Here is a 72089-nt window from a genome sequence, read left to right on the forward strand (position 1 = left end):
GTAGAAGATTATGGGAGGAGAATGGAAGATGTGCTCGTTAAGGCAACAGAATGCTGCTCTGGAGAACCAGAGTCAATTCCTGCTTCTTCCACAGACTTCCTGTGCGAAGCCAGTATATACACTTCATCCAACCTTTTCAGAGGTGGTCACTAATTGGATTTTTCTCCTTTTCCTGGTGCCTGATTTGAGCCCCTGAGGTCTGATTTGAAGAAGTGCTGAGCACTCGACCACAACTCAAGCCACTGGGAGCTGTGCTTTGAATGTTAAGTGCGCTATGTTGCGAGTCTCAAAAATCAGACCTCAACCTGGACACGCAAAACTAGTGGATAGTTTTGACCCCTCTCATTCTGTGCCTTCCTTCTCATCTGCAAAGTGGGGCTGATGCACACCCCTCACTTCACTGGAGGATTAGGAAAGTACATTGACTCATGGTTTGTGAAGCACATACTACAGAGATGAGCACCAGAAGAAAGCTCATGAGGAAATTAATAATTCTGCCTTCAAAGCAGGGTTTGAATAGTGTGCAATAAACAGGGCCTTGGACCCCACACCAGACAGGGAGGAGAAATCAAGATTCTGAACAGCTGGTTATGAGGATAGCGCTGCATTTCATGCACTGTCTGAGGAAGGGGGCCAGTGGAAAAAAGCAGTACTTGACCATGAAGACTGTGTCAAAATGAACACACCTCCAGGGACTGAATTTAATTAACAGAAGCTACCTTAATTCAGGCATTTCTTAACTTTTGAGTGGCTTTTCACATGTAATGTTTTGCGTGGAATATTGGCCTATTTTGATAAACTTTTGAACACAGCCCCACAAGTGATGCAAGCTGGCATAATTGCACTGATTTCAATAATGCTGTGCTGAAGGCCTAGCCCTTGCGCTCTCTCGTGATGTACCCCCTTACGCAAGTTAAGCACTATCATAAGCAGGGGTACAGTGGGAGTACACAAAGAACAAGATACCCCGTTAACATGACTAAAGAGCAACAGGGCCAATGGCACCGTGACCTTGGCTCTGCACTATGGGCCTGGCTCTGCACTGCAGAAGGGGCTGGGGCTGGATGGACCAGGTGGGGGCCAGGGAAGCTGCCCTTAGCACCACTGGGACTGTGCTGCTGGGCCCCCCACAGTTGTGCAGAGCATTACTACTGGCACTTCAAAGCTCTTGGCTCCCTTGAAAGGCTTGGTCCCAGAGCAGCTGCCCCCTTTACTGCCAACCTTGGCAGGCCTGCTAATGATACAACTTCATATGATCCACCCCTGCACAAACCATAGAATTCAGGTGACAGGCAGTTAATAATCCCAGCCTTCTTAATGGCAGATGTCCCCTTGCTGTCTCACCTGATCAAAATGGCTGAAAGCCTGTGTTTAATAACATGGTTTTAAGCAAAAAGACAATGCTCCTGCTCTCTACATAACTATTGCACATTGCCACATTTTATATAGTTTGACTCTTGGAGTGCCACATACTGAACCACGTAAGCACTACTTAAAGTCCAAATCAAATTGATGTGGGTTGCTCTTTCCCTAGTTTTAATGGAAACATTGATGTAAGGCAGCAGCTCTTTTCTGAATACACGTTTCCCCCAGCAGTGCCTTAAATTGTGGGGAAAGCAATAAATGCCACTGAAAAGAATGTGTAATGGAGAGTTTGTGCATTGTAGAACGTACTTCTTAAAATGAGAAATAAGCTGAAAAATGACAGTCTTGTCCCCCCCCACCCCCCCAAAAATAGATCTGTATGCTTAGGGATTGTCCACAATGAGATGCAATACAAAGGGAGTTGGGGGCAGGGGGGGATGGACAGTGCTGCGGCCTGCCATGCCCTACAAGTTCTATAGTGCACTTTGATGTCTTGCTTGAAAAACTACACAACTTTTACTGTGTGGGAACAGAGTACCCCCTGATCGTGCTTGGGAGGGAAGTGTGCACTACAGCTTTACATCTTTGTGTGCTATGTCACCTCCACATGGATGTGGTCTTACTATGGCTTTATTTGAAATGCCGGGATTGTAAATGTCAGATTCAATCCCTCCTTAAAATACATTGCAGGCTTTGATTACTGTCCTTAGTCTTTGTACAAATGCATATTTAAGATGCTTATCTGAAAATGAAAATAGTAATGCCTAGCCATTGCCTATATTAAAAACTTCAATTTTCAGTGTTGATTCTCCCATCATTTTCTGTTAGAATAAGCTGCTCAGGCTCTAATCCACTGGAAAAAGGTTTTAGTAGAAATACATTTATCATAAAAATTCACAAAAACTTTTATTCCAGTGTCAAGTTTTTGGGCAGCAGAAATCTGTGGCTGACCTTTTCAGACTAGATGTAGCTCTTGTCTAGGTAAGTAAAAGTGAGGTCTAACTCATAAAAGAAGTTTGTATTTTTCCCCCATGTTGGTGAGATTAAGATTAGGTCTTCAGTGGTTTTGAATGGCACAGAAAATGTTCAAATATATTAGACACACAACACAGTGATGTAATATTTTGTCAGACCAGCTTCTGTTAATGAGCGACAGGCTTTTTACATGGACCTGAAGAGCTGTGCGTCCCTCTCACCAACAGCTGTCCAATGAATGATATTCTCACCCACCTTGTCTTTATAACATTTAACAGCCTAAGTCAAGGGGACTTCAGTGCGTAAATAATTAAAGTGCTTTTGAAAATTTTACTTGGCATAACCAATATCTACCAGTTTTGCCAAGGGATGAGTTTGAGTACTGCATGTGTTCTAGTATTTCAGATGTCACTGATGTTGCTGTATGAAAACTCAAAATTAAGTTTTTGTGGCAATTCCCCTTTACCTATACTGGAAAAAGAAATCAGCCTTTCCCTTGTCTTCACAATCAAGGGGAGAATTACCTAGTGTCTCATCTTGTTCAAATATTTTCATGATGGAAAAGCTGGTGAGGGGAGGAGGAAGGAAAGAGCTGCTTTTTTGCTAAGTGGAAGTGAAAGTTTTCTGCATTACAATACAGTGGGGAGGCTGAAGGTTAGAATTATAATGCTGCCTGCTGATTTGCTTACTCGTGATCTGATTCTTACTGACATAATCAGCAGCAATTGTGGTCTCCAAAGGGGAGACCTTGGAAAGAGGAAGAAAGTCGCCCAAAGATGAGAGGGGATGAAAACAAATGCAATGCAAAAATGTAAACAAACAGTCCTTAACTGAAATCTTACACCTCATTGCTACACATTGATAGAAATATAGATGACTCATGGTAGCAGCTGGGAGGGCCATCACTCTCCGCTCCCTGTGCCTCTGCCAAAATTTTAATTGCTAGATGGGGTACCCCCACACGTATCCACTGCCTGCCCCTCTGGGTGGCCCTCTCTTCTCCCTCTCCCCAGGCAGTCAGCAGTTGCTTCTGGCTTTAAAGGGTTTCATAGATAAAGTGTTGCTCTTTGAATATGTGTATGTGTGGGAGGGATGGATATTAAGACTGGGATAAGGGAGACAATGGAAAGAATGTGAAGGATTACAAGGGAGTGGGTCAAATAGTGAATTTCAGGTGTAAGACATGACATGAGTGGGTGAAACTGGAAAGCAAGATTAGATTAAAAAAGAGGCAGGAAAGAACAGACACAAAACAGCAGCTTCTTTTGTGTAATGGTGTGAGGGCTAATGAGGGCAGTTTTTTGCAGCTTCAGCTTTCCCCCTTTACAGATATGTGCTATCAATGTTTTTAACAAGGCCCCACCCTCAAAAACCATGGGCCATATGCAGGTAAAATACTCTTTGCTCCTGCAGAACAAAAAGCCCACCATTTGTATGCTCTGCTCACTCCCACATCTGAGTGGCAGAGCAGCCAATGCCTGGTTCCTGACTTTGCATGCTCTATTCCCTGTACACACACAGAGGCATGGTGAGGGAGGAGAGAGAATTCCTAATGTAGCAGCTGGGTGATCACATCAGTAATAGGTGAATTGAAGAAGAATTTATGATTTTAACAAGTGGCTTCCACATGAATGTTTTTGAGGGGATGGTGCAAAGGATTTTGCTGAATTCATTCCTCCAACACTTTGTCCAGTATTATCAGCCTGCCACTGCAGGAGAGGTGCTTAGCTGCACATTTCACTCTCTTGGCACTTTACCTGCATAAGGTTGTAGTGATCCATGTCCTCAAGTTGATCTTCACCAAGAGGGTTAGAGATGTGAAAAAATTGTGCTCTCCTTTGTGGGGCTCAGTGGCCAGTTCTGTTCACAAGGGATATGCATAAACCTGCCCAGCCTGAAAGTGCTGGTACCATACACCACAAAGGGAAACTCATTTCATCACTTTCCCTCTGTTATGAAAAACCCAGTTAGGCACAGCATAAAATACATACCTATGTCTATTTTGGTGAACAGTTCACTTACAAATCTCTAGTCAAATATTTAAAAGCATATCATAGAGCAAAGATCATTCATATCTACCTACAAAGTGCTCATATTGGCTACACTGGTGACCATACAGATGCAACTGTTGTTGTCTCTTTCCTGTAAAGTGAGGTTTTAATAATTAAATGAATGTATTAATGAAGCATTATTTCAGGAGAGATTTTGAAACCAGGAGACCTGAAGTCTTCATGCAATCATTTGTGAAATTATGTCTCTATCACTGTATTTACATTTTTTTGGTATATGAGCAAAAATGCCATCTGATTCTAGCAGCCCTTTATTCCTGGGGGGAGGGAGGGGATTAGCAATAGGTGCTATCAACAGGGGCTTTTCACTGACAGTCTGCACAGCTTGTTTTGTGATGACAGAAGCCTCTGTCAGGACACTGATCTCACATAACTTTGTTAATGAGCAGGCATTTGCACTGTCAAGCGCCCTTATTTGCATGACCCTGCTGGAAGCAGTGTGCCATGTACACATAGCCACAGATAGCGGTATTTATGCCCACAATAAATTATGCCCCCACAGTTGTATATGCAAAGTTGAATGTCATATTAAAATCAGGTGAAACATGTCTTTTACCAGGTAATTCTGTTATAAGCAGAACCTAACTCTCCATAGAGCTATATAAAATTCTCTAAGCTCTGCTTCAGAGTGTATGTACATTGCAATTAGGCCCAGGATTGGTGGGACTTGTATCAGCTGATCCATGTTAAGAAACACTAGCTTTGAATATCTACATAGTATTTTAAATCTATGCTGAGAATTTTTTGACCCTAGCTTGATCTCTAAGGGCTCTGTTGTCCACACTGTAGCCCCCAGATTTGAGTCCTAGTAACCCCAGCCCCCAAATGCCATTATGGTCATGGCACATGTAGGCACCAGTGACATAGGGAAAGGTAAGAGAGAGGTTCTGGAGGCCAAACTTAAGCTGCTAGGAAAGAGACTGAAGTCCAGGACATCTATGATAGCGTTCTCTGAAATGCTTCCTGTTCCACGTGCAAGGCCATGTAGGCAGGGAGAACTTGAGTCTCAATGTATGGATGACAAGATGGTATAGGGAGGAGAGGTTTAGATTAATTAAGGAGTGGCGAAACTTTTGGAGAAGGGAGAGTCTATACAGGAGAGATGGGCTCCACCAAAACCAGAATAGAACTTACCATTAAAAAGGTCATAAAGCAGGTTTTTGAACTAAGGGCTGGGAGAAAGCCCATGGATGCAGGGGAGCACATGGATTGGACAAAGGCATCTCTTAAGAGGGCCTATAAATAGGGATTCCCTATGTGCTAAGGAGGAGAGGATTGATGATGATAAAAATTGGGTAGGATCAGATGAGAAACAATCAATTGAAAATAATTTAATGCACCAGGAAAAAGCAGACAAATAGTGACATATTTAAAGAACTTATACACAAATGCCATAAGCCTAAATAATAAGATGGGTAAACTAGAGTGCCTTGTCGTAAGGGAGGATATTGATGTAATAGGCATTACAGAAACTTGGTGGAATGAGGACAATCAGTAGGATACAGTCATACCAGGGTATAATATATATACTGGAAGGACAGAATAGGTCATGCTGGTTGGGGAGTGGTACTGTATGTAAAAGAAAATGTAGAATCAAGTTAACTAAAATTTTAAATGAACCAAAGTGTTCCATAGAAATTATATGGATAGTAATTTCATGCTCTAATAAAAAAAAAAAAAAGCAGTAGGGACATATTACTGACCATCTGACCAGGATAGTGACTATGAAATGCTAAGGGAGATCAGAGACACTACCAAAATAAACTCAGTAGTAATAGGGAACTTCAACTATCCCCACCGTGTTTGGGTACATGTCACCTCAGGATGGGATACAGAGATTAAACTTCTCCATACCTTAACTGACTGCTTCTTGGAGCAGCTGGTTCTGGAACTCAGAAGGGGAGACACAATACTAGATTTAGTCTTAAGTGAAGTGCAAGATTTGGTCCAAGAGGAACTCGACCACTTGGAAATAGTGACCATAATGTAATAAAATGTAATGTCCTTGTAGTGGTTAAAGCACCCCAACAACTCAACACTGTGGCATTTAATTTCAGAAAGGGGAACTACACAAAAATAAGAAAGTCAGTTAAACAAAAATTAAAAAGGTACAGTGCCAAAATTAAAATCCCTGCAAGCTGCATGGAAACTTTTCAAAGATACTATAGTAGACGCCCAAATTAAAAAACAGAATACCAAAAGAGTGCCATGGTGGCTTAACAACTAGATAAAAGAAGCAGTGAAAGATAAAAAGGCATCATTTAAAAAGTGGAAATTGAATCCCAGCGAGGAAAATAGAAAGGAGCATAAACTCTGAGTTAGTGTAAAGACAAAACAAGAAAAGCCAAAAAGGACTTTGAAGCTAGCCAAAAACCTCAAAACAATAACCATCAAAATATTTTTAAAATACATCAGAAGCAGGTGGTGTGCTAACGAACCAGTTGGGTCACTGCATGATCAAGATGCGAAGGGAGCACTCAAAGATGACAAGATTATTGTGGAGAAACTAAATGAATTTTTTGCTTCAGTCTTCCACTGCAGATGTTAGGGAAATTCCCAGACCTGAGCCATTCTTTTTAGGCGAAGCATCTGAAGAATTGTCCAAGGTTGAGGTGTCAGGAGGAAATTCTGGAAGAAACTGATGAACTTAATAGTAACAAGTCATTGGGACCAGATGGCTTACACCCAAGAGCTCTGAAAGGATCCAAATGTGAAATTGAGAACTATTAACGGAGGTTTGTAATTTATCCTTTAAGTCAGCTTCTGTACCTATTGACCAGAAGATAGCTAGTGTGACTCCAATATTTAAAAAGGGCTCTAGAGGTGATCCTGGCAATTACAGACCATTACATCTAACATCAATACCAGGCAAATTAGTTGAAAGTGTAGTAAAGAATAAAGTTGTCAGACATGTAGAGGAACATAACTTGCTAGGGAAAAGCCAACATGGTTTCTGTAAAGGGAAATCATGTCTTACTAGAGTTCTCTGAGGTGGTCAACAAGCATGTGGACAAGGGAGATCCCAGTGGATATACTATATACTAAGATGTTCAGAAAGCCATTGATAAGAGCCTTGGATGAGGGAACTTAAGTAAAATAAGCTTTCATGGGATAAGATGGAAGGTCCTCTCATGGACTGAAAACTGGTTAAAAGACAAAGGGTAGGAATAAATGGTAAGTTTACGGAATGGAGAGAGGTAACTAGTGGTGTTCCCCAGGCGTCTGTACTGGGACCAGTCCTATTTGTAAATGAGCTGGAAAAAGGGGTAAACAGTGAGGTGGCAAAATTCGCTGATGACACTAAACTGTTCAAAATAATTAAGAACAAAGTAGACTGTGAAGACCTTCAAAAAGATCTCACAAAACTAATGAGAAAAAATGGCAAATTTTAATGTTCATACATGTAAAGTAATGCACATTGGAAAAAATAATCTCAATTATATATACAAAATGATAGGGGCTAATTTAGCTATACCCACTTGAGAGAGATCTTGGCGTCACTGTGGACAGTTCTTTGAATTCACTCAGTGTCCTGCAGCAGTCAAAAAGGCTAACCGAATGCTAGGAACCATTAAAAAAAGGGATAGAGAGTAAGACTGAGAATATCTTATTGCTTCTATATAAATTTATGTTATGCCCACATCTTGAGAACTGCATACAGATGTGGTTGCCTCATCTCAAAAAAGGATATTTTGGCATTGGAAAAGGGCAACAAAAGTGATCTGGGGTTTGGAATGGGTGCCATAGGAAGAAAGATTAAAAAGACTGGGACTTTTTAGATTAGAAAAAAGGAGACTAAGGAGGATAAGATAGAGATCTAAAAAATCATGACTGCTGTGGAAGAAGTGAATAAGGAAAAGTTATTTACTTGTTCCCATAACAAATGAACTGGGTGTCACCAAATGAAATTAATGGGTAGGTTTAAAACTAACAAAAGGAAGGTTTTTTCTTCTCACAGTGCACAGTCAGCCTGTGGAATTCCTTGCCAGAAAAATGTTATGAAGATCAAGACTTTATCTAGTTCTCTTTTTGAACTCTGTTAAATTCATGGAGGTTTGGTCCATCAATGAATATTAGCCAGGACAGGTAGGAACCGTGTCCCTAGCCTCTTGTTTGTTAGAGGTTAGAAATGGAAGTCAGGAGAGAAATCACTTTTGCGATTACCTGTTCTGCTCACTCTCTCAAGGGCATCAGGCAATTGCCTCTGTCAGGTGACAGGATACTAGGCTAGATGGACCTTTGGTCTGACACAGTATGGCCATTCTTAATTGTGTAGCTGCTCTAGCCCTAGGACTGTAATGCATTGTGAGGAAACTTTGTTACCAGGAAGCAGCTTGCTTTGCAAAAGACTTGACAAACTCGCTAATGGCATGCTTGCAGCTCACTGATGAGAAGAGAATGGATTAACACAAGCCTGACCTGCTACCATTTTCCAAAGAGATGGGGGTGAGAGGGGGTGTTGCTATTTTCAATATAGACTGCAGATGGCTGGGTGACAGAAGACATGCAATTATGAGCTACTTCTGGCTGACATCCAGGACCTGAGGTAAAAAGGACTGTGGCTACACTATGAAATTCTTGGACCCTAAAGCCCTGTCAGGGCTTGGGAGCCAGGTCTGGCCTTACATTAGTGTAATTGCAATATGGATGAAAGGGGGATTAGCCTTCGGTTAGGGCTTAAGAGCAAGCTTACACCACAGCGTGTATACATGCTAACTGCTCAAGTGTGAATTATGGATATGTAATAGAGGTAGTATCTATATGTGGATAATATTCCCCATGCACCTGGTGCTTTTCACATCATTTGTGTAGTAACCCAGATCTGGCACCCAGAGCCTTGTGCCTATTTGCATTTACAACATGGAAACTTATGATAAATTGAAATGAATGGGAGCAGCTGCATGACAAAGTTAGTGCATGACTTGTCTCCTTCCCTTTCTTCCTTGATCTCATGGCTTCTTAGTAAAGAAACAAATGCCCCAGAGGATGAGACACATGTGGGCTACAAAAGGTCTACAATTTCTCTACAGAAAGCAGCTGCCCCGTGACACATTACTTAATGCATTACACTCTGCAAAAGCTGTAGACACAAATTAACCTGTTCCTGCAGTTTGGATACAAGGTTCAGGTAGAATATGACTCTTTATTGTCATGATACTTTGAGTGTCCTTAAACAACAATTCAGTGCTGCAGAAGGCTGATGTGATGGTGAGGAGCTCCATGCCGCAGCATCTGACACCTGCTCAGTGAATTCTTTTCTTTTTTTTTTTTTTTTTTTTAAAAAAAAAAGAAAACAAAGAAAAACCACACACACACACACACCCCTCCCCCCCCAAAAAAAAAACCCACACAAGAGGAAAGCTATAATTTTCTGGCAACCATGTCCTTACTGTGTACTTTACATTGAAGACACAAAGAATGCGTCTCCACTGCAAAGCAGACCCTGCCCCATTTCAATCAAGTCTGCTATTAGAGCAGAGGCAATTAAGTTACAAGTGCATATATACAAGGTGCTCTAAAAGCTGCACATTGGAAAAAGACAGAAATTGACATTAAGGAGAGAGAGTATGACAAAATTAATGTTTCCCACCTTGATGCCTGTAAAAGAATTACTTAAAAATATATGGCAGGCAGCAGTTTGAGATTTTATAACCACATAAAGAATTTTATATAGTAAATGTGTTTCCCCCCACCCCACACATGAAAACCAATAGTTTTTATCAAACTTTAAAAAGATAAGATGTAGGAAGCTACTGGTTAATGCTATGAAATTATTACATTGAAGTTTTTCAGTTGTGAAACTTACATGCTAGATAATCATAGAATTGTAGGCTTGGAAGGGACCACAAGGGATCATCTAATTCAGGCCCCCGTGCTCATGGCAGGACTAAAGGGACCATCCTTGCCTGGTATTTGGAGATTTCTAAGTGCAGGTTAGACAATGATGCAGAGCCCCTGAACGCCACAGGCACTTTCTTTCAGTGCTTAGGCTGATGCAGAGATTTTATTTCTCATATTCAGCCATAACTGTCTGAAGAAAGGTTTGTTGAGATTGACGGATGGGTGGACAGTTTCCTGCCAGGAAATCTGGAGGAAGTTTGTCATTTGAGTTACCAAAGATTTTAAAATTAAAAATGACATTTCTAGCACTCAGATAATTTCATTTGTGCTCATCAGTCACCGAAAAATAGCCCATCAACATGCAGCAGCATCCCACATACTTAGTGATCACTGCAGAATGAGCAAGTAGCTGCCTTGTAGGTAAGGCAATGAGGGGTAGTAGAAAATTAATATACTACAAAACTTCACTACTTCCTCACTTGGCATCTGGCATGACTACAGTAGATGCTTCATTAGAAGCCCTATTCCCTTTGTGACCTTACACTGAACAGTCTCTGTCAAGGATTTTAATGAGAGCAGAAAGGCCAACGTTGAGCGATTCTGAAAATCCAGCTCTAAATTATTCATGTATTCACATAACTGTTTCTGTAATTTTGTACCATCTCAACTTATTCTGCAATTTAGTAAGATATTCTGAACTATAGCCATGAAAGTCTATAAAACATATTGACTGTTAAACCCCATTCCAGGCAAGATATTCCATGAATTTTCAAAACCCAACTGATAATTAAAAAGACACTAATCCAAATAATGTGGATTTCCCACCCCACCCCTGTAAACCTTTGATGAATTAACTATTAAAACTGACTATAGTGATTGAGTTTTCTTTAGTCATTAGTGACTGTGAACTATATGCATCATATATAACAGCTTACAATATAAGTGTACAGAAAAGAAAATGTGCCATGTTCAATGTATTTTCTTTTTGTGTACCTAGTTTCATGATAAAGTGTAAGGCTGGAAGAGACCAAAAGAGTTCCTTTAGTTCAGTCCCTCGTACAGAGACAGTTTTGATGTTCCATGTGATACATTTACAACCCTTACTGTACTTTCCCTCTCTGATTGGGTACTCTTCAGTATTATGTGTTTTAATATTGAAGACAGTGCAGGAAAAACATCCCAATTAAACTAGATACTACTTCTTGAGAACAACAATGGAAAAGTCTACCAATTTACTTTATGCCCTCCCCCTCACAATTTTACATTAAATATGTCAATGACTGCTGATCATTTTTGACAAATCAATCTAGTGACAATTAAAAACCATACATTATTGCAACTGTTCTAAAAAAAAATCAGAACAAAACTGTAATTTATTGTAGTTTTGCCTTCATTCTACACCCTGTGTTGGTGAATTAAGCACAACAAAATACTAGTATTTTTTAAAAGTGTCTACTAAATATAATAAAAAGAATGATAATTAACATTTAGTTTGTTACATTTAAAAAAATCTGATGTACATATTTCTATTGCCTGTTAGGTTTATCTAAGCCTTTCAACCATTACAAAAAAAAAAAAAAAAAAAAAAGAATCATTGTTTAAAGTCAAAAAACATTCAAATCAGTTGATACAACATTACAGTACAGTCAACTAACATCACTGAAGATTTTTTCCCCCTCAGTTTGAGTCTTTAGACCCCAGTGTTATAAAACTGGTTTAATGCTGTTTTCAAAATTGTATGTTAGCTGTTTCAGGATACTGTACGCTCTACTGATGGCTTCAGAAGAAAGGGGTTGAGCTAGTTGTGAATCACAAGGTAACCCCAGCCTGTCATTAATTTTATTCAGTACTGTAGTTAGAACAGCATTAAGTTTAGCACAACTAAAAAAAGAGAAAAGAAAAAAAAAAAGGAATTGGAAGCTAGGTGAAGCTGCCATTTGTGTCAAACAATTGCGATACGCTATACTAAAAAATTCTGAAATATCCACCTGTCCTCACCACTCTGCCACAAACTAGCAAAGTCAAAAAATACAAAAGTCTTCAACTTTTCATTTTTTGCAGAATAAAGCAAAAAAGTCTTTGTGCTCCTTACTACCAGAAGCAGAATATCCACTGAGTTACCACATGTAATAGCTTCTGGATGTGTCTACTTGGGTTGGCTTGGTCTCTGCAGAACCATCTTTGTCTTTTTCACTGTCTCCTTCCCAGAGATTAATAAGTGGCGGGTAAAGCTCATTCAGTGGGATGGAAGAGGTCTTTTGCATATACTTTTTCAATGAATGGTGGTAGTTTTTTCTCTTAAACCTTTTAGCAACATAAACAGAGATGGAGGCAAGGCTGATGACAGCAAACATTGAACCCATTACAGCTGCTAGGGCAGTACTGGTTTCTTGGTCAGAAACGTCAAGGGCAAAAGCTGCATTTTTTGTTGTAACATTAACACAAGACTTTTGAGTTTGCTGATGGATATTTGATACGGTTAGACAAACCTCATAGTCTGTGGATGGCTGCAAGTGAGTGAGGTTATATTCATGTACATCAACTGGGACCCTTGCAGTATATGTAATATGAGGGTTATCAATCTTCATCGTGGCTGAGGACCATTTTAAATTAGAGGTCATGACATTGGAATTAACCTTCCAAGAAACTAATATTGAATGAGATTCAGCTTGCTTGACGTATATTTTCAACACTTGTGTACCATCCAAGAGAGTTCCATTCACTCTTATCGTAGCTACTCTTGTATCAGCCCCTTCTATATTTTGAGCAACACAGGTATATCTTCCCGAGTCTTCAATCTGAATATCTGTGATTTCCAGCGTACCTTCACTGCTCAGCCTGTATTTGTCTGAGAAACTTTCAACTGTTATTTTGTTTCCAAGTGGCGTTACCCAATAAATCTCTGGTTCGGGTTCTGCCATGGCCCGGCAATCTAGAAACACTGTCATGCCGATGTCCAAATTCAAATGATTTGGAAAAGTGTCATGAGAAATCATTGGAAGACATTGTTCACTTGAATCCTGTATTAACACTTCTTTCACCTGTTGTCCTCTATATTCTGGTGGCATAGCACAGAACATTGATAAAGGCTCCATGAAACGGATATTAGTTTTGTTTGAATTGATCCAGTGAATGACACAGTCGCATCTGAGTGGATTACTGTGAATACTGATCTCACGCAGGTTTGGAAGGGATTCCACTGTCTTTTGGTAGACTGCATTCAAAGCATTATTGTTCAACATAAGGCTTTCCAGAGCAGGAACATTACGAAATGCTAAACGGTGTATATAAGACAACTTTGGATTATTGGTAGCTTCAAGTTTTGTAAGTTCAGGTAGATTGTCTAGTGCATACCTATCAACAGAAACTAGTTCTCCCATATTATTGATCCCAAGTTCTTTCAACCGCAGCATATTTTTAAAGTCACCTTCTTGGATTTTGTGAATTGGATTTTTGTTGAGGTCAAGGAATTTTAAATTTGGAACTTTCTCAAGAGCAAGCTGCGGAACCTTGACAAGTTTGTTATCATAAAAGGAAAGACTTTCAAGACTATCCAAGCCTACTAATGCATTTCCAGGAATATCAGTGAGGTACATACCTGCCAAAACTAGACTTCTTAAATTTGATAGTGGTTTGAAGTTCATATCTAGTATTCCAATAACTGGATTTTCCCCAATCATAAGGATCTCCAAGTTAGGAGTAGAATCAAACCAACGACTGTCAATAACTTTTAATTTGTTAGAGTTAAGATGAAGTCTTAAAAGGTTCCTCAGGCCAGCAAATGCATTTGCAGAGATGCTACTAATCTGGTTATGGTTTATGTATAGTTCCTGAAGATTGCAAAGGTCCTGCAGGCAGTAGTCAGTCATTTCTGTTATCTGGTTTTCCTCCAGATGTAAAGTAGTGAGCTGAGTTAGATTTGAGAGCCCCACATCTTTGATACTAGTGAAATTATTCTGTGAAAAATCTAACTCTGTTAAGTTGAAAAGCTGTTGGAGTTCATCTGTGGTCTTTGCAATGTTGTTGCTTTGTAAAAGAAGAACTTGAGTGTCACTGGAAAGATTGCTGGGGATTTTTGTTAAACGAAGGTCATTGCAATCAACTGTTGTGGCTTCTCTGTAGGTTGACTGTGGTGTAAACCATGGCCTGATTTCACATACACAAAGCTGTGGACATTCATTGTTTTGTATGGAAGGCTCAGTTAATGAATTCATGAGCAATTCTAGCACCAACAGGCAAGCTATTGAAACAAATCTAAGCCTAGCCATGCTGGTTTGCTAGTAACTTCAACTGCCTCACTCCTTAAAATAGGAAAAAAATAAGTAAAAATTAAAAAAGTTTAGGTTGAAACTCTTGCACATTCAGAATACAGAAGATTCTTTTCACAGTCTCTTCACTTTTCTCCTCTGTGCCAAGTGCTTGCACAAATCTCTGCTGCATGAGTTGGTTAACCCAAATCAGTGTCTGGCGAGGCACCTAAAAAGCAGATAGGACAGATGTTACGCTCCTTTCATATACACTTTATACATTCTTTTCACTTCTCCCTTCCCAAAATAAAAAGTTATTTAAAATTAAGAACCCAATTAATTCCCAAAATTCTTTTATGAAAATTCCAATTAGGTTTAGAAGTGGTTTTGTATAGTTGATTCAGATTAGAACCATTCATAACATTCCGAGCTGACTAGTCATGAAAACCGGCATAACCTAGTGTTACCAGCTTTCTACATGTTGAACCACTTTCTCCGAAGCCCAACTCCTGCTAATTGCATTCCCCCCCCCCCCCCCCGCCACTTGTTCTCTCCCCACTCTCATTGACTCACTCATTTTACCAGGCTGACTCAGATAGTTGGGTTGCAGGAGTAGGCGAGGGCTCTGACCACAGACGTAGACTTCAGGGTGGTGACAAATGAGCAGCACAAGGTTCTAACCAGGGCTCCAATCTGAGGCAGAGGGGATTAGAATGTGAGAGTGGGTGAAGCCTTTGCCTCCACAGCTCTATTGGCCATAGTTCCCAGCCAATGGGAGCTGCAGAGTCAGCACTTGGGATGAGGGCAGTTTGAGGAGTCTTCCTGGTTGCTTCTATATGAAGGGGCCAGAATAGGGACATACTGATGCTTTCAGGAGCCACAACTGGCAGGAATACTGCCTTAGCCTCACTACGCCATCAACCCAACTGTTAAACAACTTGGTCAGTGGTGGTGACTAGAGCTGCCAGTGCCCATTTTGGAAATTACAACAAAAAATATTAGAGATGTGGAATAGCCATATAAGGAGAGCATAAGACGACTGACTTGTCAGCTTTGAAAAGTGACTCAGAGGATATAAGAGGTCTATAAAAACATAAATGGGATGGGAAAAGTGAAGAAAGACGACTTATTTATTCCTTCCCATAACAAGAGAACTAAAGGCTCAATCTTGGGATTGTCAGTGGCGCTCATTCTTTTTACTCTGTGGCGTATAAACACCAAATCCTGTTGAGCTGAAACTTTTTCTTTATGTAATCCAGAAATTGATGAGATTTAGCAGCAGCTAGTAGTATGGCATCCCTGATCAGACACTGATGTAGGTTTTAACGTGAACTGTGGTCATTCCAGTCTACTGGCAGCATCTCTTGATAAAGGTTGAATGTTCCAATTATACCCAGCAGAAGTTGGGCAACTAATGCTCCCAATTGTTGCATTCAGAGCTGATTCACTTAATTTCATTTTCCAATTTTTAGTATTTTTGCCACATATTCCACTGAGATGGAGGATACAATAATATAATTAAGAGGCAGCCCTTTTGCATTGGCCCAGTATTCGCATCCAGTAACAGTTCATGTGGATATATTGATAAGGAAAGCAGTAGTTGGTGAGAAGGCACCCACTTTTGATTATACAGAAACAACTCCATTCTAGCTCTGTAGCATTCGTGTATTATAGATCACTTGTAGGAGGATTCAGAGAGAGTTATAGAGTTGGCTGTGTGCATCAAACTAAATCCTCAGACAAGGTAATTCCGCTCCATGTATTCTCTTGTCGAGTCCCTTCCATACATATACCCATAACAACAAAATGAGAGGCAGCTAATGGGTTATAAAACTTGAGTTTCTAACCCATAAAGCCTATCACAGGGTAGCCATGTTAACGTGTATCTGCAAAAACAACGAAAAGTCCTGTGGCACCTTATAGGCCAAGAGATTTATTGGAGCATAAGCTTTCGTAGGCAAAGACCCACTTCATCAGATGCATCGCCAGAAAGCTTATGCTCCAATAAATCTGTTAGCCTATAAGGTGTCAACAGGATTTCTCATTGTTTTAACCCACAAAGAGCAATTCCCTTCTCCATGATTAAAAGGAAGTTCCAATGTGTATCAATTTCTTATAAAGGAAGACTGCAGTTGGAAAAGGAAATAAAAGGTTTAAAAATTCATCTCAGTTGAATTTAGCTGTGGTGAATGGTATCAAATTTATGATTCAGATAAGCTTCAAGCGTTTTTATTAACCCTTGCTAGAATGACTCCAAAGTGAATACACCAACAGTACTGATAAGAGCCCAAACATGTACCAGTTCTTGTTTTGCAGTCTATTTCTATGGTTTCCAATACACTGTCCTTTCACCACATGTGGCAAACAGGACAGCGTGGTGTGGAGAAGCAGCTCCTTAGACCCGCACATGTGGAGTGTCCTCTGTGCATGTGCCCCACCACTTGGTGGGATGAGAATGTGGTAGCAGTGGCACCTCCTCCTGCGGTGCAGCATGGAGCAGCAGGGCTCAGGGTGACCTGGCTCCAGTGAGTTTTGGCAGTTCGGTGGGGGGCGGGGGGTGTGGCGGTGAGGGAAGAGGGTGTCTGTGGGGATTGTTAAATTTCTTTTGGACACCACTGTTCTATTAGATAAAGGGGATGCTGTGACCAGAGTATGGTAGGCAGTGACCGCCTATTTGCAGAAGGGACAGGAGACCCCCAGAATTCTAACTTCATTTTTAAAAGATAGAGAAACTAGTCCTTCCCTCAGAACTCTGACATATTTAGGGAAAGTCTGTCAAAACAGTACTTTTAAGTTAATTTTACACACTGGATTAAGATGTATATCCTCTCTGAAAGAATTCATGGCTTAAATTACAATTTAAAGATAAAGGGTTGCTAAGATTAAATTTGAATGTTTATAGCTGGTTTCTGCCATGTTCTTGCATCTCTCCTGGGTCTTTCCTAGGAACATTCGAGCCAAGGTACAGTTTGAGCCTTTCTGGTCTAAGGCTTTCCAGTTTGGCAAAGTTCATGATTCAGCAGGGCTGTGAATGTTACTGGCCCAGAGAACCTAGGCTGCTGGGAGTCCGGCAGCCAGCGGCTTGAGGACAGGGAGCCTGACAGCCTACAGTGAGGCTGGAGCTGCCAGGGGAGCCGGACAGGCTGGAAGCGGAGCTAGGCTGGGGAGAGAGTCGATCAGAAGAGAGGCTAGAATTCACCTCCCTAGTTTGGGACTGGTCAGGTCCGGAGGGTGCCGGACCAGGGAAGTACATTCTGTATTTACTGGCAAAAAACATTGAAAGAGAAATTTCAAGGTCATAGGCATCAGTATTTGTACGAATACACCTAGTCTGCTTGTCCAGTCAGAGACCAGGAGCAATACCAATCACAGCTAAGAAATACAGCTCAACTGTCCATGTCTGAGCCACACAATAATAAATAAAATAGATACTCCCACGGACTATCCATAAGCAGAAAGAGCATAACAATTATTCATTTCAAATGAACGTTTACCTCCATTTTGCTACATGTAACATACACACATCTAAAATTTTTACCTATGAAGGCTTCAATAGCTTTTGATAAAATATTAACTACACCACATTTCAAATATATCTAATCTAATCCTTTTGCTTAAGGCTTATATACCCCATCTTTTGGGTGTTACATTTATAGCCCACATTGTGCACTGGTACATACTAGATTTTACTGAATGGATTCCTCATTTCTAAACATTAGACATATGGCTTTAGAAGCTAACAGTGACACGCTTTACTAGGTGAGTTATTTTCTGCTGCAGATATAAATTTTATTTCCCTCTACAGAAAGTGTTCTTTATAAATTACTTGTACATTCTTGCCTTCAATCCCATCCAGCCTTAGGGCAGCTTGGGTAAAGCTACACATGAAAATCGAACATATTCAGAAAGCAAATTCTGATTGGCTTCAGAAGCACTAACCTCTGTTTATTCTTGTGTGAATGACAGTCCAGATACCAGTGAGTAAGACAGCAGAGCAGAAAAAGACATTCAAGAGTTTGAACAATCATAAAACCAAAGCTGCCACTTTGATCTTAACAAGGAAGCAGTAATGATAGAGAGAACAAAGCACAGAAGAATTAAGCTCTATATGAACGGAAGCTGTTTGTGTTCTCCTGCTTTATATCCACGTAGGATCTCCCTTGGGTGTTTCTGACAACCAATCTTGCGTAGAGGCTATGATGATGGCTGCTACCTGCAGACTTGGCCCAGCATGGCTTTGCCTCTTCTTGATTGTTTGCAGTGGAGGTCCTTTTGCTAATTCTGCACAAGGTGTTTTAAAAGTTTCTCAGTCTACATAATGGCACATCTACTGTGCACTCTTGCAGCTTGATTACATGCCCAAGAACCCTACTGCCCATGGAGGGGGACTGCAGGCGTAGAACTCTGGCACACACAGTAGCACGGAGTCTGCCTGAATGGAATTATTACCTAATGACCCCACCCCAATGCAGGTAAATTATTGCGACTTTGCCACCTAGAGGTCCTTCTCAACCTGTCTTATCCAAGAAATGAATTTTTGTTGGTTTTGTTTTTAAACTGCTTTAGGCAAACATCTTTATTGATCTTCTCAAAAAGAGGTCCAGTCCTGTGCTGTGCTTGTGCTTTCAGTTCTCAATGCCTGCTATGGACACTGCAGTCACTCCACATGAGTAGGCTCTTACTTGCTGCACTGTAGTTTAGAACAGTGTTTCTCAGCCTTTTATACAGTACCTCTTCTCAAAACAAAAAACCCTCCAGTACAATCTTCAGACACACTTTTTTTTCCTGCTATTGCACCACATTTGTTTAAACAGCTTAGTCGTACTGGTTGGCTGGAAGAAATTGGCTATAGGCAATCAGCTTGCCATTGTTCTTATGATTGCTCAAAAAAGGATAAATAAAATAGATTAACATAGATGAACTCCTTGGCTCCGTTTCCCCAAAGCAGCAGACCTGGGCCACAAAGAAGATTATAGAGCTGTGAGATCAACCAAGAAAGGAAGTTAAGAGCAAAACCCATGAAAAGTGAATCTCCAACAGAAAGAAAGAGATGGACTCACAGACAAAGGACTCGCTTGAGCTACAATGCACTGATACACAAAAATCCTTAGTAGCAGTGTTGCTAGGAAGGCCTATCAACCCATGAAGACTTTAAACAATTTTTTTCCCCCCTCACCAGGAAAACTACTACTTCAAAGACTTGGGGTTAATATTGCTGACAAGTATACAAAATGAATAAAATTTACTGTATCTTGGGCATGAAAGTGGCACAGGAGATCTGTATGAGCAGCTCAACTTAGTGCTGGTGGTGGTTAACCTGGAAGCCCACTATGGTTGGACTTGCTGAGCTGACACACAGGAGCTACATCTACACTAGCATTCCTCTTTCGAGACAGGCATGCAAATGAGGGAAATCAAAAATGCAAAGGTGGTGCAGATTTACATATCTGGTGCCTCATTTGCATATTCTTTTGAAAGAGCTTCTTTCAAAAGAAGAGCAGTGTAGATGTGGCTCTTTTGAAAATAAACCCCCATTTTCAAAGGCACCCTTATTCAAAAAAAAAAAGTGTGTGTGGGGAAAATAAGGGTGCCTTTGAAAATGGGGGTTTATTTTTAAGAGAGCAATGCAAGTGTAGACACAGCCAAGAACACAGACTAGAGTCTTCAGCTACACGATTACCACTTATTGTAGCAGAAACTTAGCCTGAAGTGAAAACAAAGCAGTATCCTTGTTCACCTTCCCCTTGTCCTGGGGAGTGACCACCCAGATCCTCTTACATTTTCCCTTTATGATAATCTTCAGCCCTCTTCCTCATCTCTGGCCCAACAATGACAAGCTAATTACTCTGCTAAATCCCCTGCCCTGTTTTTTTTTTTTTTTCCCCCTGCAGCCATTATTTTTGTCTCTTTACTAACACACAGCTGTGTACTCAAAAAAGCTCCTTGTAAACACCTGTAGGCTTGAGGGGTTCCCAAATGTGCCTTCCATGTACAGGTTACCAGACAGACTCAGTCGCCCCCATGTACCTAAGCTTGCCCATGTGAACTCCACCTGTGACTGAGGAGTTGTGTAAATGGTATGGATGCTGAAAGGCAATAAAGCTCCTGGAGTGGACAACACATAAGCAGAACTAATTAAAAGTGGTGCAGAAACACTCCTGAAATATCATAAGCTCGTTAATATGGTTAGTGAACTAGTTCCCATTCATAAAAATAAAATTACTATACAATCTCATTGACACACTAATAAAAGAAATACTGCTGTACGTTGTCCTAAAGAGAATCGCACCAGAGGTAGATAATACCCTGTGTGAAAATAAGCTGAATTTTGTTCCCCCTCCCAAAAAGGCTACAGAATAAATATTCAGTCTATTTACTATGCAAGAAGCAGTCTAAGTCTTTGATTTCCGCTAAGGGGATTTGACAGCATACAGCATGAACCTCTGACAATCCTGTGGCTGGCTGGAGTTGGTGAAAATATAATGAGGTTGATACAAAATCTCTATGGAAGCAGAACTACTTTGGTATTTATGGGGCATGAGCAAAGTAGTTGATTAGACTTGAGGATTGGTGTCAAGCAGGGCTGCATGTTATTACTAACCCTCTTCAACTGTAATGCTGAAAAACTAATCTTTAAAATCCATGGATGAAAAGAAGCCTACAAAAGAGCGTGTATCCTGGTTGGATGAAAAAAAAGATTACCCATTAGAGCCTCCCTGCTACTACTGACTTGACTGGAGTGTTTGGAAAAAAAAGAATTAGTGGTTGATGCAGAAACTTCCGGTCTAAAACTATCCCACAAGAGAGACAAAAACACAAGGCTTGTTTTTAGACTTGCAGGTCTCAGGCTATTAGAGAGGCAAGACAGGTACAATGAGAGGTATTACTGCACCAACTTCTATGGATGAAAACAAACTTTTGAGCTACTCGTTTAGCATAATTAGTTAACCTCAAATGATTCCTTAGGACATGAACTATATGTGGTAAAACATCTCTTCCACCTTGTCTTACCTGCAATGCTGAGAACCTTTCCCAGACTGAAGAATGCTTCTGTGCAACTTAAAAAGCTTCTTCCTCACCAACAGAAGAGACATTCACTTTATTGCTTTCATCTTAATGAGGACACCCAAGTCTGATGAAAAAGCAACAAGATGTTTCTACGTAACTCTCAGGAGAGGCATTGAGCACTTCAAATACCAGGATAGTGTAATGGCAAGGGATGCTAAACATCATTTAGGAATCTGACATAGAATTGGACTTGGGATTAGTGGCACATATGTTGAAGCAAAATAGATTGCCATGAAGTATTAAATGAGATTGCTGTAGCCTATTGGCTTCAGTGTCTTGCTACATGCATGCCAGACATGTACCCTAAAGGAGGAAGACATTAAGATACTTTTTGTCATGAACTGGGATGCAGTTGCTTGGCATTAGGTGTTGCCAATGACTAACAAGGCTGTAACTGCCTGAAGTTACATCCTAACTGGAATCATACCAGATATAAAGAGGAAAAAAACCCCAAAACCTTAATTTTGAGAGACATGATTGGATGAACAAAGGAAGATGGTGAAACTTGCTTCAGCAATGATTGATGCTGGGGTAGAAGCTTCCCTTGCTGTGCAATTCCACAGTGTAGCTTCCTGGATAGGAATGCAGCATGGCACACTTCTAGACTATATGAAGGACTGAAAAACCATGGAGGAAGATCACTGACCAATGATTTCCCTGTTGTGTTTGCAGTGATGTGTCTTTTAATGGGACTTGTACACATTAGAGTGCATTTGAAATATCCCTCTCACAGTGAGATGTGGGAGCAGGAATCACCTTGGAGGATGGTGGACCACCTTCCTTCAGAATAAGGAGCAAACCTTCTCTGCCCTGGCCTTTTTGTTTATTTATTTATTCTGTAGGGTTTCCACCCATAATAGAAAGAAGTTTGGAAAAAAAAAAAACAAAGAAAATAAAAGGTCCCTTTTCTAGTGGAAGTGACTGAGGCCACATCTACATAACCTGGAAGATTGACCTGCGAAGGGTCAATCTTCCAGGGTTTGATTTCATACGTCTGGTGTAGATGCACAAAACCAACCGATCAGAGGGTCAGCAGTGACCTCTATACTCCCCTGTACTCCTTGCTATCATGAGTAAGGGAGGTCAGCAGGATAAACTCTCCTGTCAACGTTCCTTAGTGAGGATGGCCATTTACGTTGATCGTAGATACACAACTCTCGCTATGGCTATTGCGTATCTAGAATTGACTTATCTGCAATCCACTTATCTGCCTTGTGCAGACTACATGTGAGGCAACTAATGCAACATTCAGATGACCTGTTGATAGCAGAGCCTGCTTTAATGTTAGTCCTCTCTTGGTTTTCAAAACTACACTGACAAACTTGGGAAGATCTGGAAGATTTATCACCCAAACCTGCACATCAAAATATCAAGACAGTGTACCTAGAGAACTCTTATTTGAAAATGGAGATACCGGAAGAGAACCTAAGATAGGAAAACAGAACTACAGTGAAGACACCCCTTGAAATATTATGTTCAACATAACCATAGCCAACAACATTTATTCACTGCTGAATATGAAAGGCAGCGTCTCTTTAGAGATGCACAAAAAACAAGCATTCCTGTAGCACCTTAAAGACTAAGCCATTTTATTTATTAGATCATGAGTTTTTGTGGGTAAGATTGAGAGATGAAGTTCAGTGGGAGTTCAGGATACTCTCCATGAGAGCAGAGGGCAGTTGTTGAAATACATTGAAACTGAATAGGGAGCCATTTCTCAAAACTGTCAGAGGACCTTTCTGTACTAACTGCTACCTTAACCATTGTCAGTGCTCAGTGCTAACTAGGAGGGGATCAGCACTTTGCTGGGGTTAAGAAAAATACAAAACCAGAAACCCCCTTCCTAGGATTTTTTGCAGAAGCTGCATGCAGTATACAGTAGAACCCCAAGATACGTTCCCTCAGGTTGCATGAATCTTGGATTAATGCAACAGTGGTGGGGAGCTGGTGCCTGACTCCAGACTGCCCTCCACTTAGGGAAGCCAGGAAACTAACCCTGTTCCTGTCAGTGGTGGCAGTTGAGAGCCTGACTCCACTGACTGGAGTGGCTGCTGCCACTGACAGGACCCAGTCAGTTTTCCTGCTCCTGTGAGTGGTGGGGAGCTGGCTCCTGGCTCCCTGACACTCACAGGAGCCAGAAAAAACTGTCCAGTGCTGCTGCGCTGGTCAGTTTCCTGGCTCCCCTGAGTAATGCAAAATTTGACTTCTGTGCAGTTGTACAGGAACGCACCCTCTGAGTAAGTCAGAGGTCTACTGTATAGCAGTTCCCCAGCCACAAAATTTGTCTAAAAAACACTAATTTTAAAAGCTCTGGAATATTTGTTGCACAACAGGTGGTCCCATGGGAAGGAAAGAAAACAACAAAACCTGGCCTTGTAGATACTCCATAAATTTTTAGTCATTCACCAATACTTTTAATACTCCCCTTTCTTCAAAGTCACAGCTTTCCAACACTCCTGCAGCTCCATGAATCATAAGGGCACTCTGCAGGGTTTTCAAGGGAAGTGGGGGAATTCATCTGCTGCAGGACAGACTAAGGAACCAACGTTATTATGGGAAACGGATACTCTGCATGAAAGCTTTGGTACCCAGGTGCCTAGAAGTCCATGTGACATACCATTAAGTTGTTCCGATTTGTGCAGGACTAGCAAACTGTAGTACAAGGGAAGCATATTCCCACTATTACACTGTACTATATAAAAAGGTACCTTGGAGAGACTTAAGGCACATCTACATGTACTGGGAGATTGACCCTGACTGGGTCAATCTTCCGGGATTTGATTTTGTGTGTCCAGTGCGGATGTGTGAAATTGAACTATTGTGGTCAACAGTTGATCCCTGTACTCATTCTTGGGAGGAGTAAGAGAGGTCAGTGGAAGAGTTTCTTCCTGTCCTCCCTCAGTGAGGCTGGCCAGATAAATCACGTGTAGATATGTCAATTGCGTAGCTGGAATTTGTATCTAGGATCCACTGCAAGGTCTAGTGTGGACCCACCCTCAGTTGGGGATCAATGTCCTAGTCAGCATGTATCATTGATTGTCCCTTCAGGATGGAATGTGGAAGCCTCTCAAAGAGTCAACATACGGCCCCTATAGTGGTGCTCTGCAAATTTTGAAAGCCCTAATATAAGATAAAAGTGATATTGCAGTGTTGAGGACTACATCAGTATCGATTTGGAAGAGGGTGGAGAACAAAAGATCCTGAATTTTAGCTCTGCTACCAGCTGCAACGTTGTACGAGGTGTTAGCATGCAAAATAACTGACAGGCATTGGAATCGCAAGCTGTGCAAGAGAGACTGTGTGTGCATGCAAGTAAGTCAGAGTGGTTTATACAGAATGTGTACTAACAGGTCAAACGACAAAGAAGAAAAACAAACTGCTAATGTCAGCTACCAAGCCATAGGTAGTAGATGTTTCCCTACTAGGAGGGAAAGAAGCCTTTTAATGAAGGATGCTGCCTCCCCCTGCCATTTCTCCCAGCATATACTAGTAGAAGCGTAAAAGTCAAATGCAACTGCACACAAGTCACATGGCACTAACAGCTCAGAGTGTTTGCTATTCAAGGATAGACTGTTATTGTTAAGAACTTGAAGAATTTCTGCAACAATAGTTTGTCCTTATAAGAATCTTTATATTGCCACTAAGTCACTATATGACTGGATAAGCAGCTGCATAAGTTACATGTGCCCAGGGGGCTAGTCTAACATGTGCAGTCTTTCAGAAAATTATTTAAATGCTGCATTAATGAATTGCGGTAGCTTACTTGTCTCATTTCGAGTCTGAGGCCCTTGTCTAGTATATTCTCAGTATAACAATCAGTGCTAGAAAACTTGTCTTGAACTTAATGAACGCAGCACTCATGAGTCTGTTTAGAAGAGACATGCTACACAACAACTTAAGTATAAAAATACTAGAACCACTCATGTTATACGCTAATTTGGGAGAAGGCTAGCATGGTAAAGAATTTTGCAGAAACCACTCTTGAAATCTAGGTAAAGTTTTGTATTTTAAACAGCACCAATTATTAGCCCAGAGATGGAAAAAAAAAACCAAAAAACTGTGGCTGTGACACACACTTTTCAACCTCTGAAACAAGGAAAAGTCTGGGTATTTTTAAGACTGAAAGTACAGGACCCAGATGGCAAAGCAATCTGAAACTGACTAATGTAAAATTGCAATCAAGACAATTCAGCACCATCTTTGTTTCCACTTAAATTGGACAAACTTTTCGAATTCACAGGGGATTTTTTGGTGAGGAGGGATCCCATCACCCTATGAACAGATGCTAAGTGGTCACTCTCTAATATTGCGATATTGTTGCCATGTATCTTTTCAGTTACCTTAGCCTCAAGATTGTAGGTTTGCATTCCCTGCTCATTAGTTTATCTCCACTAGCTTCAAAAGGACTGTTTCTGACTTCCATTTGGCATGAGACTAGAATCAATCCTTGTTTGTTTTTTTTAAAGAACTGCTGCCATTTTTGCAGAAAGGGTAATGACGTTAATTAGGACAGCCTTATATTGATATGCAAAGACAGCACAGACATCCAAGTAGTGACTTTGTGTTACCATGTACACATACAGAATCACAAGACTTGGATGCAGTTTAAAAAATATGAGTCTAAATTTTACGATTGCATGAGCAGGCCTCAGTGTGGAAGAGGCTTCCAACAATGACCCTTACATCTATTTTTAAAAGACTCTGAATAGGCAACAATTGGATGGATCATGGTCTTAAGCTAAAAGCAAGTAGGATGTTTACACCTAACCTATCAAAAGGACATTTTCTTAAAGCATCACATTAAAATGTAGTACAGGTTGAGTCTCTCTAATTCAAAACTCTCTCACCTGGCAACATCCCTAATATGGGATAATTTTAGTGAGCCTGATGACCATTTATCATGGGAATGGCCAAATTTCCCATGGTCCCATAAAGTTTTACAGCCACCAGTCCTGGCTCCCAGTGTTCTGTGCTGTCACTTAGCTGTGATTTATCCTTACATGTCTTCTAAGAGCCCAGTAAGCAGCGGAAGTGTTGGTAATGTGCTAGAAAATAAATAGTGACCTCCCATGGTCTGCCAAATTCTCTCATCTGGCACCAGTCAGGTTCCAAGGGTTCCAGACGAGAGAGGTTCAACCCGTGTAAGTTTAAGAAAATGTACTGTATTGCAAACTGTAGCTCTTAAAACTGAAAATATGAGCTTGCTAAGAGATGCACATAGAAGCAGAAAAAGGCGTGAACAAGAGTGTACAAAGGATGAATACTTCAGGAAGCTTAATCTCAAAAAAAATAGTTAAGATATAAAACGCTTTCCAAATAATGCCTTAATTACTGCATTAGTGTTTTTATGGCTACAGCCCATTAAAAAAAGTTATGGTTTCATTTTAGTATTCAGGCAGGAAAAACTTCACTGTACATATTCTGAAGATGCTGATTGATTATTCCACCTGCTATGCCAAAAAAATACTAGATTCTTTATCTCAAAACAGAAGAAATGCAAAGATTACTCTGTTCCTAATATGCTTATTAATATTAAGCCCACCAACACTTTTTATTGCAGCTGGGTTTTATCCTTCAGCTCAGAAACTGTACTTTTCATTAAGAGCTTGACATACTTTCATGGGAGTAAGATTCTCTTCATTCATACTCTCAGCAGAAACACAGTGGGAGGTGGAAGAGGGTGCAGTGTAAAATACAGCTGGTGTATCTTGCTGGGCCACCAACTCAAGCATGGAATTGCAACACTGCCTCTGTCATCCTCCATTTGAAAATAGCTGGCAAATTGGCATTAACAAGTCATATTAGAAACATCAAGAATAATAAGTACTTTCAAAAACAGTGAGTTGTCAAATTATATGCACTAATAGTCTGGTTTGTTTTGCTTTGTTTTTTGAAGGAAAGAAAAAACATTTAAATACTCAAAAGCCACGATATCTTGCAAGGCAAAAGGCATTTGCAGACAGTGGTGATATTCCTACGTTTGAAGCCCAACACCCAGAGTGTTACATTTGTTGACAGATGGTAACAGAAAAAGATAAGCACCTTGGAGTATGTGCATTTTGCTTTGTTGCCCACAGTCTTAATATTGGGCTCCCAGAAGCAGAGCACTGATCTAGTTCTCACATAACCAAAAAAAAAAAAAAATCTTTCCACTGAACTTAATGGCAAAGGATCAAAGCTATGGTTAACACCCTTCTTCCAGAAGATGAGGTGGTGAATGGACTAAAATCTCTGGAAACTTCATTTATACAGAGAATTTTACAGAAGAGCCAATAAATGGGAACAAAATAGCCTGAACCATGCCATGGGAGCTCTCTGAAGACATTAAGGGTGATGTCTCTGAATACTGGCGTACTTCACCCCCAAGAGAAAAGAGGAGCATTTTTGCCTGTATTTTCCTCGCTGTAGCCCAGATTAGGAGCAATGATGAACATCTTAAACCTCATGCTGCAGAACAGCTTCTGATTTGGCCCTCTGAGGCCATAATACCCACTCTAGTGGCAACCTTTTAATGTGAAAAGGAACTACCACTTACTGCCAGGGATCAAGTATTGCTATTACAAAACAAAGGGAGAGCCCCTCTCCCCACCACCTGCCTGGTTACTGCCTCTCCCCACAACTTAAGCACCATGCCTCAGTCTGCCCTTTTCTTCTCTCACTGCAAGTGTCTGTGGGGAACACAGCAGGCTGTAGTACAGAGCTCTTGGGATGAGCAGGCAAGGCTGTTCTGAGCTCCAGATAGTAAGAATCTAAGGGCTCCACCAACAGCTGGAGCTGTTACCATAAAAATCATAGAAACATGGGGCTGTAAGGGACCTGGAAAAGCCAACAAATTCAGCCCTGGCATGGTGGCAGGATCAAAAACAGACCATCCTGGAGGTATATTTGTCCAACCTGTTTCTGAAAGTTTCCTGTGTTGTGGACTAACCAGTTTCCCTTGCAACACTATTCCAGAGGTTAAAATACCTGTATAGTTAGATATTAGAAAAAAACTTCCTATCCTAAATCTCCATAGCTGCAAATAAAGCATTTTATGTCTTTTCCTGCACTTTCAGGGGATCTGCAGGACTGATTATGCTCTTCTTTACAATAGCCTTTAGACATATTTGAAGATGAGAACCAAAATGTTGGTTCTCAAGACTAAAACGTCTAGTTTTTCAGTGAAGATCTGCACTGAGGAATATAGCCCAAAGGTGCTGCAGCGGATGATGAAAAGCAACATACTTGCTGCAGAAGGATGGAAGTGGCTCACTTGGTGAATCCTAGGTACTTTATGCATTCATGGTTGAAACACTGGACAATTTAACTCTAATCTTCCTACTTCTGCTCAGCGTATTCATATTCTGTGCAAGGTGTAACCACCAATACTAAAAACACGTTCCTTCTACCCTATAAGATTTGCTTTGCCTGTTGCATAAAGGTGGAAGGAGCAGCACTGTTTGGAAAGAGCTCCTGCTCTTCAGTCTTCACTGCACACAGCCCCCTCCATGGTATCGCTGCTACCCCAGGAGGAGAGTTTCCTTTTACTCTGCAAACCAGCAACACTCTTCTTGGTGACAAACTATCTAATTACCTCCACCTTGCTTCAGAATTGCATTCACCACCACCCCCGCCCCCAACTGTGGGTTTCCCATTTTCTTTGCTGATAAGATTCACTGAAGACTGAAAAGAAAGATGGTCTGGTACTTAAGGTGTGAATGGGGACTATGGAGATCTGAGTTTGATTTCCAGCTCTTCTGCAGACTTCCCATGGGATGTACAAATCACTTCATTTTCCCATGCCTCAGTTTTCCATCCATAAAATGTGGTGGTAATACTGCCTCATCTGTTGTCTTTGTGTACACTTAACCGTTAGTGGCTATGCATGCAGCAGAGCCAGTCAAGTCACTGAGGCTGTGTGAGTGCTCTGCTTTACTCTTGGAGAACTCTACACTAGAAACTTCAAGATACTGTGCACACTATTGTAAAATGCTACATATTTTATTTGTTAAAACAAAGTATAATCATTTTAGTTTCAATTATGTTGGTAGGTTGGACCTCTATACTGGGATGTCCCACCTCCAGCAATGTCTGTGGTCTGGCATCCCCATAGGTGTTCCCAAACTGGAACACTTATAAGAAAAAGCCAGGCCCTGTGTTCAGGAACACCTCCCACCCAACTTCTAGAGCATCTCAAATAGCTCACTTTGTGACTGCACAGGGCTCTAACTTACACTTAGCTCAGAGGGACAAGGGCTGCCTCTTAAAGAGCCTGTACAGATCCTGTGGGTCCCTGATTTCAGTGGGGGATTCAAGGCTCTACTGTAATACATGACTGTATTTTTAATGGTATCCAGATGTTATAATGGTTGGCACCTTAGAAGTGTGATGATGAATAAATCCTGGTGCAGAGGATAACAAGAATTAAGAACCATGCTCAGTAGCTTGACTGTGACTCTTGATCCCGGAGCCAGCAGGGGCTGGTGGTATTACAAACTCCCAAACCTGTGGTCTGTACTGGAAGACAGCACTGATCAGAAGAGGGGGGGGAAGAGGCAATTTCTCAAAATCATGGAATTTTATTTGCTCTCATCCATCCCTCATCAGATTCCATCTAGCATGGAACTAGATGAAACTGCTTATTTTCACTGGAAACAGCAAACCCAAACCCCACCCGTTGCAAAAAGGTACCTACATTTGGACTTGCATGACAAGTTATTGTCAGTCCCAGCAGAGAAAGTAGCTAGGCAGTGTCTTGTACCAAAGAGAATGTCCCAAAATGTCCTATGTGTTTTATATATTTTAAGCAAAGCTGGTCATGGAGATTTAAATCTAGAATTTGAATGGTACCCGAGACAGCTGCAAGGGTGCACAAAGAGGATCAGTGGCCTTCAAAAGAAAGGGCCTTAAATTAGAACTAGGACATTAGGGAGCTTGGGAGGAAATGCTGGCAAAGAAGGTCATGACCTGGCTGCCTCCTTTCACCTCAGGAGTAACTTTTATTAGCCAAAATAAAATGGTATGAGAAATGACTGACCACAGAAAAATTTGCATGCCTGAACTACACATGTATTTCATTAACCCAGAGAAAAAAGCGTTTCCCTCTCTTCATTCCTTTGATTCCATGCCAGTATGGTTACTTTTCTTCCAACGCAGCTCTAGCCAATGTTTCCATTGACACTCATCCGGGTTCCCACTCTGCTTGGGTGGACCCAGTCAGTTGGTGGTTCATACCTTGGAAATTGCTGCTAGAAACAGTGGCCAAAGAACGAAAACTAAATGAGCCAGTTTCTAAGAGTGAATTTATAAGACTGACATAATGGCAATGGCTGCAGGAAGCACATAAGCTTTGCGAGGATAACAAGCAAACAGTCCATTTACTTTTACAGCCTAGATTCTGTACCAACAGGCAAGTAAAGGAGCAGCACAGCTTTGTTGTGGTTAAAAAATTGCACTTTGGTAATTTTATTTATATTTCTTTATATAGCTACACTAAAGTATTTTACAATTACTGGAATGATTAAACAGGAGAAAAAAATCAAAAGCTTTAGTTTTACAGTGTTTCCTTCTGTAGAATCAGTGCATATGGTAGGGATGAATTCTGTTTGCCTGATGACTTCATTGGCAATTATGTACATGACAAGGAATATAGGATCAGGTCTCATGTTGGTTAATAACACTAATGAATTTGCGGGTATGGAGGCTTTTGTCTGCTCATTCAATACTGCGAACACACCCATAAGAAAATACATAGATTATTGGATCTTTCTGCACCTACTATGACTGAACAGGGTATTAAATACCCAGCCACAGGATTTGGAACATAACCAAATCAAGATAGCATAGAACCAATTCCATTAACTAGCCTCCAATTTGTTTTTGCTAGTAGACTGGATTAAAGTTTTGTTGATATTAATGAACACCTCATCAAGTTAATGGGTACCATAGTATCATCTCCTATTTTACTAGTGACTTAGGACACTTCTCTTCTAAATAGTTTTGTACATGAAAGTTTTCCACAGAAGCTTTTTCCTCCTCTGGAGAGCCTTCTGGTTCTTCTTTCATTGTTGGTAATCTAACACCTTAAAACAAAAATAAAAACCTCTCCTTACTGTGTTTATTTTGAGATTTCCCCCTCACTATTTAATTCCACCAAAATTTAACTGCTATCACAGTGAATGGGAGGTATAGCTAGTAATACAGTTATCTCAAATATGACAGTCGATCTCAACTGAAAACTGAGACAAGGTCAAGCAAATATCAAACTGCATCTCCAATAGCACCCAAAGGTGGCAAAGCAATGCATACAGTCCTACAGAGAGTAGGTGAACATGTACACCAGATTACACCAGGTGCTGGCAACTTTTGGCACATGGCTAAATGAAGGCGATTCACTGGCAGGCCACAAGACATTTTGTTTATGTTGGCCATCTGTAAGCACAGCCCCCCCCCTCACCCCCCCCAGCAGCTGGAGTTTCCATTCACAGCTCATGGGAGCTGTGGGAAGCAGTGGTCTTGTCAACATAAACATGTAGTTTTGTGGCCTGCCAGCAGACTACCACATGTGCTACATGATGAAAGTTGCCGACCACTGTATTGCACGTGCATGCTATTCCCACGTTTTACTTCTCAAGCATGTAATTTCAAGTTAGCAAGTTTCCCCATCAATATCATTGCTTAGTTAAAAGTCTGAGAGATACATAGGATGAACAATGTCCGTTGGAGTCAGAAATAATTTGTACTTGCCAATATAGGTTTTAAACTGTTGATGTTTCAAAACAAAAAAAAAAAAAGAACCACAACCCTGCAGAACGTAAACTCTTTACCTAATTAAGGCTATGTATCCACACATTGAAATGTTTTGAATGTACTTCACTGGTGTCGATTAAAAGGGATATGAAATGAAAACAAAATATATTTGTCTGTTAGTTTAGAAAGACTATTTGTCGTAGTGCACATGGTATCTTCTAATACCGTGAAGATTTATTTCTGGCAATCTTGTTTCTGGTTCTTGAGCATGGGTTTACTTTACAGCTTTCTGTTTGCATACAGGTGAAATTAGGATCTACAGCTACCTTCCAGAATTCATAGCAATAGTGCCTTTTTTGTAAAAAAATACCGCAAACACACACACCACACCACAGTGCTGGTACTCAGCTGGCTCCCTGCCTATCCCATGGCTGGGACTGCTGAGGTGCCAGTACTCAGTACTGGGAAATAATGGCACAAAAAGAGCACTGCACAGCAATATCTAGGATTAGTAGGATGGTAGGTTTAAGTGTCAATATTTACTCAACTTCTAATTGGTGACAGGTAATTTGTAATTTAAATTTGATGAAGGCCCTACCAGAATAAGTGATCTTACTACTAATATATTAATAAGGTGTGGATCCACTAGTTGTTTAATCAAATGAGCCATTAAAAATTTAGGAGTCATTACATCTGTGATAAATTATACATACTGTTGACCACATATTTAACAGTTATTTGTGCTCTCTATAAGAAGCAGAAAAACCAAAACAATCACACCTCCTCTGCAACTCCTACTTTCCAGACAACCACAAGTATTCCATTTGCAAAAATAAATAAAAAATAAAATAGACAACTAATGCATAAACTTACCGTTCTATTTAGCAAAATGCTTTTATGCTAGTATGATTACTTCGGCCCTAATCCTGCAGGGTCTTGCAGAAATGTGAATCTGAACTTGCTTCAAAACCTAGCACAGGGGTTAAACTAAACCAGGGCTTTGGGATCTAATCCAGTTCCCCCTGCTATCAATAAGAGTCTTTGTATGTTCTTCTCTGGGTGTAGGATTAAGATCTTAAGCTTCTAAGTACATATTTTATAGGGCTAATTCTGAAGTCAGTGGAGAACTGGGCTTCATGTTATTTCATAAAAGCAAATAAAACTCCAAAAATTTCATCTAGATTTGGCTAATGATTTTGAAGTTGCGGTGACTAAGAAAATAGCTTGAATTCAAGGCACATAGGCTAAGCAGGCCTCCACTACTGTGGAGGAACCATGTAAACATTCTAGTTAGAACAACCAGGCCCATTTTCCCCTAGTAATGGCCTTAAAACGGGATTAGTGATCCCATATGATGTATTGCAGTCAGATAGCCCAATCCCATACAGATAGAGTTCCAAGAGCTCTCCAGATTTATACAGATGGAACTGAGATCAGAATCTGGCCCAGCATTCCCAGTTTATGTAAGCAGTGGAGCTCTGAAACTTTTCAGATTCTTGGTTGCACAATAAGAGTTAACACTCTTACCTGGAGCTAAATATGAACCCTACCTGTCTTCTGGTCAGATAACATAGTCCATATCTTAGCGCTGATGTGATGGTGGTGAGCAGTTTCTCAAATTGATATGAGGGGTTTCTTTTTAAATGTTTATATTAATCACCATTTGAATCAACATAGCAAGACTCCATGAACAGCATGGAAAGGGAACACACAGGTTTCTAGGAAAGCCAGACACTATGGCTGCATCTACACTAGCAAGATTTTGAAAAACATTTCTAAAGGGGGCTCTTTTTAAAGATCCAGTGAAACACCTACACACACAAAGCATTCTCTTGAAAGTAAATGGAAAGAATGCAGCACCTCCTTTCAAAATCGCCCTTCTTATCCCATTTCAGGAAGAGCACCCTCTTTCAAAACCAAATGTGCAAATGCTCTGGAGGCCCTTTTATTCCCATGAAAGGGAAGGCCTCCTGGGGCCTGATTTTTTGCTCCCTAGCCCGTTCTTTCAAAAGAGTGGATCACTCTTTTGATCTGCTTTTCTGTATGTGGATACTCTTTCGAAAGACGTTATTTCAGAAGAGATCTTCCTGAAGGACTTCTTTTGAAAGATCTCAATAGTGTAGATGTAGCATATATGCCTAGAACTGCTCTGCACTGGTATATTGAGATGATGTTCAACTCCTCTTCTGTATTTCATAGGGTTAAATCACGAGAGGGAAGACATGTGGACATATGCACCACACACATTAATCTTGTTAAGTTGCCTGAGCCAATTTCATTGCTAGTGATACTCCAGTGCCTTCACTATATGAAGGAATATCATTTCCTCTGAGATGAATATGGCCCACTTAGCTCATATTCTTGAATAAAACTGCAGCATAAAAGTGTAGGGAGACTCCAGTTTTGAACTCAGCCCTATGGCCACCTCTTAAAAAAACAAAAAAAAAAAAAGGTACTTAGTACCCCAGTAAGAAGCTCCATAAGCTAACATTTATGTAACAACCCATGAAATAAGAAATACAAAAGACTACTAATCTGAGGGAACCCTATTATGTTCTTAACCACATGAGCATGGCTTGTTTGAAACCTTTAGGAAGTTGCACCTATGTAATAAAGAACACCGCTTGAACCAGCACTTTTGCAAGTGAATTAGTTTTTGGGCCCATTTGAAGGCTTACTGCTAGGTGCTGTCAAGTCCCTATAACTGAGCTCTCCCAGCATCTGTTACCCCAGTACAGGGCTGTTACCCCAACTCTGTGCCTTTCTGGTCTCCCCCAGCAATCTTTGGCCTAGCAGGACAGGGTGAAGGGTGTAACAGAAGGCAGGTGGGATAGTGGGGCGGTGAGGGGGACAGCTCAGTGGTATGATCTGCATACTGGATGACCATCAGAAGATGATCTCTGTATGTGACAGGTTGGATCATAATCAAAACATGCTTAGAAAAGCCCCTATTTTGTCATTTTCATCTACTTGCAATTACAATACAGCAACTAATCAGGGATCTCCTGCTTCCCTATACAAACAGCAGTTACTCTCCTGGACTGTAATCAAAGGGGATAGCCACATAAACTGAGGTATTCACAGGAGTTTACTACATTAAATCTCTCCAAAATTCCTAAATAACCCCCCTAAGTCTTTTGCCTTTTAGTATTAAGCTTTGCAGGAGCAAAGTATCAAACCATACTCTCATAAAAATGATAGGTGGCATTTTAGAAAAGTGAATTATGTATCAAGCTTACTGTCCAAGACAAAGGGAAGTTTACTGAAAACACTTCCATAACTTCTATACAGTCTGGAGCAATGTGGAACCAATGTCCTCCTAAATATTAAAGACCATCATTTAAAATTATTTTGCCCTTAAATTCTTGTATCTTCTTGCTCAAGTATATTTTTACCTAATCTTGAGACTGTGCGCTCTAGATGAAGTTTGGTCCCTGTTTACTTGCTACTTACTGCAATAGCAACATCTGGACAGAAGGTCTGGTGTGCATCATCAAAAGGAAACTGAACTGCAAAATATGGACAAAATTTCCCACTGACAACTTGCCAATTACAAGATTACGTTACTCAAAGTATATTGAGCATTTTATGGTAGGAATCAACAACATTTGGCATAACTGATCTCCCACCAACATCAATTAACGCCTATTGACTCCAACAGGAGCAACGTTGGTCAAGAGTATGCGGTTCCATTAAAAAAAAACAAAACAAAACCTCTCACCCAACATGTTCATTCACTCACTCTTAAAAATTGAGAGAAGCCACCAAATGTCATAGATGGCCACTGTAGTAGAGTGATTTTTAAAAAACAACAAATAAGAAAACTGTAGTTTAAAATAGTTTAGGGAGAGAGCTGAAGAAGCATGCTCTGTTACTGACTGATTGCTTTCAATATTTTTACAGGATTACAACAGCTCACTCAGCTACAACAAAGAATGCAGAAGTTAATGTCTTTCAAAATCACACGTTTATTGGTCTATTTTGCAATAAAATTAGTCTGATTATCTTAACATTTAGAGTAGATGAAAGCCAATTCTCTGGGAAGCAAATGCTTCTTAGTTTTGCAATGACACTGATTAGTATAAAGTACGATTTTTGGTTTTTTTTTTGTTTTTTTTTAAACTGTCACTAATTTCTCCCCTATTTTCTTGCAGCTGCACCATGTATTGAGACTATGGGCTTGTCCATTTCAAATGCTATAGTAGGTTCTCCAGTTGGCACAAGTAATCCAGTAAGAATGAACAGGTTGGCTGACCTAGCACTGGGTACATAGTAGGGGTAGCTCAACTTAATTATTTCATTCAGAGGCGTGGATTTTTCACAGCCTTGAGCAATGTAACTAGTGCAATCTAACACTTTTAGTGTACACCGTACGTAAGCCATTCATAGGACCCTCTTGTAGCTGTAACTCTTGTGTTTAACTTTTCCTAAGGGCATATTTATTAAGTAAATTTACCTTGTATCAAGTCAAAGCATCTAATTCTGGAACTTTCTTCAGTTAAGTTTTTCCTGTTATTTTTCTTTGAAAATCAAAAGAAACACTAATATTTTGCAAAAAGACTGCACTTACATAGAGAAATATGAACAAATCATCTAAAAAACAAAATGTGATAGACAAGGCCCACAGTATGTATTATGGTACAGAAACAAGCTTACTATACTTTACAGATGCCATGATATATAATGGCTTCTTTCTGATAATTGCTTAGCATATTCTGTGTTATACCCAGAGCTTTGAGCTCAGTACCCTGCAGAATGTGTCTTTTAATGAGATGAAGATGCATGATTAGCATTTGAAATACAGGACTTGTGAATTAATATTACAGAAACAGGTAAAAAAAGGGAAAATGAATTAATATGCTTGCAGAAACTTTACATAGATTTTCTTCAATTCTATGGCTACAAAATGTCTGCCAGAAAACAAAACAAAACAAAAACCACAACCTTTAACTTGGAAGAATGAAGTATCACACATGTATTGTTCATGTAACTATGGTAACCTACAAATGCCATCAGTGTTTCTATTTCATACACAAATGAGGGGACAGCTGTGGAGAGCACATGTCTGCCAATAGAATAATATATGTGAACTGGGATGGCTTGGGTCAGAAAATTGTAACTCACTTATATTAATCAGGGCTTGAAAGAACAGACAGGTCTTTAGCTATAAGATATACATCACAATAAGAATAGTTTTTAATTCTTGAAGGACATTTGATAAGTAAATGTTTCCACTATCTTTTTAATTTGCTGAATACAGTATGTTTCAATAATGCTGTGAAATCCAATGATTTGTTGTAAATGTAACTTGATTTCTTTGCTTTCATCTCTTCCTAATGCCTTAGCTCAATCTTTAGTCCTACCTATTTTGCACCATACCCAAATCCATCTGAGGTCAAAGGAAGCCTTTTCCCCCCCCACTGGCTTTAACAAGCTTGCATCAGGTGTATAATGAGGAGGTTTCCCGGAGTATTCCATGATACAAGCCCCCCACAGCATGCTGAAATAGTGTGCTTGGCATCCATAATACTACTGATAAACAAAAATGAGGGGATGGGGGCTTGTTTATGTTAATCAAATAAACTAAAGGCCTCGAAGCACTCTTGGATACCTTAAACAGTTTTACTGTAACCTTTGTTACAAAGGTTGACATTTGCAGTAGGGGTATTTTAAAAGGTTAAAATAAGTTGAGGGGGCATCAGCCTTCACAGTCACAAAAATTAACTCAGCAATATAAACATGTTTATGAATTGTGTAAACTGTAGTTTTAAATATTATAGCTGAGTTACGATTTCAGAAGGTGTATCAAGAGCTGCCTTGACAATTGCAGTCTGCTGCTATGATGATGATGCATTGGGGAAACATAAAACAAGAAACAAACAAGCAAGTTTTCCTTGGTCTCCAAAGTGCCCTGATATATTGCATCAGAGTAAAACCACCAGGTTAGTGCCTTATTTTAGTGAATACTGCTTTGAGTTCAGGAAAGCAGAACATGTGTTGTTGAAAGAATTCTGCTGGCAATTCCTTGTACATGTAATAATTAAATATTAAACACCACTCAAGTCAGGAGTTACTTATTCTAGTTCATGGGTACAGTAGAACATGCCCGAACTGAGTACTTAAAAAAAAAAAAAACACAACAAAAAACACACAAAAAAACCCCCCATCTTGCTACCAAAGACGCAAGCATGCATATATAATCTCATTGAATGCAAATAGAAATTTGCTTTCCAGGTGAACTTGCTACCTTATTGAAAAAAGGTCTTCCACAACTGATGATTTTTTTTTTTAAAGTTAGACAATAACTGTACATGCTATGAAATTTGCAATATGATGATTAGAACAGTAAATAGATATAACTGATCTCACTGACTAAAGAGAGTGCTTGTACCAGTCTTACCCCTGCAGTTGACCACTGTGAAGTTATGATATATAAATCTCATTGGGATCATATAAAGGTCTATTCAGATCAATTTTCCTCTATGAAAGCATGTATTTTGTTTAAAAGGCAATCCCACTATAATTTCAGATCTTGGGGAAAAAAAAATTGAGCTTCTTGATGTAAATTGTATACCCACACAAAAGAGACTCTCCCTTTCAGTGTATGGGTACTACATATGCGTTTACCATTATGGCACAAAGGAAGTACCAGCTTCTTCTGGATATTTGCCAGTACCAATGGCAGTATACCAGACTACATGAGCCAATCACCTCATCTGGAATGCTTTGGCCCCACCCATGAGGTCACATGCTTTTCCTCTGTCCAAATATATCTGTCTTCAGTTCTTTTCATTTCAATTTATAGGACTTGAGGAAAAAAAGTGTTTTATTTAAATAAAAACTTTAGGTAACAATGAGATCACATCTGATGACCAAAGCTTGATATTTTAAATGCCTCCTGGATTGTTTTATGTGCACCTAAGTTATTTACTTTCCAATAAAAGGTTTATAGTCTCATTTAGAAATGTCAAAAGATCCTCTAAAATGAGCTTAACTCCCTAGGGAAGAAAAACAAATATTCACAGAAGAGCTTTAATACTATGATTTATAACTTGCTAAATACTGTAAAACTTCAAGGCAAAAAATGATGAAGTGCTTTCTTGGGTGATCTGTCATCTTTCAACTATAATGTTTTAAGTGTGATTGTTACATTTTCCCCTATTAGCTAGTGGGCAAAAATGCACTGAATCAGCACTAACTTACTCCAGGAAACATGTAAAATAGCAGACTAACATCTGTTGTGTTCCTCCTCACAACATCCAACACTCTAATACAATGCAGGCTCTCTCTCTTTCTGTATGCCTCCTTCCACGAAGTTTACGAATGCCGGGGTTAACCCCTTTCAGTGAATGGGCCCTTTTATTCAGGAGAACGGCCTATGAGGCTCCAACAAAAGGAGAGGCAACTGGTTCTTGGCATGCTAGTAGGTGTATTCACCCAGACTCACGTGCAGCTCATACTGCAAGTCCTTTGTCTTACTGGGCTTCACAATGCTGGGAGGTGAACAGTGCACAGGGTGCTGTCTATCAAGCTAATACTGGAGAATACAAGAGAAGTCCTTGCTTGTGGCTGTTTTAAGTCAGGTTTTTGATTTTCAGCAGCCTGTATGGTTACATCAAGTCACAATGATGTGGAATGGGAGCAAATATGTGAAACTTTTATATTTTAAATCTTAGCCTTGCATCGAAAAAAAGTTAAGGGCACATCCTCAGCTGCACAAGTTTCCACCAGTTCAGCATCTGGCCCTAAATTATCTGAGTCCAATGAGACTTAATGCTTGTTCTGCTATTTTCTGATGTGTAATATCAGAAAATTGTCACTTGATTTTAAAAAATATAATGGTACAGAAAAAAAATCTATACATAGCCGTAAACAGCTAGTGCTGAAGTTACAAATTATACTCTTCCCTACCTCTGCCATCCATCTTATCCACACAGGCTTTGAAATATTACAAAAAAACAACTTAATATAGGCATGGAATAGTCACGACTCCAATATTTCACTGCAAACAACATTCAAAGAATGTGGGTCTCTTGGATAAGATAGCAATTCATACAATCCCCAAACAGAAAAACATACACTGCGCCTTTATTCCATTTTCTGAAGGTCTGTTGTTAAACTGAAGACTCCTTGTCTTTCCAAATTCCTTCATGTGAATGGAGGAGGCAAGACATCTGTCAGGATACACTCACATTTGCATGCAAATCAGAGATCTGGCAACACACATGCTCCTGCCTATACAATCAGCACCAGTTTCACTCCATACCTAAAAGTGATGGAACTTTATCCTTCTGCTTTTTCCATACACGACCCGCAGTCAGTTTTATTTCACTAGTTTACCAAGGAGATAAAAGCCCTAGACAAGTCCAGGAGATAGAGGAGGAGTAAACTAGAAAAAGTGGTGAAATAAAACAAATCAAAGCAAAAATCAAGTGCCTTAAAACGATTAAGAGGCTACCCAAAGCCTATCTATCTGTAGGGCAGGCAGCTCTCCTTAAAAACGCTTTGTCCCTTCTCTTTTTTTACCCTTGTGGGTTTGAAATCTCCCCCCGCCCCGCCAAGCAATCATGGATTATCCTGATGCAGTAGGAGATCGCTGCTCATGCGGTAATCTTACCGCCCTCTGTAACTTTCTGGGTGTCAAACACCACCGCAGCCACGTACAGTGCAGACCTGCCAGGAGCCGGCTTGTCCCTGGAGGGCTCCAGCGTCTCTAATGGTCAGGCGCCTCTAGACTGAATCCCGACCTGAGAAAGCCCGCTCGCCGGGCTCGGCTTGGAGGCCAGGCGGCCAGTTGCTCCCGCTGCCTCCCTAGCCCCCTGCCCGCTCCAAGGACACTGCCTGGCAAACTTTCCTCCCGCGCCCGCCCCAGAGTTGGCAGCGGCTGCTGGTCCTAGCGGGATGGAGCGCCTCGGAACACGTGGGGAGGCCGCAGCGTGGGCGGGTGGGAGAGCTGGGGTGTGGGCGCTTTAGTGAAGTCCCGTTATTAACCCTGCGCTGGCGGGGAGGAGGCTGCTGGGTCCCAGGGCGATTGCCCCGCGCTCGCCCTTTGTCTCTGCCGTGGTCTCCCGTGGGGGGGAGGGGAGGGAAAGGAACCCACATTTCGTCACAGCCGAAGCCGCCTGGCCTCCCCGCCCCCCCATGCGAGGGAGACACTTACCGGGGGGCGAGGGACGCCGCACGCGCAGCCCCGACCCCACTCCTGCAGCAGCCTAAAGGACGGGAGCGGGCCGGCTCCCCATGACGCGGGTGGGAGGCGCCCCGCAGCGGGAGCGGGGGGCACGAGAGGGGATCAGGCTCCAGCCCCCGCAGGCGGGGGACGCGCGATACAACGGGCAGGAAAAGACACGCGAAGCCTCGGCCGAACCCCGAGCAAGAACGACTGCGGGCTCAGCAACACTCCATCTGCCGCTGCTCCTCCGCCGCCGCCGCCCGGCTTTGTGCAGCCCGCAGCCAGCGTGCACCTGGTGTAAGCAAAGCAGGTCAGCTGACGGGCCGGCTCCTGATTGGCTGCCCCCGCCTCTGTCACACGCCCCCCGCCAGCCGGGCACCATCTGTAGGACCGCTGACAAAGGCGGGAGCGTGCGCGGCTGGGCCCTGAGGCCGCCTGCTGCTGTGGGAGCGGGGGGGGAAGGGCTGCAGCGGCGTCCCCTCCCCCGGCTCAGCCCGGCGGCCCAGTGCGAGCCGGGCGCTGGGCGGGCTACCGGCTGCGCAGAGGCCGCCTCGGGCATGGCTGCCGCGCGGTGCGCTCGCTCGGGAGGCGGCGGCGGCGGCCGCCGCTGGGCAGGCGGTGCGCGGTTCCGGGCTCCCCCGCCGCGGAGTGCCTGAAGAGGGTGTGTGGCGGGCTGTAGCGGGGAGCACTCAGGAGATGCAGCGCCTCTCTCTGCTCTGCCCCCCGTATATTTGCTAAAGGGGGGCCCCATATCCCCTGCTTCCGCGGGTGGCCCTCCCTGCACCCCGTTCCTGTGCTACCCGCGCCCCAACACAGTCAGGTCAGCAGTGGGCTCAGTGTGTCTTGCTCATAGCGGTGCTGCTGGCTTTTCCTCCTGGGAATGCGCCTCTGCCGCTTTTCGCCTCTCCCCGGGCTCTCCTCTTTGTCCCGTGGAAAGCTGTGGTGAGGCTTGGCCAGGATAGAGTGAGGGGGGAGGGCACAGGCAAAGGGTGGGTCAGTCAAGTTTGAGACAAAGAAGGCGGGTGTCTGTCTGTCCCCAGCTTTGTGGAATGATGCTACTTCTGTACAGCAGCCTTGTAGCAGGCATCAGAAGGGGAAAACAGACTTTACCAAGTTCTCACAGCCCAAGTGCTGCTCACTATGAAATGAAAATCAGATGCCATTCGTAGGTTAGAGTGAGCAGATTTTCATAATATGGGTTGTGAAATGGTTACCAATGCAGCAATGCTGATATTTAAGTTGTTCTTAGGCTTAGGGGCTAACATCCCTGGAAATGCATGGAACCAGTTCACATTGCTCCTCAAGCTGTTGGAGTTTCTCTTTCAGGGAGAGGTCACAGAATTGATGCACCTGCTGAAAGCTATCTTTGCAGCCCTTAAGTCCAGACACTTACAAACTCTTTGAAAATGAAAGCCTAGATTGAGCTGCCAGCTACATTTACCAGGGGGAATTATTAGCCCACAGCACAACCATGAGCTAGCACTATTTGATTCCTGCCTTTCATCTAGATGGAATATGAAATGATTTACAAACTTCATTTACAAAAAACCAAACAGTCCTGTAGCACCTTAAAGACTAACATGTTTATTGATTAAGGTCCTACAGAACTACTTGGTTTTTGTGAAGCTACAAACTAACATGGCTACCTCTCTGAAACTTTATTTAATAAATGGTATATGAAGGAGATTAGTGCTAAGGCTGAGATGTCATGTGTTCTCAAGTAAAGGTTGAAGCTTGCTAGTTGAGTGCCCTTGGGACATGGCTGGTGCTGAACCAGAGAATTTGCTGAACCATGGGAGGTCAATATTGTCTAGCAGCACTTCCACTGTTCACCTGGCTCTTAGAAGACATTTAGGGGTAAATTAGAACCAAATAACAGCTCAGAACACTGAGAGCCAGGACTGGTGGCTGTAAACGAGCTATGGGACCGCAGGTAATTTGGCCACACCCATAAGTGGATATCCAGCTAGATAAAATCATGCCAAACCATCAATGTTGCTGGACCAGAAAGTGCCAGGCTAGAAAGCTTCAATCTGTAAAGTGGTGCCACAGAAAATTCATCCTTTGCCATTCAGCAATATATTTGTTCCTTATTATAAATATAGGGGCGGATGCATACCACTCAAAACATGACTGTACAGTAACTGTTGGACAGTGCTGCTTTTAAAATACAGCAACGTAGGGTTGTGTGGCACCTTATAGACTAACAGAAAAGTTTAGAGCATGAGCTTTCGTGAGTTAACTCACTTCTTCAGATGCTAGTCCAGCATCTGAAGAAGTGAGTTAACTCATGAAAGCTCATGCTCTAAACTTTTCTGTTAGTCTATAAGGTGCCACAGGACCCTTTGTTGCTGCTACAGATCCGGACTAACACAGCTACCCCTCTGATGCTTTTAAAATAGCAACTCATTTTGAAATACAGACTCATTGTATCTGGAAACCATAAGTGATGAGCATTCCAAATTGAGGCACAAACAACATTTCCAAGTTAGGGGAAATTCTCTTACAGGAAAATGAAGACACATCACTCACTAAAGCTATGTCCATGTGTTCCTAATGACTGCTTAAAAAGGCACTTGGTGAATTAGCAAGGATTAAAATAGGAGCTGGCTCAAACTTCAGCCCTACAAGCAAATTGAATCTGAGAAGGACCAGAAATTGTTTAAGTAAGCACTTCTGTATCATCAGCTTCCACGTGTTCCCCAGTTCCTTTCTCTCCTCTTCTCTGATTCTTCCAGCCTGAACTCATTGATTTATATTGTTCCTTATCTTTCCTTTTCTACCATTGACCCCTGGCTTTATCCACTGACCTGCCAGTAGATTTCTCCTTGCTGGCTGTAATTTCCCTAACAGAGTAACAGGAGGTGAACAATACTCGGTTAGGGCCTGAGCTAAATGCTGTGTTCAGAATACCCAGGATGGTGCTTCAGAGTCATGTCTTGTTCAGGTATGACTTATGTGTGTGCGATTTAAACACAGCAGACTGACAGAGCCAGACCAAGACTGGAATGTGCCTAAAAAGAAGGAATTTCAAAAGAAGAGGTTCAAGGTGTTCTCTTCAGAGAGCTGTCAATCGGTGCAAAGCATTCTATGCCACACAGCACTAGAGCTTGAGTAGTCAATGACACACTAGCACTGAGGTGAGGAATCTTTTTTTGGGTTGGGGGCCACTCACTGACTCATGGAAAAATCTGTTTGGGCTCACACAAGTGAGAAGCAAGGAAATAAAAACCCTCACTGCCATGGTCCCCGACTGAAAAATAACAAAATCCCCACTCCCCTCATTCCTCTTTCAAACCAGAGCTTGTGGGGAAGGGGCAGGGTTGTAGATTTTGTGACTTTCCTGGGCTTTTCTTAGGCTTTCCTAGGTTTTCCTAGGCCTAGGTGGGGCCAAAACGAGGGGTCCAGGTGGGAGGGGCCTACCAGGAAGGAAGCTTGGGAGGTCTGGCAGGATGGATTGGGATGCAGGAGTGGGTTGTGTGAGGGCCTGGATGGAAGGGAAGTGCAGGAGCAGACTGGGTGGGGGTCTGAGTGGCAGAGTGCAGGAGCAGCAGGATGGGGATAGGAATCTGGGTGCTAGGGGGTGGCGATGTGGTCTGCGCAACGTGGGGTGCTTACCTGGTGCAGCTCCCCAAGGCACATGTGGCTCTGTGTCTCTGGCTGCTCACAAGCACCACCTTCCTGCTGAAAAGCCTCTTTGGGCAGCACTTCTCACCACTGCCATTCCCCAAGCCCTGGCTTGCCTGCCTCTAGCCTCGCAAGGCACAGGACTCCACATCCTCCACCCTGAAGCAGGGCAGATGCTATGGAGGGAACCCTAGAGCCTTGAGGACCAGATCCAGGCAAGCCATGTACTGGATCTGGACAGCAGGCCGAGGGTTTCCCACCACTATGCTAGCATTTCCCTTGTAGACCTGGATCCCATGGACCTGGATCCTCAAGGTCAATAGCAGGTTTGGCAGCATTTCATAAATTGGCCTTTTCCCATATTTGATGCTTGCTTATCATGCTGGCTTGAGTGCAGATGGCTATCTACAGAGAGCTATGTTGCTTTTTCCCCCATTTTACATGCTATAAATTAAAATGAACCCAACCAACTTTTACTACAGTATGGGTGCGTATATGCTGGCATTCCTCTTTCGAAAGAGGTATGCAAAGGAGGTAAATTGAAAATGCAAATGAGGTATACATTTGCATATTCGGTGCCTCATCTGCATATTCTAGTTTTGAAAGAGCCTCTTTCGAAAGAAGAAAGCCAATGTAGACACTGCTCTTTCGAAAGTAAACCCCGTCTTTGAAAGAATCCTTCTTCCCATTAAATAATAAAGCTATTTCAAATTAGAATATGCAAATGAGGCACCAAATACGCAACTGTATACCTCATTTGAATTTTTGATTCTGCTCATTTGCATGCCTCTTTTGAAAGAAGAATGCAAGTGTGGACACACCCTAAGATTTTTACATGTACAATCTGACCATCCTGAAGTTAGGTAAATTCTGTTCTGGTTCCATTTGATCAGCCCCATGGAAATAAATGGACTTGTGTAGGTCAACCTGACGGTAAAATTTGTTCCAATATGTTGAACAGAGGCAGAATAAAGTGCCCAGGTGCATAGGAGGAGGTAACGTTGTTGCTTTTGCCTGCGACAATAATGGAAATATTAATATGGCACTTTCAGGAACTGATTTAAAAAAATCAGATTAACAATTTATAATAAGGAAAGATCTGTTTTTTAAATACGATGAAGATAAGTTAAACACATAGCCATTATGGCCTTTTGGTAATCTTTCCAAAGGCCTTAGCTCTGCCACTGAGGCAATGAATACTTTCTCAAAATCCAGAAAGGTCATTTTGATCCCATTAAAATTACAATGAAGTTTTTCAGTAGCAAAGAAATTGAATTTTCAGAATATTCCTATAAATGGCATCCAAATGTTGCTTGCCTTTCCAAAGCATTCTGAATGCTCATCTTCCTACATGTTAGAGATCCACTATCCGTCACTTGCTATTGGTATAGAAATTATATAGTAGTTGACTCTTCCTTGAAAAATCCTGTATATTGTGAACAGTTTCTGTCCTTGGCTTTTTGGGGGAGATTTATTATCTTTTTGATATGGAATAGCTTTAGCCTTTATTTCTCCAAGTGTTACATGCATACAATTGTTATACACCATTTATGCAACAATGACTTTTTTCTAAGCACATAAAGCAAAAACAGGTAGATCCAACAGAAAGAGAGACGTAATTCTCGCAGGCTTAATTCATGCATTACCTCTTTGAGGGGAATATTTTACATTTTATTTTCACATTCAAGCTATTAATGTCTTTTGCTCTAAGATTTGTCTGTAGTTTAGTTAGTAGACCTCTGTATATGTACAGAAGTAGAAAACAGATGTGGGTATGTTAGGAATCTTGGTTTATGGAAAAAGGTTGCATATATTTGATTTTCCTGAGCAACAAAGTGCTCATCTGTACATCCATCTGAGAATATGCATCAGTAGAAGTCTTCAGTTATTTTAAACTAGAAGATTTACCCTGCATTACTTGGGTCCTTAACTCATAGAAGTTTTGGTTTTTTTCATTTAAATCATTGCTCTGGGATGGGGCTGGTGATAATGGGTTTGGTAATCAGGCTGCTGTAGGGAGAGAGGACAGTCCCAAACCTGTCTCATGGCAGCAGCGTGGTGCCATGTGAAATGCGCCTATCCACGGCCACAGCAATTGCAGTGGGTGTAGCCAAGGGAAGGGATGCATGTCTGCAGGCTGCAGGACAGACAGACAGACAGACAAATAGAAACACAAACAATGTATCTGAAAAAACATAGTGGATAGCTGGCCCTTCTTCCACCCCAACCCATGCTGGCCCAAAGGCATGATAACGGTCCTTGCCCCTCACTGCCCCCCTGTGGGCATTCTGCAGTGTACCTGTCCCTCTTACCAGCCCCCTCCCTTTTCATTTTATCAGAAACAATTGAATTCCAGCGCATCCCATTGACCTGGCACAACCAAACTCTGACCTTGCTTTAAGTTAGGATAAGAGGACAGGAAGCTGCATACCAAATTTGGTGGTCCTAGCTCTTACGTTTAGGGGGAGCCCTTGAATAAACAGACTCACAGATGGACAGACACGTGAAGTTTCCAAACTATATAGTAGATTGGATACACAGCATGCATGAGGAACCTGTGAAGTATTCAAAGTCAGCTTCTAAACCGGGGTTTTTGGTGTCTGGTTGTATAGCGTGGATGATTGCAGTGTGTTTATGTTCTGTGTGGCTACCCTTAGATGGTCCCATGCATTGACGTTTTCTTTATACAGCTAGCACAAATATAACACTTGTGTTTATTTATCATTTAAGACCCATGGCACGTTCTGCTGTAAGGTAAATTATGCAGCTGCTAAGAACACAAAAACAGATAAAAGTAATCACATCTGCTAGTGTAAACATACCCTGTTTTCTTTTTCTGTGAAGTATCTGTTTTACATAGAACAGGGTGGAAGACCAGATTATATTTTCCAGTAGTGAGTGATTTTGTTTGAAAGTTTACTAAAGCATTTACGGCCCAGTTATGAGCAAGGGCTGGCTACTGGCACCAGAGTGTGTTGTGCCTGAAAAAAAATAGCAGTGAGGCTTGTGTATGCTATGTGTTGATTCAGGCAAAAAAAAAAAAATCCAATGAAGTGCTTCATTTTGAAAAAGCACCCTATAGGAGGAGTGTAACAGAGACAGTAAGCGTACTCCTATATATGGTGCCATGTGCTGAATCTTGCAAATTATGTGGTGGCCTGTAAAAGATTTCTCAGCTGTATTATACTTTTCTGCCACTACTTGGCACTGTCTGTAAAATACACAATTTAAGCTAACCTCAGCCATACTTTGCAAGTCACTAAAACATTTTATAATGGGTGCCTCTGATGCAGATCTCATTCAGAATCAAACGCTAGAGCCATTGCAATTTGGATACAGAAACATATCCTGGTATCAGAAGTAAACTAAGAATAGGCATAGAATGAACAAAGAAAGTAAGGTTGCAAACAGTAGGAACAAAGCAGCTGAGGTTGGAGGATCTCATCAACACCTCAGTCATCAATGTCACATTTAATTAGCTTTGAGACACCTTCAAAATGAACAGACTGGAAGTGGTATTTTTACACAGTTTCATATTGCAAGCAAGCAGCACAAAGAAACTGGAGATATCCAAGTATCAGAGAGGCAGCCGTGTTAGTCTGTAGCTTCGAGAACAACAAGAAGTCTTATGGTACCTTATAGACTAACAGATATTTTGGAGCATAAGCTTTCGTGGGCAAAGACCCACTTCATCATGCATCTGACAAAGTGGGTCTTTGCCCAAGAAAGCTGATGCTCCAAAATATTTGTTAGTCTATAAGGTGCCACAAGACTTCTTGTTGTTCTTGGAGGTATACAGGTATCCTCTTTAATTTACGTTACATGGAGGATAATCAAAATATGCCTATGAAAGGGTTCTGTTTGATCCATATGTTACACCTATACCTGAAATGTATATCTTATACCTTCTTGTACCTGAAAGACATAATGTCTGGGTCTACACATGCCCCTTCCTTTTGAAAGGGACATGTTAATGAGCAGGTTTGAAATATGCTAATGAGGTGCTGCAATGAATATGCAGCACCTCATTAGCATAATGGTGGCTGCGGCGATTCGAAAGTGAGGCTTTTCAAATCGCGGGCCACCCGTGGAGACGGGACCTTCCAAAAGGACTCCCCTCCAGTTTTCGAAAGCCCTTCTTCCGATCACCAGATAGGAAGAAGGGCTTTCGAAAACTGGGGGGGGTCCTTTCGGAAGGGCCCATCTCCACAGGCGGCACACGATTCGAAAAGCCTCACTTTTGAGTCGCCGCGGCTGCCATTATGCTAATAAGGTGCTGCATATTCATTGCAGTGCCTCATTAGCATATTTCGAACCTGCTCATTAACATGTCCCTTTCGAAAGGAAGGGGCACGTGTAGACCCAGCCAATATGTTGCAGTAGCAGTGAGAAACTGAAGTGCACGTTTGTTCATTTTGGTGTTTCAGACAATGCGTGAGGAACAACAGACCACAATTCACTACAGCGGAATTTAAATAATTCCAAACAAAATACGATTGTGATCACATTACTAGTTGTCCACATTACCCACTTATGAATTGAGAGACTGAAGCTGTGTCTACACTTGCATTCCTCTTTTGAAAGATGAATGCAAATGAGGGACATTGAAAATGCAAAAAAGGTGCTGCTTTACATACCTCACACTTCATTTGCATCATCTCATTTCAAAAGAGACTGTTTCAAATGAAAAAAAGCAGTGTAGATGGGACTCTTTCAAAAATAAACCCCATCTTCAAAAGAGCCCTTATTCCTAAAAAAAAATTGGGAATAATGGTTCTTTCGAAGACAGGCTTTATTTTCGAAAGAGACCAGTCTACACTGCTTTTCTTCTTTTGAAGGAATCTCTTCCGAAAAGATACTATGCAAATGAAGTGTGATGTGTAAATCAGCACCTCATTTACATTTCAGATTTCCCTCATTTACATTTCTCTTTCAAAAGAGGAATGCAAGTGTAGACACAGCTTGAGAAAGACATACAGACAGACAAGAAGAGCATACGGCAGGAGGGACCAATCCTTGCTCTTCTGAGTTACTGTTCAACACCAAATAGCAATCACTGAATATAATCCAGCACAACTATTGACAGGAAGACAGCTCAGAACCACTGCCCTAACTTTGCAAAAGAATCTATCACCAGTGGTCAGACACAAAAAGAGTAGCCAAATCAGATTTTAAAAAGGACCTTATGAACACCGATATAACAGTTGTAACTCAGAAAATTGATGCATCTAAAATCCAGTCGTTGTCTCAAATTGGATGGAGAAAAAAGACTGACAGCTCCAGTTGCCCTCAGGAATTCACTATCCAATCAACACCGACAGAAGAGAGTTTATCAAAGACCATCTACATCAAGAGTTTATTTCTCTGGAAGAACAATCAACAGAGCACACTGTACAGATAGCAGATGCATGAAAAGACTTAAGGAATCTTAGACCACCACCACCAGTCATTGCAACTGATGGATAACCAGATGACTGAGTTCTTAAGGTGATGTAATTAGAAAACCAGTACGATTCACAGACACTTAACAGACCAACACGTACTGAACTTCAAAGATTGCCTGATGGTATAAATATGTAGAGCAAATGGTAGGAATGTAGAGCTGAAACTGAGAGACGTAATGGAATGCTAAACTTTATTATACCATTTAGCAACCATTTCACTGACCTTATTTGAGCTAACATCAGCCATACATGGCAGTGCATTAAAGGCTCTTATGATGCAAATATTGGGTGTGTATCTCACTGAAAGCCAAGCTCTTTAGCCAGTCCATTTTTTATACAGCAACATGACAGAGCCTCTGAAGCTCGGCTAGTCACTAGTGTTGGTCATTAGCAGGTCAGTCCTCCTTCCATTTTCTAAGACATTACAGGGTCATCTTCCAGTGCCAAAGATGCAGCTGTACCTTACAGGTGATCGGAAGGTCTTGTACTCACTACTTGCTACAGACATCAGCTCCTGGAGGTTCCCTTCACATTGCTGCATAATAGGATTTTGGACAAGGACCTATATAATAGCTGTGTGTTGACAAAGATTTACACACTTACACATTACTCAGCTTTTGAAGTGAGGATTGCAGTATTGTCAGGTCTTCTGATTTCATCACAAGTCTTGTGACAGTTGCTGGGATTTTTTAAAGTTTCAGCTACTACAATCAAGCTATTATGTGAAATTCTTGACTGTCATTAAACAAGAGGTTCTAGCCATCACAATCACACAGTAAAGCTTGAAAACATGAAACATAAAGGCTCAAAAACCACAAAACAAATTAAAGAACCTAAAATTAGTATTTCTTAAAATATCTCAGCTTTAAAGCCAATCCCATTATTTTTGGGACTGACTCAGGTTTTTTAAATGCTTGTTTCTTCACACTGTTTTTTGCAAATACCTACTGATATAAAAACAACAAGCAACAACAAGACCTTGTACAGGGTAAACTGCAAATAAATAGATTAGTATGGTAAAGTAGGTAGAAATTGACAGTAAGTGTTGCTGGAACCTTGTTCATGCACTAAGTAATGTCCAATGGCACAGGAAAGGATTTATTTTCAAACTCATAAGACAATATTCTGTGCAACCCCCTCGCTTCATTTCCAATGTGCATCGAACTGATTTCTTTCTCTGAAAAGGACACTGTACCACTAAGCTGCTTAACTTTCTTAGTGTGTGCCTATTTCTCATCTCTGAACTATGTTGTGGCACTCCATTACTTTTTTTCCATAAGGAGAGCCCTTAGTGTTATCTCTGGGAATTCCATACAAGAAAGGTGGGCAGCATATTTCACACAGAGCCTCACTGCAGGGTCCCACCACTGTACGTGACAACAGGATTTGCTATGAACTAGTGAGAAAAGATATGTCTCTGAAAATTCCTAGTGATTTATTGAGATTTTTGCAAGATAAACATGATTGTTATTGAAGACTGATTTGCAAGTTAAGTAGCGAAATAAGTATGGAAATTTCCATTTTGTGCTTATGGGTTTCTTAGCTTGGATGACACTTTTTGTTAGTGAGATGAAACACTACTAGGTTTTCTTTTGACCCAATTTCCTAAATTGCTTACATGCATTTATGTTCAAAATTGGCTGATTTGTGCATGCAGTTACTATGACAGCCTATGCAAATTATCTGTAAGTAACAGTAAGCCAGTGACCACTTATTTGTATCACTGGTCATTATCATATAATTTACTGTATTACCTGTGTAGCTATAATTATTTTATGCACTAATTACACATGCAGTTTTACACAGAATTTTGCACATCTGATGTGTATAGAATTTTTAGACACCTTGCTGCTTAGGTTCCAAATGCAAGAATTAAAGTCACAGTTTTAATCTTGTAGGACCATTTTCTCTGCTGACTGGGGTTGTAATATTTCTTCAATGTGTTCTTTTTGTGAGGAAGAGGCCTGGCTGGCTAAAATGTTGCTGCCTCTATTGGGAAAGGCGGGCGGAAATAGTTTCCATATCTGTTCTTTAAAGGAATCAATATATGGATTCATCATGATCTCTTGCTGTAAAGAGTTCCATAACGAGGACCAGAAACAGTACTGAGATGTGTTTTTTAAAGTGGACCATTCATTTCAGACAAGTATTCCATACCACATCTCTTATCTATTATTAATTTTGCAGCATTTCATTCTGGTTGAGGCATCCTCCCCCAAACAATTTATGGTATGAATGTTTCATGAATGAAGAGTGCTCATCTTATTTCATCATTTTACAAGAAAACCTCAAAGCTTCTCAGAAATCCTGATTTGCCATGAAGAAAATTAAGTTTAATTGCAACCTTATCATTGTCTCTACCCTTAGAACAGTAGTCATGACAAATAAAGCATGAATCCTGTTTTACCAGCTTCCCGTTGTGTGCTGTTAGCAGAACATGCATGAGAGTATTTTTGCAATATCTGGTACAAGTGGTGCTTCATTCCATTTCACTGACAATAAAAGTCCACTTCTCAAATTTCATGGTATTGTAAGGCCAGAATATATAAGGCTCAGTGATTTATTTTTTTGCAATTCCTAGGGGGCAGGCTGTACAAAGGCCTCTGAGCTGCAGAATGAAGTAAACTGTGTATGTATCCACCTACTTAAATAATTATAGTGCCCCTATTTCACTCACAGCTGAATGGCTCCCAGATAATAGAAAGTGGAAATACCAGGAATAGCCTCTTTCTTTTTCTTAACAGCCTGTAGGAGAAATACTTTGATTACCTTATAGTACAAAGTTTGGTTTGTTTGTGTTCATCATGTGTACATGCGTGAAGAACATATTCAAGGGCAGCTAAGTCAACTGGATGAGATTTGCATGTAGCTGTGAAAAGTCTGAGATTGGAAATTATAGCTGTCCCTTGTGGGCATGAGTCCTGCAGTCTAGCTCCAGATCCATGGCATGTGAAACTTATGGCTCCTGCATTCTTTGGTCTTTCCCCTTCTGGTCTGTGATTCCAGTGTTCCAGGGGAATGTACCAATCATGGAAAGGTCAGAAGAAGTGACAGTTTCCTCGGTAGCTGGGACCAGTCTGCAAGGAATTATGATTACTCAGTCAGAGATCTTGAACTGGATCCTATTTAATGTGGAGCTAGTGTGGAGAGTTGAGTTCTAGGCTGATGTACTTGTGGTGACAGATGTTGCTAATGGGAGGTTTTTCAGAACGTGTGACTCATTCCTAGATACGTAAAAAATAAGCTTGGCTCTTTATGGCCAGTAGGATGAGGTAATATATTTAGTTGGGCTGTCAAGCGATTTAAAAATTTGTGATTAATCAGGAGATAAAAAAATAATCAGAGTTTTAATCACACTATTAAACTCATGTTTATCTCCTTTTACTGTGCTGGGTGGGCTCCATGTAGCTGAGCAAATCCTTGTCTGCAAGGGAGGGTGGAATTTACCTCAGGGACTCTGCATGCAGCAGGGACGAAGAGGCTGATGCAGGGAAACTGAGCTCACCAGACTTCTCTTTGAGATGCCCCCTGGAGCAAGGAGCTGGCTGGGGGCAGTGGGACATAGTGGGGGAAGGGTAGCAGTTGGTCCCCAGGATACGGACATGCCCAAGGGTAATGGGGCATCATGGGGTCAGGATCTCTATCTCTTTGCCAGAGCTGGGATGGGAGCCACTTCCTTTTCTATTCCTGTCCTGTGGTGCAACGTAGGTTACTGGACCAGTCTGGACACTGGCAGATCTCTCCACAGCTGATGTCTCCCTCTCCACCCAGAGGTATGCAATTAATGCATTAAAATTAACATGTTATTTTTGTTTTCCAGTTAATTGTAGGTGTTAACTGTGATTAATTGACAGCCCTAATGTGTAGTAACTGATCAAATAATCTACATCATAAAATACCCAAGGTCCAACTCCAGTCTCATTTATTCCAGTTTTACCTCTGTCACCAATGTAATCATTTGAGAGTGAGTCACTTCTGACTTACACAAGTGAGTGATCAAGCTTAGAGCTTCAGGGCCCAATCTTACTGCCATTAAAACTAACTGCTTTGCCATTGATTTGATAGAGAGGAGAATTAAACACACAGAATTGTTTGCAACAATTACATTTCTTGGCCCAGAAGTTATTGCAGGTTTTGAGCCAAGGAGCAAGCAGTGTATAGGATGTAAAAGGTAGGGTTTCTCCCTAAACAGAAATCACTGAAAAGACTGACAGAAAAAAAAAATGTTTGTATGGATTCATTGGTGAAGTTGTGAAAACTGTTTACAGTGTTCAAATCAAGCTATGCGGAGGAATAATGGCCTGGTAGTAAAGGTGTGTCCCTAAGGCTATGTCTACACATGAAGCCTACATCGAAGTAGCTTATTTTGATGTAGCGACATCGAAATAGGCTATTTCGATGAATAACGTCTACACGTCCTCCAGGGCTGGCAACGTCGACGTTCAACATCGACGTTGCGCAGCACCACATCGAAATAGGCGCTGCGAGGGAACGTCTACACGCCAAAGTAGCACACATCGAAATAAGGGTGCCAGGCACAGCTGCAGACAGGGTCACAGGGCGGACTCAACAGCAAGCCGCTCCCTTAAAGGGCCCCTCCCAGACACAGTTGCACTAAACAACACAAGATCCACAGAGCCGACAACTGGTTGCAGACCCTGTGCCTGCAGCATGGATCCCCAGCTGCAGCAGCAGCAGCCAGAAGCCCTGGGCTAAGGGCTGCTGCACACGGTGACCATAGAGCCCCGCAGGGGCTGGAGAGAGAGCATCTCTCAACCCCGCAGCTGATGGCCGTCATGGCGGACCCCGCTATTTCGATGTTGTGGGACGCGGATCGGCTACACGTGCCCTACTCTGATGTTCAACTTCGAAGTAGGGCGCTATTCCCATCCCCTCATGGGGTTAGTGGCTTCGACGTCTCACCGCCTAACGTCGATGTTAACATCGAAATAGCGCCCAACACGTGTAGCCGTGACGGGCTCTATTTCGAAGTTAGTGTCACTACTTCAAAGTAGCATGCACATGTAGACATGGCCTAAGAGTCAGAAAAGCTGGGTTCAGCTCCCAGACTTACTGCAGACTTCCTGTTTAACCTTGGGCAAACCACTTAATCTCTCAATGCCTCCATGCCAATCTATCAAATAAGGTTAATAACAATTTATCCCAGGCTTTTGTCTGTCAAGTATATTCATATTGCAAGGAATTCAGGGCAGTGCTCTTATGGTATGTCTGTGTTGCTCAAGCACAGAACCCCCAAAGTCAGCGGGGAATTGTAGGCATGAGTATGATACAATAATAACATTTTTTATATGGATTCAGTGCTGCTTAAGATACAAAATAACACAGTTTGTTAAGTCAGTGAAAAGCCTCAGCTCTATATCTATTTGAAGCATTGTGAACTTTGTTGCTTTCTCTCTCCTTGTCCCCTTGGCCACCTAGCTTTGTGCTGAGGTTGTGTTGGCCAGATCAGATGATCTAGTCTTTCATTTTTAACTATGCTTTTTTTTTGGAACACATGAGTTAAAAAAATCTTCTTAGTATAAAAATAACCCGGAAAATCAAGAATGTTTCCATGCTAACATGTTGAATTGGCGTTTGTAGAGCAACATGACTTTTGTGTTTGTGATCCCAAAAGAGACATGTTCTAGCCAAAATCATGATGATTTTTTGCAATTTTTGTGTGTGCAAATATCAGCATAAGGTATCCAAGAAGTTATTTAATAAGCATAAATTATTCCAGATTTCTTGTGGAATAAATCATAGAATCATAGAATACTAGAGCTGGGAGGGACCTCGAGAGGAATCAAGTCCAGTGTCCTGCCCTTGTGGTAGGACCAAGTGCTATCTACATCATCCCTGAGAGATGCGTATCCAACCTGCTCTTAAATATCTCCACAACCTCTCTAGGAAGGTAATCCAGTTTTTAACCACCTGTGACATTTAGGAAGTTTTTCTTAATGTCCAATCTAAATAACATATTTTGGAGGACTGCAAAGCTTGGAGATTTTGCAACTGTATATGAATATGTTTATGTCTTTCCAAGTTGGTCATGACAGAAAATATTTACTCCCAGTTGACTATTCAGTAGCAAATATGAACAGCATTGGTGGTTTCCATCCTGTTTCAGGCAGACAGGTATCCCTATACCCAACAAATAAAACAAAGCCCCCACCCCTCCACCCCAAAGAGAATTACAATGAGTAGTTTTAGCAGAGAGACTGTGGGTTTAATAGGAAGGGAGAACTAGCTAGCCACTTAATCATATAGATGGGCCCTGGTCAAAGAGGATGAGTCACAATGGGGAGGCTGCGTGGGGAAGGTTGCACTGGCGCTGTCTCTGTACTACCTCTTCAGCGATAAGAACTTGACATGTGCCAATCTGTCTTTATTTTTTTTGAAGCTAAACCATTTAACATAATTTAAAAGGGCAACACCAATCAGATCACTTTGCTTTACTTTGATGAGTTGGCAATAGGGTGGTACTATAGAGGAGAATGTACATTTTTCTCAAAGTTTTGGAGATCTAAAAGTAAAATGGAGCACTCATGGACATCTGATATGTTTCCTGGAGCACTCAGACCCATAAATTAATAAGCGGATGACACTTGCTGTATGTCGCCCGTTCCATGTGTGACAGATGAAGTAATAAGTGTATTTTATTTCAATATGAATCATCTTAATTTAATTATAAATCCAAGTATCACATATCTTGTTAGTTGTATGTGAAAATATTCTTCATGTGTAAAATGGAATTAGAATACATGAGAGACTAGAAATTTCTTATATGCTGGGGTATATAACCTACAGCCCGTGGGCTGGATCTGACCCACAGATTAATTTAATCTAGCCTATGGCAAGTCTAGGAACCCACCCCAGCCTTCTAACGGGGATGGAGTCACAAATGGTGGTTTGCCTTGCTGCAGGTGTGAAGCTCTGAGCCCCTGCATCCCCCTGGGTGGGTGAGTTGAATGTTTTATGTTTTTTTCTCTCTCTGTCTCTGTCTCTCTCTCTGTCTCACACACATACTAGCTAACGTAAAATAAATTGCTTTTTACTTATGCGTGGCCTGGAATTGATATTTTTTTCTGTGGGTCAACGGCCCTTGAGAGAAAAACGTTCCCCACCCGCATAACATATTATTGGCTTCTGTGTGTTCTCTGAATTTAATAGCAAAGAAGAGGATAAAGAGAAATAGGGACAATATAATGTATTTCCTGGCTGTGGAGATGCTGCCTAAGCCATCTACATCCTGGAGTTTCAGGCTGCCACCAAGATCTCCGCATTCAAGTTTCAACCTTTGCATGTTAAAAGGGAAGTAGGGTCAGTTGTCTCTGGCCCTCTTTTATTTACCAGAGTAAGGTAATAATGCCTGGGCTGTCTGATCTTTTCTGCAAAATGTATGTTATAGGGGAGAACTGGGACAGATGTAACTGGAAGACCCTGGTAACATGGAGAAGGCATATAGACAGTGGGTTCTCAAGTTTTCCACAGAAATGGCTGAGGTCTCTCACTGGTACTCTGAGACCTGAAGGGTTAGGTAGTGGGCAACTTTCAGTACAGTCACTGGGAGGAAATTCCACAAAGGGATCCATGCAGGTTTTGACTTCTCTATATCTCGCTCTTGTGAATTTTGCTCTGGGAAGGGCCCATAGTCAGTAAGCTGGTATGTGATGATGTAGGAGATGTGATCAGTGAGTCCTTTTGAGATATATGGTAGCCAATCATATTCCTGGGACTTTAGCATTCTAGGTAAAACATGTGCAGTGTCCCTGAAAGAAGCTGTTGTTTTGTTCTTATAAAGAAAACCATAATTTAAAAAGCAAACAAACAAAATATTTAAGCTCCTAAACTCTAAATATTTCAGTAACTTGAGAAAGGTTATGATATTTCTAACAGTAAAGCTAAGGGAACTTCCTGGAACCTCCTGGAATCCTGTCGGAGGTTCATCAGATATCCAGACACATAGACATACATTCTCATTGGTCAAATGCTGGCCACCTTTGGGAGACATACAATTTACCAGTAGCACCGTCACCAGGTTAGCTAATGCAGTTGTATGAAAAGCCAATGGCAGCACTTGATAAAAGATTGATTTACCAGTTCTATCACAAAGACATCTGCTGACATTGTTGTGCTGCTTCTTGCCTCTGCTGGAGAGAATTTTTCACTTACAAAGATAAACTGTAACAGTGTGTTGTGATTGTTCAAGTACAGTGGTCAGCGCTTTCTGAGGTATCATGCAGCAGAAAATCTATATGTAGACTATCCATAAGTGGTTTCTCAGACACTGGTGTTTGATAGCTGCTGCCAACCCCCCTCCCCTGCCCCCAAATACAGATGGATTTGCACAGCTTTGAATAAGAAAGTTGATCTTGTGGCTAAGGTATAGAATTGTGACTCAGGAGAGTTGAGTTCAAATACCCTGCCACAGACCCTAAAATGGTTATAACATTTCCTTTCTGTCCACAACTTGCCTCTTTAGACAATCATTTCTTTGTGGCAGAGACTGAATACAGGTTGGACCTCTCTGGTCTGGCACCCTCAGGACCAGACCAGTCCTGAATGAGGGAATTTGTCAGACCAGGGCAATCCCCTTCTGCTGACCCCTCGGCACTTCTGGCCAGGTGGCACCCTGCTGCTGGTCCCTCCTGGGATGTCCCAGCCCCAGCCCCAGCCCGAGCTCCAGCTCCCAGCCTTGCTGCTGTCACAGTAGTCTAACCCCCAGCCCTCCCACAGTTGCCACAGCTCCAGCTCCCAGCCCCACTATGTCCACCATGGCAGAGCTGGGATTCAGGGCCATGGTGGCAGTGCTGTGATCCAGGGCTACAGCAGTCATGGGAGGGATGAGAGCCAGGCTGCCAAGTACCCAGCTGCGACTCCCTGGCTCCCAGGCTTGTTGTATAAAGCCTCCACTTAGTCCAGTACAATGCAGATATAAGTTCTGTAACTTTCAGCCATCACAGGTTTTAAGTCCTGTGACTTTCTGTAAACTTCATAAAGTAACTTAGTTTTATAGGTTTAGCTTTGTTCTGTATAGTTATATTTTGTTCTAAGAAGTTCGTAAGACATTGTTTATAGATACCATAAGTCAGTAAGTCCTTTGTAAAAGAAACTGGTTTTGCTGAAGTGAGCTTCCCTTCCTGTGAGTGAGGAAAGTCTGAATTTGGGAGTGTGTGCAAAGAAATCAGCCCCTGAAGCCAGCTTGTCTGGACAACCAGCTGCCAGCAGCACCTGGATGGCCAGAGAGTAATAGGAGCTGAGCCCTGCAAAAGAACCCATCCAAGAAAGAGAAAGAGCCCCCATCAAGCGAAGATCAAAGTCCCATCTGCTGTTAGCTGATAACTCATGGTCATACAGAGTCCCTGGGGCAGTGGGACAGAACAAAGAGCTATTGGACTGAAACATGTAAAAAGATGGGGGCAGAGCTATTGTGCAAAGTGTAGAGCTTCTTGCCATCACCATTCTGTGGCAGTTAATCTTGTCTGGCTGGGAGGCAGGAGGAGGCCCCCTCCCCGTCTCCCCAGCGTGGATGATACTGCCTGTTACTGAGTGTTATACATACAAGAGAGCAAGCTGACAAGGAGTCATACGATCAGCTCACTGCCCTGGATTCCTGGCTGCTGCACCTTGGCTTCCTCCTCTGTCATTCTGCAACTTTGTGCCTACATAAGTTTGCCTGTCTAAGTTTATGGGTGCTGTGGGGTATGAGTGTGTGTGAGTCTGTGCTTGAAAGTTAGTTCCCCCTTTTCCCTTTAATCTAATTGTGGCATTTAATAAAATACATGTGAGTGTAATCCTGGGGTGGTCTGTAGAGTAAAATGTAACACAGCTGTGTGACTCCCTGCCACTCTCAGGACACCACTTCCCAGCCCCGCTTGCAGTAGTGACTCCGCCTTTGATTCTGGGCCATCGCTCTTGGCTGTGGCTCCCCAGCAACTGTCGGGTCCTGCTCTAGAATGGATGTTGCCAGACCAGAGAATACCGGACTTCAGAGGTGCAACTTGTACAAATACTAATTCAGTGAACCATCATTTATGTGGCTTGTCTTGACAAATAAGTCTTGTGAGCAGTTTGCACCTGGGCTTGGGTGGTCTAGTGGCTAGGCCCCCTGGCCAGGGCCTGTTGGGTTGAATTTGGGGCATGGCCCTGAGCATCTACTTCCCCCTTTGGCAGGAGAGGGGTTCCCGTGAGGGAGGGCTCCCTGCTTCCCTCAGTACCAGGGGGAGGGTCCTGGGCTGCACCCTCTGGTGGCTAACTGGGTGGCAGCTCTGGCCTGGGGTCTCCTGCCTCTTTGCTGGTCAGCCTCAAACTGAGCTGGCTTCCCTCCCTTTATACCCCTCCAGGCCTGACAGTAGCCACAGGTGAGCTGGGGTGGGGCTGATTGGGCTAACAGCCTTGTTTAACCTCTGCCTTGCCTGGCCTCCCTCTCACACTCCTACAGGTCTATTAAAAATTTTAGTCAAATTCAGCTCTGGGTGGCATCTGTTACAGTTTAGTGCCTATTTGAAGCCTGGACACTAGTGTTTGTATTCCGCATTATACAGGTTAAAGCTCTATCATCTGGCACTCTCAGGACCTGACCAGGGCTGGACAAGAAAATTTGCTGAACCATGAGAGGTCAATATTGTCTAGCACATTGCCAATGTTTCCACTGCTTACTGGGCTCTTAGAAGGCATTTAATAGTAAATTACAGCTAAATAACAGCATGAGAGCATAACAGCCACAATTTCTGGCTGTAAACAAATTTTATGGGACCATGGGAAACTTGGCAATATCCATGACAAGTGGTTGTCCGGCTAACTAAAATCATGCCCGCTTACATATATTACCAGATGAGAGAGTTCCAGTTTAGAGACGTTCAACCGGTACTTGGAGCATGACCTATGAATTGCACTAAACTGGTCCCTTCCAAAGTGTGCAGAGAGTAAAATAAGCAAAGTTACTTATTTTACACACATCTTCATTTAATCTTTTCATCTATCTGTACTGGTGAGTTACTTGTGTAGATGAGGCAAGTAAGCTGAGATCATAGCAGATGTGTCCCATAAAGCTTTACAGAAAATCATTGCTTTTTAATCCCTTTATCCCTGCTATTTTCCTACTGTTGTGAAAATCTAGTGGCACAGAAAACTGGCATTGTATAGGACAGATTCACAATGTGTAATGCTAAGTAGGCAAAAACCCTTCTGTTTGTATGATACTTAAAACATATTTTATGTGCCAGTGTTAGCTTTGGTTGTCCTAGATAAATGAAAATAACTTACAATACTCAACAGAGAATTACACATTTATGGTGGCCTCTTTTATACATGCTGATTTGATATCTAGGGCTAATCTTACTTCTAATCAAATATAGGGTAGCCAGAATGCTAATGCACTGAAATGGTTTATGAAGAAAAGGTACCACAGTAAGATGTTTAGGTATAACAAAGAGATGTGCATTATGTGTTCTACAGGACCTAATCCCAAGCCCTTTATTTTAGTTTGTGCATTATTTTTCTCCCTGCATAAACATAGGGAACTGGCTTAGGCAATACGTGCCTAGCAGGCATCCCAAAATTTTCAGGTGCATGATTGCTTCTTTGATCTTCACATTAAAGGATTCCTCTTGCCTGTAGTACAAACTTAATCAGCAAAACTACATCCTCTTACTGCTAAAGGGTCTATGAGTCTTGCAAGTTGCCTAATCATTATGTTAAAGGAGACCATTCTGTATTGCAGTGATAAAAATGGGTACGGAAGTAGAGTTTGAATACAATAGCTGTAAGAAAAGGCAAATATTCTAATGTTTGTTTTAAACCTGCTACCCATTAAATTCCATTTGGTGACCTCCTAGTTCTTATGTTAGGGGAACAAGTATAGTAAAATCTCCGTTATCCAGCATTTTGAAAACTTGCACATTTGGTAACTGGCATGCCTAACTGGGGCCACTGGCCCTGGGCCAGTGTCCCATCTGGGGTCAGCTCTTGTGGGGCCAATGTCCCAGCTGGGCTTGGCTGCAATGGGGCTCGTGTCCCAGACAATGCCGGCCACTGTAGGGCTGAAGTTCCAGTGAGGGCTAGCTGCTGTGGGGCCAGTGTCCTGCTGCTGTGAGGCCAGTGGCTCACTGCCTGGCTGTGAGTAGAGAGTAGAGGCCCCGCTCTAATAACTGGCACATTTTATTATTCAGCACCCCCGCTTGAGTCCCTGTTCCGTGCCCCTGTATACATTGGCCCAATGGTACTTATGCTTTGATTGTGTTACCCTCCACTACTAATACCCAATTCTGCATGCCTTACCAGATCAAAACTCACATCGATTACCATGGGCATTATGTCAGCATGAGGTTCACAGATCAGCCTTGCTGCATGGCTCATAATAGATCATGGAAACAGTGGACGGGTTGCTCAGTAAAGCCATTGGACTAAGTCTAGTGAAACTTTCTGGTGGGCAGAACAGCTGAATGGCTCCAGAATGGCTGCTAAAGGGATGTAAGACAAGGTAGATAAAAAACAGAGGTTGAATGGTCTTTTAACCTATGCTGAAGGAAATACAGAGCATTGAAGTAATGTCAACTGAAGAATCTGACAACAAAAATACATATTCCTTCAGCCATAATAATTTAAAACAGTGGTTCATTTTTCTGCTCCTCTTGGGTGTACATTCAGTGTAAATTCCATTAGAATGACACCATTTTAGGTTGTTCTCATATGACTTGAAAAACATGTCTCAGGAAATGACTTTGTATCTAACTTCTGATTTTTTTCCTCATTATTTTACTAAATAGAACTATTCTGTAAAGGAGCTGCTACTCTTAAAAATGTTTATTTAAAATTCATTACAGTCAAACAAAATGCAATGCAGTGTTGGTACATATTGAAGAAATAAATGTTCTGCTTTTAGGGACAAAGTATTGAAACCTGACTTCATAGAAGCTGAGGTTAAAATCTAGTCCACTTCATATTTTGCTGTGTATTGTATTATGATAGTACCAAGAGGCCCACATCAAGATTGTGACCCCATTGGTCTATTGATACAGAGAGTAAGAACTGAAAGAAGAATTATTGTTCCCATGTTACAGATGGAAAATGGAAGCACTGAAGCAACTTGTCCAAGGTCATGCAAGAAGTCTGTGGCAGAACTGGACATTGAGACTAATTCTACAGAGTCCCAAGTTAGTGGTATTACCCACAAGACCACAGTTCATCATCCATATCAAAGTAAGTTAAGAATTCATTTCAGGTGCTACATCTGTTGTGGAAATATCCTGCTAATTTTTATGGTTTCTCAAAAGCATAATGTCTTAAATCTAAACTGTAATTTTCCCTTAGCTTCTGTGTAAAAGAATTGCCCAAACAGAAGGGAAAACTGGCTGCCCAAAGCCCTGATTGTTTGTCTAATGAGATCATGTGACTATGTGCACTCCAACAGGAGCCTGACTAACTACAGAAAAACAGAAAAATATTGAAATGTTCAGCTGATTCATGACAGAATCACCAAATTGTTTTGGGGGTGAAAAATCTTTTAAAAATTCTCCCCATGTTGAAACATTTTCAAAAAAAAGTTTTGATGTTTTTGTTTTACATTAAGTTTTATTTGAAAGTAGCCTTTAATTTTATTAAAACATTAAAATGTTTATTTAAAAACGATCAAATCAAAATCAGACCAGAACAGACTCAATATTTAAGGCACAGAGAACCAAAAACAGGAAGCAAGGAGGACAAATCAGAAAAAGATAATCAAGGTGAGCAAATCAGAGAGTGTATTCTCTGATTTGCTCACCTTGATTATCTTTTTCTGATCTGTTCTGGTCTGCCTATGGTCTGAAGATGTGGATCTGTCCCACGAAAGCTCACCCAATAAACTATTTTGCTAGTCTTTAAAGTGCTACTTGACTGCTTTTTGTTTTGATAGTGTATAGACTAGCACGGCTTCCTCTCTGTTACAAATCAAAATGTAACACTTTTCTGTTAAAAAAATCCCAACATTTCTTTCAGTGCTAAATGACTTTTTTTTCACTAGTCACTGTGTCAAAAATTTTAACAAAAGTCATTTTTGGTTAGACTGGAAATCAGTATTTTTCTAATTTTTCAGACTCGCTAGAAACTGAAGAATCTATTATACATTTGGAACTACAGCTCATGGTCTCTTTCACTCTCTGCTTTTATTTTGATGGTGTACCCTCAATTTAATGTGTCTGAAAACTAATCAATTGCTAAGTCACAGTTATATCCGAAAATGCATCTGTGTAACCATATCCAAAACCTGTATACAGGCCATAGCAAAGTCCTGCTGAATGAACAAAAATGCCAACTTTTCTCTGATTTTTTTCAGGCATTTACCAGAAAATGACATCCCTCCTAGGGAATTATGAAATGCTTTTATTAGTAACATCTGTGGGACCTACATTTAATGCATCCAAGGGTGCTGGCTGCGATGATTTAATTAGGGTTGGTCCTGCTTGGGGCAGGGGGCTGGACTCAATGACCTCCTGAGGTCTCTTTCAGCCCTAGGATTATATGATTTCTATAGACTTCAATTGGTTTCATACCTATTATATTCTAAAGGACTTGCAATTCAAGGTTTTAGGGTTTTTTTTATTTTTTGTAAACAAATAGATCTAATATTGTTTTGGGCATATTATCATACTAGCTTTATACTAAAATCAGAATTTCGTCAGAACACACCTATCCATAATGAGGGACCGAATGCAGTACAGTGCTTCTATTATGAAAGAAAATGAACAAGGATATTAAGAATGGGGCATATATGGAAGTCCACATTTTTGACAAAGCTATGGACCCTAATTCTCATTCCCATAATCATGGATGTCTTCAGACACATCTCAATAACATCAAAACAAACAAGCAGTCCAGTAGCACTTTAAAGACTAACAAAATAATTTGTTAATTTATGGCTATGATCTGAAGAAGTGGATCTGTCCCACAAAAGCTCATCACCTAATAAACTATTTTGTTAGTCTTTAAAGTGCTACTGGACTGCTTGTTTGTTTTGATAGTACATATAGACTAGCACAGCTTTCTCTCTGTTAGTACATCTCAATAACATGTTGGCTACATCTACACTAGCACACTACGTCGAAGTAGCCTATTTCAAAGTAAGAACATTGAAATAGGCTACTTCGATGTGCATCGTCTACACGTCCTCCAGGGCTGGTGCCATCGATGCTCAACATTGAAGTAGTGACGGAGAACGTCGAAAGGAGCTGCCCTGGAAGGAAATGCAGAGCGTTCACACACATAAGTGCTCCTCGTTGAAATAAGGGGCCAGCAAAGCCCCAAGCCGCTCCCGTAAAGGGCCCCTCCCAGACACACTCAGCCTGCACAGCACGAGATCCACAGAGCCGGCAACCGGTTGCAGACCCTGTTCACGCAGCATGGACCCTCAGCTGCAGCAGCAGCAGTAGCAGCAGCAGCAGCAGCAGCAGCCAGAAGCCCTGGGCTAAGGGCTGCTGCATGTGGTGACCATAGAGCCCCACAGGGGCTGGACAGAGTGTCTCTCAACCCCTCAGCTTATGGCTGCCATGGAGGACCCCGCTATTTCGAAGTAGCGGGACGCAGATCGTCTACACACGTTCTACTTTGATATTGAACATTGAAGTAGGGCGCTATTCCCATCTTCGGATGGGAATAGCGATTTCGACGTCTCACTGCCTAACGTCGATTTCAACATCAAAATAGCACACAGAGCATGTAGACGCGACGCGTGCTATTTCGATGTTGTGCTGGCTACTTCAAAGTAGCCGGCTAGTGTAGATGCACCCGTTATGTTTAACTGCAATTACTTCCCAAAGTTATCTTTGAGGAAACAGATCATTTGTTGTGCTTCCCCATAAAAATTACTGATTTTTGGTGTTTTCATGAACACTGGCACTTTTCTATAATGAAAACACTTACTGCTGCAGTGCAGTCAATGTACAGAGGAAGGAAAGAGAAATGGTGTAAGTGTCCATTGCAACCCTCCTTTCTTTCCCAAATGCATTTAGACTGGTAGGATTTTCTGAAGTCCTGAAATGAGTGCTTTCTGAAAGAAACATGCTTCCCTGGAGGACCAGACAGCTTTCACTCCTGCTTCTCTGTGAAGGTGAGAGAACTCCATTTTCATTTACTATTTATGAGATGCAGATTCATATTATTGAGTGACCATGAGATTCTGTGCTCTTAAGAATCTGCAAATGAGAATATGCTCATAATTTTTTAATGTAAAGAGGATAATTGTAAACTTTGCAAGGGTGTGTTCAATCTCAAATACCTGCTTTACTGGAGGAACTATATTGATGCTGTTCACTTAAGGAGCTAATAAGTTACACACAGATCACCAGACAATCTGCCTGGCATATTGAGGCAGTATTTTTTGGGAACAATATTGAACAGTGTTTTTTATAGTAAAAGCATGACTCAAAAAATTTGCCTGCTCTTCATGTGAATTTTGCTGTACTGTGCTTAGGTAAATGCAGGATCACTTTTACAAAATAAAGCTTTGCTCAATAAGAAAATTCATTCCCCCTACTCCTATGTCCCTGCTCAAGGAGAAAGCTCTCATTTGTGCATCTAGGGTTTGCAGAACCCTAAGGGAAATGAGAATCAGATAAATGTAGCTTAATAATCCCATGTTCCATTTTTAAATATAAGAAGTGGGCAATATTTGATGTTTCTGAGTACAGAGAAGAAATTGGATAATATGTCTAACTATTTGTGCAGTAATAGTTTCTGGTCAGAGCTAAGGTGTATGATCTCAGAAAAGGAGAACTGAAAAATAAAGAACTGAAGGCTGAAGTAAACATACCAAAGCCCTGTTTCACTGTACACTTTGGCACCAAGGAGTTTAGAATAACAGTCTAAAGTTGTGTTATCAATGGTTCTGAGGAATTTAAAGCATTTTTCTCTGCCGCTCACATGGAACCTTCCTAACCAGGAAGTTACAGAACCAATGTTACTTCTGTCACCTCCTATAAGTAAGTGTGTTGCTAGCCACCTTTAGTGAACTTCCTATATACTCCTTAGAAGCACATTTCAGCCATTGGATGGAGGTCTGAAGGGAATTATCACCTGTTTAGGGATACTTTTAGAGGTATAGGTACAAAAAGTGGCTGATGTGGGGTAGCTGGATATACTTGTATATATTATCATATGACATTTGGTACCCATGGACTATATTACTTTGCTATTACATTCAATTTGCACACAAGAGCAAGTGGAACAATCTGATGGACATGAACTTATTTGTGATGGATGATAGTTGAAATTTGTTTTAATGTCATTTTGATTAGCACTGCTAGTAAAGCTGCATCTCCCACCCAAGTTATGTGTTGTCTGAAATAAATCCCACAGTGCTGGCCAGCTAAAAATGAAGACATATGATGAGCACACTTTGGCTGTGTCTACACAGGGGCATGGTAATGAGCCACCCAGAAGATGCTAATGAAGTGTGGATGCAAATTTCCCATGCCTCATTAGCATATGGCCACATGTTTCATACTCCAGAAGATGCTCTTCTGGACTCCAAAATAGCCGTCTAGACACGAAAGAGGAAGCAGGGGGATTCCAGAAGGAGGATTTCCTTCCAGGAGATCCCCACAGGCCGCATGTCTACATAGCTATTTTGGAGTCTGGAAGAGCTTCTTCCAGACTCCAAATCACGTGACCATATGCTAATGAGGCACAGGAAATTTACATCTGTGCCCCATTGGCATCTTCTGGGCTGCTTGTTACCATGCCCCTTCCTCGCAGCCTACATGTTCAAGCCAGGAACTGTGAACATGGCACATGAGGTTTCTAATGTTATTTCTGGCTCTCTGGCATTTTCAAGCTCACACTTGTACTTCTTTTTCTAGGCTGAGTGGGGAGGAGTCCAATCTATTCTCAGTTGTCATGCCCACAAATAAGGGATGCTTTATGAACAGACGCAACCCTTGCAGACATTCTTCTTCTCTATAATCCTAAACAAAAGCAAAAAGAAAAACAAAAACAAAAACAAACCATAAGGGCATGGAATCACCTCTCTTCACCAGACTGTCCACAAGTGGAAGGACAATCACTTCTCTCTTTGACTCTGTTTGATACACTTTGCTCTCTAGCTAGTCTGAGGATAGAGTCTACTGTCAGCTTGCCTGCAGTACACACAGAATCTGTAAGAGGTGTGCATATATATACTTTGATAGTGCAAGTCTTCATGGATTAGTAAAGCACCTGCTGCAACACATCTTGAGGTTTTTTCTCCTGCAGACTTTATGTCTCTTTCCTCTGCTATTCACATAATCTATTCTTGTACAGAAATGTCAGCAGGTGTGATCAGATATAAAGGGACATGCAAGACATACAGAGTGTAACTCTTTCTGAGGGTGGGATGCTACTTGTGAATTCAGCAAAACAGCTCAATATACTAAAGAAAATAGTAAATTATATGAAAGAATACCACAACTGCCAGAGTGCATTTGTTGAGCTAATTATAACTATTGAACAGTTGTGTGGCTAGTACCTACAGACCTCAATCAAGCCAGGGCTCCATTTATGCTAGGCTTCGTATGAAGATGCAGGAAATTAGTCTCTGCACCAAAAAGTGGTGCAGAATGTATGTAAGATTTTGATATAGTGCTGCAGAGAATCATGTATCCAAATACAACAGGGCACTCTTCATATACAACTATGACTTTGCTTACTGAGCCAGAAATGAACACTAAAATGTAAGGCTGGAATTTTCAAAGGCAAGGCAATTTAAAGGAGTAAGATACCTAGCTTTGAAAATCTCAGCTGAATTCCCTTCATTTGTATTCTTGGCTCCTTTGTGTCCACTTTCCACAGGTGTTCTAGAGAACTGAGTTATTGGTAGGAAGGATAATGGAAGTGATGAAATCTGAGATATGGACACATTGTACAAAGAGAAGGTTGAACACCAGGATTCTCAGCAAAAAACAAAACAAAACAAAAAACCCCAGATTCAAGGAGTTATGCTCTCCAATCAGGGGAGTAGACACAGGGCCAAGTGTCTGATAAAAAGAAATAAAAGCAGCTCAAATTTCTAATATTTGAAAATGAACTCCTGCAACAAGCTTTTTGTGACTGGGCTACCGGGTGAGTGTTGTTCACAGCAGTTACTTTTATCAAATAATTGCAAATAAACTTTAAATGTTTTGCAGTAAATTCATGCAAAGGAAGAATGGTCAAATTAATCAAATAAATCACTTGCCACTCTATCTAAATGACAAGCATAGCTTTTTCAGAACAGAAATAGCTGCATGAAACATAAGGGCTACATCTACACTAGCACACTCTGTCGAAGTAGCCTATTTCAAAGTAAGAACATCAAAATAGGCTACTTTGATGCATATCATCTACACATCCTCCAGGGCTGGGGCTGTCAACATTCAATGGTGAAGTAGCAATGGGGAACGTTGAAAGGAGTCGCCCCGGAAGGAAATGTGGAGCGTCCACACACACAAACACTCCCCGTTAAAATATGAGGCCAGGAAAGCCTGCGGACCGGGTCACAGGCTGGACTAGCCCTTCTGGGGCAACAGTAAGCTGCTCCTTTAAAGGACCCCTCCCAGACACACCTGGCCTGCACAGCATGAGGTCTGCAGAGCACTAGCCACGCTCTCGCAGACCGACACACAGCAGCTACAAACTCCCAGGAGCAGCAGCAGTAGCAGCAGCTGGAAGGCTTCCATGTAGTCACCCAGGGAGCAAGTGCCTTGCTAGGTGCTGCACAGGAGGCAGCCCAGCAGCTCCTGGTAGAGGAGGCCTCCCAGGGGGCAAATGGGGATGCCCTGGACCACTGGGCTCCCCTCTTCCTCCCTCTCTGGGTGCTCCGCTGCCTCTGGAGCTACCCCACCAGCTCCGAGTGGTGGGAGCACCTGGTCATGGGGGAGTGGGACAACGACCAGTGGCTGCAGAACTTCCGCGTGTGCTGGCAGACCATCCTGGAGCCCTTCCAGTGGCTCACCCCTGCACTGAGGCACCAGGACACACGGATGCAGCACGCTGTCCCCATCAAAAAGAGGGTCGCAATAGCCATCTGGAAGCTGGCCACTCCAGACAGCTACCGTTCCACAGGACACCAGTTTGGAGTTGGAAAGGCCAGGGTTGGGGCTGTCATCATGGAGGTATGGAGGCTTGGGCACGCAGCCACTGTGGGGGGTGGGGGGCTGGGTCGCAGGGGCTGGGGGCCTGGGTATGGGGCTGAAGATGGAGGGGTGCTGGGGAGGGAGGGGCTGGGCGGGGGGTACCCAGGGAGGTGCCTTGGAGGGAGCCTGGGGGGAGGGGCCTGGGGCACCCTGCACACCCTCATGGGCACTTGTGTTCCCTCCCCACAGGTGGTCTGTGTGCTCAATGCCATGCTGCTGCAGAGGGTCGTCCGATTCGGGGACCTGAACGCAGCCATCGCCGGATTTGCTGCCATGGGGTTTCCAAACTGCTTCGGGGCCCTGGACAGGACCCACATCCCCATCCGTGCCCTGGACCACAGCGGGGCAAGGTACATCAACCGGAGGGGCTACCATTCTGTGGTCCTGCAGGCCATGGTGGACAGCCGGGGCCGCTTCCAGGATGTCTATGTGGGCTGGCCCGGCTGCACACATGACGCCCATGGCTTCTGGAACTTGGGCCTGTGCTGCTGGCTGGAGGTAGGGACCAACATCCCCCAGAGGGAGATCACACTGGGGGACACCACCATGCCTCTCTGCCTTGTGGCGGATGCGGCCTACCCCCTCCAGCCCTGGCTCATGCACCCGTACACCGGCCACCTCAATGCCAGCTGGGAGCGGTTCAACGCCCGCCTCAACCACACCCGCTAGGTGGTGGAGAGGATCTTTGGCTGCCAGAAGGGCCGCTGGCAATGCCTCCTTGCCCGCCTGGACGTCAGCCTCCAGAACATCACCCAGATTGTGGGTGCATGCTGCACGCTCCACAACATTGTCAAGAGCAAGGGGGAGGCCTTCATCCAGGGGTGGGCAGTTGACACTGGCATGGGCTTCCCCCAGCTGGCTGCTGCACCCAGTCACCAGGTCCACCATGAGGGGGCATGGGTCCACGAGGCCCTGGGGGCCCATTTTGATCAGGGAGACCCCTGAGCACCTCCCTGGCCTTCCCTGGAGGGCCCCTCACAAACTGCTCGCACTGCCCGCACACCACCTCCACTGCCTGCATACCATCCCCCCAACAAGCATACATCTCACGTTCTTTGGAAAATAAAACTGTGAATTATTGAAAACTGGTAACTGTGTTATGTGCACAACCAAAACTGCAACCAATATACAAAGGAGGACAACTATATACAAGGGGAACAACTATACACAAAGGGGGCAACTATATACAAATGGGGGCCCAGTGGATGGCTTGGCCGTCGGCCCATCAGTCTGGGGTGGGTGTAGAAGGGCACGACCCCTGCAGGTACAGGTTGTGACCCCCCTCTTGTCCGTGGTCCCTGGTGTGGCCATCTGGGAGCCGGGAGGACTGGCAGGTACGGCTGGGATGCCTCTACCATCCGGTCTTCAGCCCCAGTGGGCACCAGTCCTGGGGGGCTGGCAGGAGGCATGGCAGGCAGCGCAGCAGGTGG

At 42.0% G+C, this 72089-nt stretch overlaps 1 protein-coding gene across 2 annotated transcripts; it reads right to left on the reverse strand.

Moving 5' to 3' along the window:
- Positions 1–11715: 11715 nt before the first annotated feature.
- Positions 11716–41674, reverse strand: LRRN1 (leucine rich repeat neuronal 1). Of its 2 annotated transcripts, none has more exons than XM_075005315.1 (2): positions 41454–41674; positions 11716–14726 (listed from the first exon to the last, which is right to left on the reverse strand). In XM_075005315.1, the coding sequence occupies exon 2, from the start codon at positions 14516–14518 to the stop codon at positions 12368–12370; it is 2151 nt and encodes a 716-aa protein (XP_074861416.1). In that variant the 5' UTR covers positions 14519–14726; positions 41454–41674; the 3' UTR covers positions 11716–12367. The 2 variants fall into 2 exon arrangements, with proteins under 2 accessions (XP_074861416.1, XP_074861417.1); XM_075005316.1 differs by lacking the exon at positions 41454–41674 and adding an exon at positions 15080–15196.
- Positions 41675–72089: the final 30415 nt, after the last annotated feature.

Source organism: Carettochelys insculpta, chromosome 11 (assembly GCF_033958435.1).
Source record: "Carettochelys insculpta isolate YL-2023 chromosome 11, ASM3395843v1, whole genome shotgun sequence".
NCBI lineage: Eukaryota > Metazoa > Chordata > Testudines > Carettochelyidae > Carettochelys > Carettochelys insculpta.

Coding starts and splice junctions, on each gene's coding strand:
- LRRN1 (XM_075005315.1), bottom strand. CDS start 14,518: ATGGCTAGGCTTAGATTTGTTTCAATAGCTTGCCTGTTGGTGCTAGAA.